General features: G+C 37.8%; 2 protein-coding genes across 2 annotated transcripts; both read left to right on the forward strand.

Annotated features, from left to right (window-relative positions):
• Nucleotides 1-4,508: 4,508 nt before the first annotated feature.
• On the forward strand, nt 4,509-30,692 carry LOC139739514 (putative N-acetylated-alpha-linked acidic dipeptidase). The gene is made up of 17 exons (XM_071650122.1): nt 4,509-4,711; nt 10,220-10,376; nt 10,860-10,988; nt 11,393-11,521; nt 12,220-12,409; nt 17,544-17,634; nt 17,839-17,928; nt 19,226-19,311; nt 21,892-22,011; nt 22,435-22,517; nt 23,256-23,387; nt 25,616-25,701; nt 26,215-26,305; nt 27,274-27,526; nt 28,145-28,226; nt 29,061-29,153; nt 30,497-30,692. The coding sequence occupies exons 1-17, from the start codon at nt 4,509-4,511 to the stop codon at nt 30,690-30,692; spliced, it is 2,211 nt and encodes a 736-aa protein (XP_071506223.1).
• Nucleotides 30,693-34,363: 3,671 nt separating this feature from the next.
• LOC139739527 (glutamate carboxypeptidase 2-like) lies at nt 34,364-57,588 on the forward strand. The gene is made up of 17 exons (XM_071650129.1): nt 34,364-34,566; nt 40,831-40,987; nt 41,789-41,917; nt 42,318-42,446; nt 43,110-43,299; nt 44,854-44,944; nt 45,932-46,021; nt 46,406-46,491; nt 47,486-47,605; nt 47,709-47,791; nt 51,767-51,898; nt 52,412-52,497; nt 53,421-53,511; nt 54,258-54,510; nt 55,237-55,318; nt 56,923-57,015; nt 57,393-57,588. Exons 1-17 carry the CDS (start codon nt 34,364-34,366, stop codon nt 57,586-57,588), a joined length of 2,211 nt encoding a protein of 736 aa, XP_071506230.1.
• Nucleotides 57,589-72,089: the final 14,501 nt, after the last annotated feature.

Here is a 72,089-nt window from a genome sequence, read left to right on the forward strand (position 1 = left end):
AGACGAAGCATTATTGGAAAATATCGATGAGATTCAATTTTTTCAACTTTATTTTTATTTCCATTAAATAAGCAGGAAAAATTATATACAATGCATTAGCAGGACATATTTGTAATAATTTCAAAACGTAAATTAACAAAATACATGTGATGATAAGTAACAACATAATTGTATTTTAAAGGTATATACTTATGAACAGTACAAATTAAATCAAGATGGGAATGGAAATGGAGGGTTCCACTAAAAAGCAAAGCTTGTACGATATGGTACCCTTAGAAAATGCATATGAGAACGAATAATGAATTATAAACTACAAACACATAATATGAAACAAAATCAAAGAAACCAATGTCAACTGACATTGCAGTGAGATTGACATTGCAGTGGAGTGTGACGTAAAGGACCGTGCGCTGAAAAGCACTCTTTTGACTTTTCGGTGAAAGTTTTCTATTCCGAAGCTTCGTTAATCAGAAAATGAAACAAGTTTCATCATTTCGATGGTTCGTGAGAACTTACTGTTTTTCTTCAAATGTTCACATTAACGAACCTTGTTTTATGTGCGAGAAAGACGAATGGCTGTTGTTAATTTCTTACTACACTGAATGTATTGTGTGTGATTTTCCATATTTTTGATGTAATAATCTTTTGTGCAAGCTCTTCCGAGTATGCTGATTTTATGATTATTCGTGTTAATCAAGGATTTTCATTACATATTTTACGTTACTTTGTTTTAACCCTATAAAGCCCAAGCTATTTTGACCCCTTCCAGGCCCAAGGGGGGGGGGGGGGCATATTGTGCCCCCCTACATAAATTCTTTATCATATGATGTATGACCGTCATATTTGGCACATGGGTAGAACAACTCATACTCTACATGACTCAACATTTGAAAATTTTCAAGGTCATCCACTGTGGGCGCTATTTACCAAAATATAAAGAAATACATAGGAAATATGCTAAAATAATGTTTTTTTCTTTTTATTTCTTTATCCCAAGTATATATGTTTTTATTTTATATCAATCATTTTCATATTTACCACAAAGGAAAAGCAACTCAACCTTCACTATTTGTTATGGTTGAAATTTCTCAAGATCAACATATGGGGGCGCTATTCATTACAATATATAGAAATATTTAAAACCTATGACAGGGCTCGACACTAACGGTGGCCCGGTGGCCCGGGGCCACCAAAAACGCACGTCGGGCCACCAAAATTTCAGAAATGAAGAATTTGGTGGCCTGATCGGGCCACCAAAAAAGGTCGGATGTTTGCCTTTGGGCCACCAAAAATAAAAGTTAGTGTGGAGCCCTGCCTATGATGTGTTGCTCGGAATGGATACATATTATATTGGTAACATTTCATATTTCCAAAATATTGAAATTTTGAGTTTGCAGATTGATAATATGATAAACAAATGATATTACAGGCAAAGCTTGTGTGAAGATAGCATGAAATAAAAGGGTAGTCTTTGGAAAATGCTGTATTTTCAATTATTTCTATTATGTTATATTGTTTGATGCGTATGTCATATAGAAAATAAAGGAAATAATAAGAAGACCATTTCAGGGTAATTCACAACCATAATTACTTCACCCTTTGTTCCTTCAGCAAATTGCAGCCAAGAAAACTCCCATTTCATCCATTATTATGTTGTTAACTGAAATTAGAACAGAAAATTGTGCAAAATATGACGAACATGGTTGTCAGTTTACAGTTGCCATGGCAACCAGCAATATCGGACATAGCTAAATTATACATCAAAATGTGCGCGATAAGATTTTAGGAAAAGTCACCAAATTTGGTTAAAATCGGGTTAAGGGTGTAAGAGTGGCAAACGAAATGTGCACCCCCCCCCCCTTGGGCTTTATAGGGTTAATGGGATGTTTTCTCTGTGTAGCACAACCGTCAGAAATGTCACAATAAAGATCATTTGAAAAGAAAAACATTATCAATATTGATTGTTTTGAGTTGGTAATCCTTGTTGGCTTGCTTCTAAGGTGGTGGAAAGTGTGAGATGAGTTTGAGTTTGAGTTTATCTATAACAACAACATACTCAGTAATAAGAAAGTTTGAAAACATAATGGTAATTCAACACTACACTTTTGTGTTAACATCAACATTAATACTTAGCACACGTAACTGTCTAAACAATCTAAAAACATTGACTATGTAATGAATAAATGGTTAAGTAATTTAAAACTATTTATTAAAAAAGAGCTTCATTGAACATAAAATTGATGGTAATAATGTCCACAATGAGCCTGAGGTTGCTAATGAACCAAGAGATAGCACAGGTGCTAGTAGGTGTTGGTCCTTTAACACGTATTACATAATGAACAAGTAAATACGTATAAAAAAGTGTTCTTGGTATTGATTCTCCTCACATTCTATTGGCAAAGCGTTCCACAATAAACTCCTATATAAGAAAATGAGAAATGACCGTACATCAATGCACATAGTTTTACGTTTTGGCACATAAAGTAAGCCTTCTTTTTTGCCCCGTGATGAATTATAGAATATTGAATATTTTGACAAAAATTATTCTACTACTAAAGATCATGTGGCATATTCCCCTTTGACAAATGAAATATAGATGTATAGATGGAAGTTTATATAACTGAAATATGTCCATTACTCCCAGTTTTTGGAACAGGGGATCAGAAGGTGTTTTGACTGGTACTGAAGGTGATATCTCGCATGGCCATCTTCTGACTCAGACGAAGGCAGTTCAAATAAGATTTGCATGTACTCCCCCACACTTCAGTTCCATATTTAATGTTGGACTGGATAAAAGATTTGTACAGGAGAATAAATGTATGTTGGGGGACACAGGGTCGTTATTTAAAAAGAATACCTACTATCCTTCTTACACATTATTTTATTTACAGTTGGATGTGATTCTTCCAAGTTTGATGACTATCAATGCATATTCCAACAAACGATGCCTCATTCACGCTACTAATGGCATCGTCTGACAGATTCATTGTTCCTTTTACAGTAACTTCCCGTTTATTACTTTTTATAATCATATAATTTGTCTTTTTCGAATTAATTGTCACTTTATTAGAATTGCACCACTCTTGAATTTTCCCTAAATGTAGATTGATGATTCCCATTTCAACTTCCCTCCGACCAACATTGAATGTATGAAATATATTTGAATCGTCAGCGAATAGTCTAAAATTAAAAAATGAAGTTGAGTTTGACAAGATTTAGATTTACGCACGAATTCATTGTACAGCCAATCAAACAGAATGCAGGCGCATGCAGGCACCAAGATAGCAACTGTTTGATAAGAAGTTGAAAAGTTATTTTCAGCTTGAGTACTGATGAATACATTTCTCGCAAGTTGTATTTATTTCCGTCACGATGCACATGAAAATGAGAGGGTAATTTCAGAGTCAACTAGCACTTCTTAGCTCAGATCTCAGTATGAGAAGTGTAACAGTGTAATAGTGTTTTATATGTCACAGTACACACTGTCTATAATCTTGAAGTGTGTAGCAGGTGGCATGTAATATTGAAAGTTCACAATGAACTCTGAATCACTTTTTGTTTTGAAAGTACATGATATTTAAGAGAGAATTGCCTTCCTGTGCATGCACAATGGGGTGGGTGAGATAAACTGTCACCAGTAACAGACCCCGCTTTACTTACATAAAGACCAGGGTACATTGCCCGATAAAGTGGTCCACCCCAAACACACGCAGTACATCCTACTGGTCCCCTTATCTTGCACTGTAGCTACACACGGATTCTCAAGCCGTCTTGTCAAATCCAAATGGAATGCAAAAAGCAACCTTGAAAAGACAGGGAGCCTCTTTGCCGGAAGCACAGCTCCTTAAATAACCCGTCAAGGGCTTCAGCTGATCCCATTAGGGCTTGAACCAGGGACTTCTGCATTTACTAATGAACCAGCTCTTTGCTTTGTGCAGGTGTAGGAAAAGAAAAAAAAAGGTGAACTCCGGGAAACAAATTGCTTTGTTTGGCATTTATCAAATCAGAATTACGCCTGGTATAAGACGTTCTCGTGAGACCACAGACACGCCCCTATCAACATTTACCTACAGATGTTATCAATTGATGTACATACGAGAAGTGGTAGCCTTTGACCATCAGGCTCTATCACCTAATCGAGATGTCGCTTGCAATTCTGGGTTAAAGTCCATTGGTTTCCCATGATTAAAACCGAAAGATCTAAGTTAGATACTATATAATCAAGTGATAATTTCGTTGACATAATACTGAAACATCAGCAATGAAATCCCAATTGTCCTCCCCATCCAATAGTAAATATAGATAGAAAATACAGACTGGTTACATTCAAACACCTGCCATGATAGTGATTCGTCAAAAAGATGCACGACAAGCAACACACTGATAAAACTGAATGAAAGGGGTGCGCTGCACGAAATCACTGCACTTCGATACACCAGGCTAACAGGTACGCGCGAACACTGCAAGACGGGCGTAATAACAGGGTAACTTTGATCAATTAATTTACCATGACTCGGTACCGTGACAACGTCCTCTTCGTTCACGTCATATGGCTCATCCTCGCCCTTATCCTCTTTGCCTCCGGTATTCTGATCGGTCACTTCGGGATCGTAGACGATGATTGCCCTTCCCTCTCCGTCGTCGAAAATGAGGAAATTGGACAGCTGATGATCGACGAATGCAGTGCGGAGAATATAGAAAGCAACCTCAGGTATTCTGAATAATTCTGCCACGGAGGTAATGAGAGAGAAATCAGGGGCCTGTTTCAAAAAGAGTTCCTATTGATCTTACGCTCAATTAATGGTACATTTTTTGGCAGTGTATATAGCTTGTAAAATAACTTGTGTAAGGGGAACATGTAAAATTAAGGTACGAATATCCATGCTTGTCTGATATACATGATACATAAGTTTAAACACAATGAAAATACATTATTATTTTGACATTGAAATACACACATTTTACATAATTTACCCTACAGTACGTAATTCGAGCGAAATTAGGCGTTCGAATTTCGAATAATATTGCACAAAAGAGGGAAAGTCAACATCACAATGACTGATATTGTACATTTTATGGACAGGACACCAACGTTTACTAATTTTAAATTAAATTCATTTCTGATTTTCAATTAAATCTGATATCGCAAATTGAATAAATTCTCATTATGGTCATTTCTTCCAAATCTGTTAGCAGGAGTGATTCTGACGCATTGTCCGGTATTTTCCGTATCATTTATCATCTTTATAAATCATTGTGAGACTAAAATACTTTTGCGTTCATCACTCGTTATCTTTCGGAATAACATGAATATTATATTTGGTTTCCCAGACTCGGAACAACTTATGAACTTATCTAAAATGAATCTATTCCGAACACGTCCAAGTACGTTATGAAGGATACTCAATGGATTCCACGAAACACAACTATCATTCACACGTGGAAACATGCAGACAGAAATTGTACAGTCAAACTATGTGCAATCAAGTCGTTATCAGTGGCACCAATTCCATTGATTTCCGAACATGAAATTTTGTTCGTTTAGTCTTCTTCATGTTCTTAGCCTGAGCAAATTTCCAGAATCTTTTCGGATTTTACTTTGTCATTTATCGTTGAAGTACAGTAGTAGTTGCTTAAAATGTTTGTATTTAGATCGCTAGATCTCTAATCTCTAGAAATGTCTTACCTTGGTCTTATACATTCGTTACTTTACCAGTGTCCTCCATAGACTTTCCTTCCATACTTCCCAATTAAATTCAACATTGTAATTTCATTCTTTTTTTTTTATTTTTTGATGTATGTTAAAAAAAAATATTTAAAAAAGTTATGGCACAAAACCGGAAAAGAGTTCGCGGGATACGTAAAACATAGAAAAACAGCACATTTTTTAACTTGGCTGGGCCCGTCCTCCCGGGGGCGTCTCCCCAAGTCTGCACAGCTAGTCACCTTTTGCCAACCCTTGACTCTGTCACCCTTTGTTCTTTACAAGCTGGGTGTCCCCGAGGCTGGCGACCCCAGTGTCTGTGGGTAATTATTCATTTGGCAGCAATATGGGCCCGAAATTACGAAGGTGGTATAAATGGAACCATAGTTTAAACCATGGACAAAACCCATGCATGGAGCGCCAAGTGTCACATGGAATATTTCGCTACGAAATCAGTCATTTCGTCGACGAAATGATTATTTTGTAACTAAACGGTCATTTTGTCGACGAAATGACCAATTTCTTAACGAAATATTCTGTTCGACACTTGGCGCTCTATGGGTTTTGTCCACGGTTTCATTTGTACCACCTTTGTGAATTCGGGCCGGGTCTGGATCATCGAATTCCAAAAACTTGTTCCAACAAGTTTTCCGCCCTGGGAGGAGTGAACTGAGATAATGATGACTAGATTGCAACTAAAGAGAGCCATTTAGATGTTCTGTCACGTATGTGACAATAAATATTCTCCTTGTTTCTGCTTGCAATTACTTTTGTTTGTGTTTATTTCATGAATATAAATTACTAGTGGAAAAATGAGCAAAGAAAATGGGATTCCATCGGGATTCAAACCCGAGACCTCCAGATTGCTATCCCGGTGCTTATACCGACTGAACTATAGAAAGCCCTAGTTCAGTGTTCGTCCCAGAAACCCTTAATTCTCAAAGCTCGGATGGTCAGAAGCTATAGCAGTGTGTTTGTGTGTGGCACACACGCACACACTTAAACCTGGCATAAACCCGAAGGATAATTCAACTTGGGGATAAATGCGAGAGATGCGTGTGTCACACACAAACACACTGCTGTAGCTTATTTCTGACCATCCGAGCATTGAGAATTAAGGGTTTCTGGGACTGTCTCAAATTTGATTCTCGCACGTTGTCCGTTTTACATAGGCCTAATTAAGAACCATACAATTACGTTAATGGCAATACAATCCAATGTCGGGTTATAAATGCTATGAGGTTAAGGAATGGTATTGCACCAGTTATTGAAAAACAATTATAATTATCTTAATTTCCTTAAAAAGAAGAATATACATAATTTTATCTGTAGGAGTCTTACAACTCTATGTACGGCCAGAGATTTAGAGTATAGTGGATGCAAAATTCTGATTTCTAGTGAGCTTAACATATATTCATTAAAGTTCATGACGTTTAATCAACTTGTCTTGGACATTATTCATAGATTGAAACACCGTGAGAAGAGACAGATGAAATGACTACACTCTGGTAGCTATATGGGTTGAAAAAGTGATGTAGACCTACCCCTTTCACCTTTGAATAGAGCACAGAAAGGTTAAAAATGAGAACGTCGTGAGTGTTTTGGGAGGAATCAAAATTAATTCTATAGCCAATAATGACCTTAATCAACGGTTGGTTGAAGCATGGACCAGGGTGGCAGGGTCCATGGTTGAAGGGATAACGTGTCCGAACAGTCTGAGCATGGACACTACCGGTAGTGTCCATGGTCTGAGCATGGAAATAGTGTACCTCTATGGTCTGAGTCTTCCTGGTCTAGATCATTGATGGTTTAAACTTTCTACTTTTGTGACCTGTCGTCTCAGACATTTCGTTTGTTGGACCTCTGTCCCCCGAAATCTCGAAGGAGGTATAAGTCTGAAACCGTGGCTTATTCTTTCACCGGACCTCAGGGTCACCACCACGGAGTGTCTGGCCTAACTGGCACGGGCTTTATATACCCCCATTCCACATAGGGCAATACATCTGACAGACCACTGAAAGACCACTGAAAGACCACTGAAAGACCGTACAAATTAGCAGATCTGTCAATGATTTTCAGTGAGCTTTCAATGATTTGCAAGTTCCTTCATGATTCGTAAGTGATCTTTCAGTAAACTTCATGGTCTGAATGGTCTGTGAAAGCTTTTGAAACGGTTCGAAATAGTCTTTAAGCGGTCTTTCAAGAAAAGATGGTCTTTCAGTTGTCTTTCAGCAGTCTTCCAGCAATTTCTTAGTGAGCGTTCAAGTATCTTCTTTTCTTTCAAAATCTCTCAAGAATTGCCACATATTTAAGGGGCAGATCACTGAAAGATTGTTGAGAGATCATTGATGGGTAATGGAAAGACTGGTTTCTTCGAAATCTTGATTGATCTCTCAAGGGAGTATTTCAAATGATCTTTCTGTGATATCTATCAATAGTCTTGTTGGTCCTCCGTGAACGATCTTCAAGATACCGCACAGATCTTGGAGAAATTCTTTTAAAAAATCCTCTCATTTTTGTTTGTTTGCCGATGATCTTTCAAGGGTTTAATTTTCTTTTCATTTTTTGAGAACCATTCCACATACGATATCTCTATCTGGTCTTGGAGACTGGAAATTTAAGGTTTTTCAATGGTCCCCGTTGCGTGGAATGGGGGTCTAGGCTGTTGATATCGTCAAGTTGATATTGCCTTTAGTGTACCGAGGCAGTCACTCTTACTCATCTCTCAGGCAATTGTCAGGCTAGACAGTTTCTTGTGGATAAACGACGTATGGACATATGGCATGCGTCTGAATGCTTTCATATCAAAGCATGGTATGGATATACATCGTATATTGAAACAATGGTTTCAGCATCATTTTAATATACGACCTTTATCCATACGATGGCAGATGGAGTGTTCACTGCCTAGAGTAACAGCAACAACAAAACAATACAATACAAAACAAACCCCTCTCCGTTTAGTTAAATGATCACTCTCTTTATAGTTGCGAGAAATCTACTGGTACACTGATTTTGTGAACAGCTCACACTTGTACAAGGTGAGTTGACATTTTACCATTTATAATCATCACAACACTTCAGTTACCTACTGATTATTTGGATAAAAGCAGAAAATGGTCATGCGCATTACGTACACCGTCGCAAATGCACAGGGTTTAATGCCCAAGTGAAGTAGATGAAATAACATAAGAGTGTACTTTGTCTGCGACACTTAATCTTGTCGCATTGTCATGTTTGCGCTCTGCGATGAATGTTAATGGCAGAGACTCCGAACGTTGCCATCTGAACCGTTATTGTTAAACATTATTGCCCTCGCTCGCAGGCCTTCTCTGTAGATATCCACGTACACTCAAACAGTTCAAAATACAAATCTTATCTAGACATGGTGTCTTGTTGTTGGAATTTTGCATAAACAACACTTAATCAATGACATATTGCATGAAAAGATCTTGAAAAATGGATCGATCAGTATCAAAACCGGTCAGCAAAAATGAATCAAAATAGCAACAACAATAACTACATACAAATAAGCAAACAAACAACGGATAATATATGTGAAGCGATGTTAATGACTCTCGTCCACGGAATGAACCTAACATTCTTCAATTTCAATTTCATTTCATTTTCATTTCATTTCAAAAAGCAAATGTGTGGCAGCGTTGTAGATAGACTAGATCTTGTCTCGTTAGGGGAACAAAAAGACTTTTAATTGCAATCTACATGACATCCCAAGTTTGTCAATAGAATACACCATATCAAAGTATTCCATCAATTTACATAATACATATGTGACCCTGCACCACAAAACCAACAAGTCGCCCGACACAGATTTTGAGTTAACCATAGATTCTGAAGGAGCCGACTCTAAGCTTTAAAATGAATTACACGTACAACTCAATTCATATGTACTCTCCTAACTGGTCTAAAATTGCAAAGAAAACACCCACTTCGAAAAGTGTGAACTGAGGAAAGAGGTTCTAGTCAAGCACTTAAATCTTGATCATAGCTGTGCGATGAATGGGACAAAACAAGATATAAACCACCCGAGTGACAACAATGGAGAGATTATCAGAGTAAGCTGAAATTGAGCGTGCTTTATTATCACATTTTGTCCATGATTAATGCCAACTTTCAAAGCATTGCAGTAGCATTGTCCTTTCAAAAGCTATTAGAGTTGAAAGTGAAGGGTGTGCAAGTGATTTCCAAGAATTGAAAAGGAGCCTCTAAGACATACCTGATCTCTCTTCTCTACAAAAACAAGCGTTGTAGAAAGACTGCTAAAAACATACTTTCCCATTTATTTTATGATCCCAAAGTTACTGTAGAAAAGTATACATCCTTTAAAAACATGAAACATTTTATATATATATATATAGAGAGAGAGAGAGAGAGAGATGTATATATACATGTGCATGTATACGGGGTCAAAAAGACTGCTGTCCTTGCCAAGATTATTGTTTACGGGTTGACTTAGTAAGCTGTGAAATATCCTTTCTTTCCGCAAATTTACAGGGGTCTAACCACCCGTCCTCACATGGGCGGAACCCCGGCAGAAAAGGAGAATGCAGAGATGCTGGTGGAGCTATGGACGAGTTACGGACTAGATTCCGTTCGGTTAATCGACTATGATGTTCTCCTTGCCTATCCCGATCCTTCTAATCCGAACAAAGTAAGAGTTTTCCAGTAATTCTTAAATTAATTCGTCATTGATTCGTGCTTTCATGTCATTTCATAAGAAACAAAGCAAGTAAATTTATGTCACTATGAAATGAAAAGTTTAGCAAAATCTTGTATAAAATAATAAACAACTCACACGAAATGCAAAGCAGAAGGCCATTTAAACACATGATAAGGCGCACAAACCTTAAATGCAACTTTTGGACCCAATTCGAATACATAGTCTTGGGTTTCTAAAAGAAGGATGTCGCTACCAGACTTTGTGAGATTAGTTTACAGTATTTGGTAGATTAAAAGCTTAACATGTTGTTTAATTTAAAACACAAATACACATACTTTCATTACACTTCAAGACTTACGATCTCCAGTACGTATGTATGAGGTATGTTCATCTGAGAGTTGCTCACTACTTCGTTCCTTTTCTCCCTTATCGCAATTATCAACACAAACAAACAAATAATACATGTAACTCCAGGTGATGATAACCGAGAATGGAGTGGTTAACTTCACCACGGCCCTACATGAGGAGATTCTTCGACCTGAGGATGATCACCCGGATGTCGTCCCGCCATTCAACGCCTACTCGGCAAAAGGGGAGCCAGAGGTGAGTCCGTCTGCTTTTGTGCTTCAGGTAAAAATTACAGCAACAGCAACAATCAAACAAACCAACAGACAAAGAACAAGGAACCAATGCATTACACTCATCATTAGCATTAGCTGATTCTCTGATGTTGATGATGAGATGGTGAATAGTATCCCAGCAGGTGTTTATATGACTAGCTGGTTAAATTCTTATAAGTATTTTTGTATACCAATCGTTTTCTTGTTGATAAATCGGTGACATGATATCGATTTGATGATGTAATACATATTATGACACAGCTTAGTTAAGAAGTTGCAGTGGACAATTGAATTCGTGTGGTTGGGTTTTGTTTCTATTCGCACTGAGTAACATACATGCACATCATCACTAAGTCTTGCTATGTATCCTAATATCTTTATATCCAGGGCCCCCTGGTGTACGTGAACTACGGACGGTCAGAAGACTTTGATTTTCTGGCTAAGAATCGGTCTGATATCAACATCACAGGCTGTATTGCTATCGCTAGATACGGAAAGGTGTTTCGTGGGAACAAGGTAAAGGGGTGCAACTATGTAGCCCTGTATTTAACAGACTTTACCCCGACAATGTTGGGACAAGTCCGGAGAACCAAATCCCTCTCCTCGGGCAATTAAACCTCAGGAGAGAGAGAGAGCAAGGGTTGAACCGTTTTAGCAGACACACACGAAATAAACCTTTTCCGGGTATAGATAGGTTTCGATGCAACCTATCTGTTCTTGTGCGAAAGGGGTGTGGTGGTTACAATCCATGAACGGTCATTCTGTTTGGACTACCGCGCATGAGTCTTGAGTGTATCAAAGGAACGTTTCGGCGAGGGCGTTTTAATGGAAGCGTTGTCGGGGTAATGTCGGGATAATATCAAAGTAATTACCCTAGCTTACTAGGGCAGAATTTGGCAAAAGTTACCGTGACAACGTCTGCATGGTCTGAGCAACATTCTGCATGAAACGTTTTAACATGCAGGGTGAAAAAAGATTGTCCGGACATTGTCACTCTGTGTGATTCTGGTATAAAAGGCTCTCTTAAAACGGGGCCTGTGTTGCTTGCACCCAGTTTTACTTAAGGAATTCTACCACTACAGTGTACTTTACTTTGATCACATGTGAAGATGTTTCTTATTATCAGACTATGGACTGAAAAACAAACCAACTATACAGAACTTGATAAAAACAACTTGGGAGAGAGGATTAATGCGTTGAATGTTCCTCTGTAGGTACTAAACGCTCAGGCGGCGGGCGCCATTGGAATCATTCTTTATTCTGATCCCGCCGATTACGCAATCGATGGAGACATTTCGGTCTATCCGGACAATTGGTGGCTTCCGGATACCGGAGCGCAGCGGGGAAATACCTTTGTTAGCGATGCCAAGGGCGATCCGGTTACACCCGGCTATCCGGCAAAGCGTAAGTATTGTCATGGGTACTTTAAGGCTCATCAAAGTTCTCTTGCGGGAGAATGTTAGTTACAGTCCTTATAGTCTAGCGGATATAGAGCACATATAGGGTGAATCATGCACATTATGGTAAAAGCACCATATTTGGTACACATGTACATGATGCCAATACAAGTCATTTCTGATATGGAAGCCACTCTGATTCTGCCTGTGTCGGCCATGGCGGCCATTTTTCAAAATGGCCGCCATGTGATATAGGAATGCCGTGTATTTTGGAAACTATAAGTCCGATTGTCATGATTCTTGTACCAAAGTATAGGTTTTGAGGGTCAAGGATTCCAATAAAATAATTTTTGTTAGGATAAAACCATGGCAACCTACTTATTGGCAGCCATTTTGAAAAAATATGGCCACTATGCTAGATATAACATATCCTTACAACGTATGGACAAAGGGTCATGACTCTGGTACCAACTTATATGTTTTTGGCGTCAAGGATTCCGATAAATTCAACTGTAAGTGAATATGAATCGTTTCATCCTACGTTTTGGCGGCCATTTTAATAAATATGGCTGCCATACAACAGATAATGAATATTGTATATCTTCGAACTCAAAAGATATATAATCACGATTCAAGTGCAAAAGTATAGTTTTGGGGTGAAGGTTTTCAATAATATAATGATGTTTTAGCAAAGTGAATAGGTTCATCACATCCTTTGTTTTGGCGGCCATTTGATAAATATGGCCTCCCTCCAGTTAAACATGGCTGCCGCTCTACATTCTATTCATATATCTTTAAAACCAATGGATGCATCTTCATGATTCTGGTACAAAAATATGTTCTTGAGGTTCAATTATTTAAATGGATACATCTTTTCGTGTATACAACCATCACATCCTATGTTTTGGCTGCCACTTTAAAACATGGCCGCCGCAATATATACTATACTGTACGTCTTTGAAACTAATTGGGGTCAATGATTTTAAACAAGCATTTGTTGATTAATAGAAGTAACACATTTCGTTTTCATGTCCATTTTGATAAATATGACTGCCGCACTACATAGAGTATGCACACACACACACACACACACATACACATTATATACAGTGTGGCCTAGAATTAACGGAAACGCGAGTTTTTGCAAGTATCTGCACATTTGCATTACTTCGATGGCAAAATGAATGACATAGAGTTGTAGAAAATTTATCTAGAAGAAGAATGACACCAAAATCATCAGATTTGGTTGAGTAGTTTTCTTTCTACAGATGTCTTTGTAAAGACGGGTCGAGCGTAATTATTTCTTAGCTCAATTCAACAAATTTCAGCATCGAACAAAAGACACTGCCGTGGGAGACGAACAAAGAATTGAGACCGCACATCACAATGTGGAATGATTGAATAGGATTATTGTCGAAAATTGACCTTCAATTGTTGGGTAGTCTCCGTTACTGAGCTTTGATAAGATAAAGTAAGAAATTAATGATTAACAAAAACATGTCTAGAAAGAAAAGTACTCAACCAAATTGGACAATTTCGTTTTGGTTTTGGAAAAATATTCGTTTCCATTTTCTGAGGGGCCACCCTGTATAGATTATATATACACCCTCATTTGCCATACGTACTGTCCCATTGACAAGAATCGTTCACCTATTATTGGTAAATGAACCTCCTATGTTGTTGCGGTGTTTAGTTCTTTATTGAATTGAATTGAATTGATTTTTTTTATTGTCCACAATGCGAATGTGGAAATGCGCCTTCCACCAGCATTACTTACAAAAGATACAAACAGATAAGAATTGTTCGTTCAACAACATATACGTCACAGATTACGAATAATATGAAACATAAATGTTTTGCAATATTTGTTGCAGAGAAATAAGAATAATAACCATTATATTCATAATACATATCATTCAATTCATTCATTTAAATAAATTCTACAATCATTATACTTATTATCAAAAATTCAACTTTCAACAAATTTTCCACTTCTAATCAACATTTTTTTTCTTCACATCTATGCCTCAAGGCCATAATGCCAACCAAATTTGATTTCTATTGCTTCAAAACTGTGGAAGTTGTTCACCCCACTAAATTTCGAACCCCCCCCCTCCCAAAAAAAACCAAAAACAACAACAACAACAACAAACAAACATGCGGTTACCTTTTCAACATTTTGTCAAATACAAACACAAAGAGTATCTTACATAACTACACCTATGAGTCATCATAAATACCGATTTTAGAATTAATTACTTAAATACTATGAGAGTTATTCAACCCACAAAATTTTAATAAAATTATAGTTACCATGAAACGCTTTGTCCGACAAACACAAAAATTATGTGTTCCGCATCTATACCTCAAGGCCATAATGCCTACCAAATTTTATTTCAATTGCTTCTAAACTGTGGAAGTTGTTCATTCCACATGATTTCGAAGAAAACATGCGGTTACCATGGCAACGCTTTGGCAAATACACACGCAAAGAGTGTCTTACATAACTACACCTGTAGATCATCATAAATACCAATTTTAAGATCGATTGCTTAAGTACTATGGAAGTTATTTGATCCACAAAATTTTAATAAGATTATGGTTACCATAGCAACGCATTGTCCAACAAACACAATTATTGTTCATTGATTTTTGTTGATTGACAATACCTCTATCACATTCACTATTCAAGTAGGTATTGAACATCACATTAGTGACATTTAGTACAATTGTTGCATACCTGGAATACTAAAGATAATTATGTTGAATATCAAAGGTAGAATAAAATGGTGAGAATGGAATAGAAGAGTTTCCCCCAATTTTGGATGCATAGACAGGAGAGTACAATTAATGTACTGTCATAGTTTCCAGCCACAAAGACATGATTATTGCAGTCTTATAAGACCTATAGATTTCTAATGTTTGTTTTCAGTTCTTGTTCATTATTTCATAGTATGACCTTGTCAAAACTGTTACATAAAATTATAGGGAATCATATGAAGGAATCGAATTAGCTCTGACAATCCAAAACAATTATTGTTCCTGATCATCCATTGATGAGCGGTGATGAACGTGAATGCATATATAGATGCAGGTGCACTTTAGAGAACGTCTTCAGTATTTCTACTGGTGCCGGTAAATAAGATCGATTTACTGAATATTGTATTCTGCAGTTTTATCTTCCAATAATTATGAACCTATTTCTTTGAGGTTTTCCTTCAATTCATAAATTAGCATAATTTTTCTTGTAGTTTATATTTTGCTAGTAGGCTCATGTGGAGCTGCAAATGACAATTAGATGTAAACCTATAAATATGTATTGTATAATACCTATTATATTTGCCGGAGAGATGATGAACTACAACACCTAACCGCCTTAGGGGTTCCGCTCCGGATTTGGAAAAGGTTTACTCCCTAGCCTTTGATTAACCCAAAAACTGCCCGCAAGGCAGCGGGAGACTCGTGGAGGACGGGGACGTCTCTCTACCCGTACAGGACCAGAAGGACCTGCCCACTGCCACTATTTACTTTATCGTTTGATGTATAAGATTCAGTGCAGTTATAAGTATCAGAACATCCTGGTCAATCATGGATTTGGTAGACATACATATAGTGTGTTTACATTTGATGTAAGTGACCCAAGAAGTTTTAGAACTTTTCTCACACGTAGTGTCATGTTTCCAAAGAAAACATGTACTATATTGGTTGGAAACTATGATTTTCATTCCATAGTCCAGGGACCAGAGAAAGCGAGAGTCTATATTGTAGAAAATGTATAATCTCGATACTTCAGACATGAAATTGTGAAGATCATGTTTTTCACATACACTGTACACACAGATATCCTATGGAGGAAGTTGAGCATATTTTCCTAAATGCTTACAAAGTTAACTATGCCCAGATGTTCCACATTAGAATGCTAAAATTGAGTGAACAAGTAATTGTTGACCCCAAAAACAAACGTTTACACCTGAATCAATCCACAATGGGCATCCCGCTTTCATAACACTCGTACGCTATTTATTAAATGGCCGCCAAAACAAAGGATGTGATGAACCTATTCACTTTGCTAAAACATCATTATATTGAAAACCTTCACCCAAAAACTATACTTTTACACTTGAATCGTGATTATATATCTTTTGAGTTCGAAGATATACAATATTCATTATCTGTTGTATGGCAGCCATATTTATTAAAATGGCCGCCAAAACGTAGGATGAAACGATTCATATTCACTTACAGTTGAATTTATCGGAATCCTTGACCCCAAAAACATATAAGTTGGTACCAGAGTCATGACCCTTTGTCCATATGTTTTAAGGATATGTTATATCTAGCATGGTGGCCATATTTTTTTCAAAATGGCCGCCAATAAGTAGGTTGCCATGGTTTTATCCTCTCAAAAATTATTCTATTGGAATCCTTGACCCTCAAAACCTATACTTTGGTACAAGAATCACAACAATCGGACTTATAGTTTCCAAAATACACAGCATTGCTATATTACATGGCGGCCATTTTGAAAAATGGCCGCCACGGCCGCCAAAGGGAGAGTCAGAGTGGCTTCCATATCAGAAATGACTTGTGTTGGCATCATGTACATGTGTACCAAGTATGGTGCTTTTACCATTAAGTGCATGATTTTTTCTATATCCGCTGGACTATTATTCTGATCTCCCTCCAAGTGAGGGAGAGAGAGAACGAAGGAAAAGGTGTGTGTTTGTGTGTGTGTGTGTGTGTGTGTGTGTGTGTAAAAGCGGCTTGATATACTGTAACTTGGTAGTATTAGATAGCACAGTACATGTCCAATCCAATGATGTGAGCGTTGCAGCGACTTATTATACACGTGTAATTATAACATTATAAGTCAGGGTTTTTTTTTAACGACATGTTCAACTACTCCTTTGAAAGTGTTGATGTGTCTCGCTTACAACTTTCACAGAAAATTACAGTTTAGTTGGTTGTACACACGTACAATATGTCTATGAAGGTTTAGAGTATATGCAATTGTTATGAAATCTGTTTGGCGAATGAGGTTTAGATTTGTACGTAGACCCACCTAATGTGTGATGCGTATACATTCTTTTCAATTATATGATATAAACGCGCCCTTTTGTTTGTTTTTCTCCCGCGTCCAGCCTACATGTACCGTTTAAGTGACGAGGAGACAGCACTGCCTAAAATTCCAGCACATCCTATCGGATATGGGGACGCACAATATCTTCTCAGGTACCACATAAGACTGGGTTTGCTGATTATCATGATCACTTCAAGGAAAAAAAAAATGAGTATTAACTATGATAAAGTAATAATCATATACTGTCGTAACACGAGCAGGTAAGTGTAAACCTGAATCACACATCCATAAAAATGTTATAAACCTTTCGGTTCTCTTTTCGATTGATCACTCCTCCTCTGCCTGCCTCACTGTAGCGAGATGACTGGAGATGAAGTACATAGCAGCTGGCGGGGACACCTGGATGTCACCTATCGATTTGGGCCCGGGTTTGTCAACCCAGACAGGTGAGCGTTTGGACAGAAAAAGGATAAACCAAAAGCATTTGTATTATGTACTTTGTCTTCATAATTGTTAGAGATTCAGTTTTATGAAGCATGGCAAAACACTCGAGACAGATTTGTAGAGGGATAACTTAATGTATAATGATATACACCTATAATCTGCCTTAATCTGTAATGTATCTGAGTCAGGATGGCGCTGTGTGTGGAATCAGCATCGTGTGGAAAAAAATGTAGATCGTATGTGAGCATATAAATTGATGTATTTCTATGTCACGGCGTTGATGTGTGGGTATTTCCACGTATTCACATCGGCTTCTTTTCAGAGGCGCCGAATATATCATTCCATGAATATCTCATTCGACGTTCCAATGAATTTCATAATTATTACCCCTTTTACGAACAATTCTTGCCAAGAACACGATTATTTACACGTATCCTGGCCCTAATTATTGGAATTCTTCGAATTATGATATCAAAATGCCCCTTCTATATATTCATTTAAAGGAGATTAAAGTTCTCCTTATTGCAATCTCGTGATTCTACTGAATAGAGCTAGCCTGTTGGCGTATTTCATTACCCTTTCGAAGAACTTGCGTTACAGCTGATATTATACTGTCGCCTATTTTCTCTTTCCTGTTGTCAGAATACACTTTATAGGGCTAGGATTCGACTATATTTCTCTTACATCTGCATCTATTTCTCTGTATTTCCTTGTACTTTTCACTCGTCCCATTATTTTTTCGATATACTGCTGTCAAGAACCGCTGCATCTGTTGTGCCTTTTGTACGTTGCTTTGTCCTTCGTGTTTGATAGTCTTGTCTCATTCTGTCTTGTCTCTTATAGTCTTCCTTTATTAGTTTCATTGTTGTTCCAATCTCGTTTCATGTTCACTCACGTGTGCGTATGTGTGTCATTTAGTTACTCTCTTTTCTTAGTGGGCTTCGAGACTTTTTTTCCAAACATTTTTTCCCTTTATGCATTAACTTATTTTTCTAATGATGTTCTTTTGCTGAGAGGCCCATTTCCTACAAACTTTGTCTTTTTATTGGGTCCCTCCATTTTCGCAGTTTGCGTATTATTATTTCATTTTCATTACTCATTTTTAATGGCAATGTTTTGTTATTATAAGGTTCTACAATTATTGTATACTCTTCTCAGTTTGCTTTGCTTTCCCTCTGAAACCTTATTCTCTGTTACCATAGAAAGTGTATTGTCTATGTTCGAGTTGAAAGATGAAATGAAATTTGATTTGACCTGATTTGAATAATGCTGTGTCAATAAAAATTTGATCGTACACAGGAAGGTAAAGATGAGTATTCACACCTCAAGGGAGATTCGAACCACCTATGACGTCATTGGCATTGTCAATGGAGCCGTTGAACCAGGTGAACGGGACTTGTTATAATCGAAAGTTAAATAAAATGAATTCTCCACAACGTTAGAACAAAATAAATGCAGTGTAGCACAGGGAGGTGAGGAATATCTTACGTGTTATTCAGGTATGAGCTTTCTTCAGTTTGTCTACCCTCTGTGCAAGTGAAATTTGTAAGATCGCAACTCCTGATCTACACTTTTAACAGACATGTCGAAACAAAAGAACCAGCGAGAATCGAACCTGCCATCTTAGAACTGCATTCCGGCCAGCGACACCACCACCTGCCCATCCCTGGTTACCGGCAGTGACACGATGAACTTGAAACAAAGACCCAAGCTCCGAAAATCCGACATTGTTATAATTATTAAGTGGCCAAAGGCAGACAGATTGAAGAAAGGTCTGACCTTCTGTCTTCATCCCTCTAATAACCTGTTGCCTTCATTTAATCTGACATAAGTGATTAGAAGGAAGGAAGCTGGGTCCAGTCTTCATTCATACGCAGTGTGATCCAACCAGTGAAAGCCCATATCCACGAGGTCACGACATTTATCGTTCATGTGCAATAATCCTGTAATGCTTCTGCATCAAATTAGCCAATTTCACTCATGGCAGTGTCATCAAAAGAAGATAAAGGATGTAATCATTATGCTAAATAAACGATACTTGAGCAACTTCACATTCGAAGACATTTATTTCAATCATAACCATCAACCAAGAGAAATGACTCATGTCCTTCCAAACAGTTTTGAAACGAATTGTTCCACTGGTCTAATGATTACTACGTTTTAAAAAAGAGAGAGGCTAAAAATAGAAATATACCAAACTAGAGAGGGGCCGTCAAAGGCGGCAGACCCACGCCTAAGTACAAAGTCGGGTAAACATAATGTGCATTCGGTCATCTACCAGAATTCGGCCACTTAATTGCCAGTGTGCTTTATCACCAGCCAGTGAGTTCTACCAAAGATCGTACACTGAAGTGTACGATCTTTGGTTCTACAGTCACATCACACGCAAATCACATCATTACACATACGGTATTAACACTCATTCACGTACAGGAAAGTCCTTAAGTCTCCTCCAAAAATCCATCGAAAATCCCAATTTCCACCGTCAAAAGTGCAGAATCGGAACTTTTCCAAGCGCGCGCGAATTAAGTCCAGTTTTAAGAGTATTGTCTATGCGACGGGTCGCGGAAAAAGCGCTAAAAATCGAGAAATACGCCGTTTTCTTGCGGGATATTTTGATTATAGCAAGCCGAGAGTGTGATGATATCAAAGGTCGTATGAGTGTACGATCTTTGATGGTATCCACAAAAGCAAAAAAGAAAAACAAAATTTACGTACCCCCTAGGCAATTACCCCTAGGTTGAATGCAAATGTCTACTGCACCAGTATTCGGCCACCAACGAGCGCCGCAACGTCCCCGGTGCAATTTTGCACCAACAGTGTAGAGCGCGATGCATTTTCAGCGGCCTTGCACACGCATTGACATTGAGCACGCATATCGTGCAGTGTGACTGCGACCGAGCAAAATGCTCCTCCAACGAAAAAAACAATCAATGTTAATTTGAAAAATCATCAAATATCAAAGGTCGTATGAGTGTACGATCTTTGATGGTATCCACAAAAGCAAAAAAGAAAAACAAAATTTACGTACCCCCTAGGCAATTACCCCTATGATTAGTGTCTACGGGAATTATTCAATGCAAGGGTTGAATGCAAATGTCTACTGCACCAGTATTCGGCCACCAACGAGCGCCGCAACGTCCCCGGTGCAATTTTGCACCAACAGTGTAGAGCGCGATGCATTTTCAGCGGCCTTGCACACGCATTGACATTGAGCACGCATATCGTGCAGTGTGACTGCGACCGAGCAAAATGCTCCTCCAACGAAAAAAACAATCAATGTTAATTTGAAAAATCATCAAAATACGGGCCAGTTTGTGATGACGGAGAACGAACTTTCATAAATCTAGAAGGACATAGTCCCTCAAATAGGCCTAAACGTAAATTTCGGAATTCTTACGAACATTTGAGCAGCGAAGTCGGATCGTTGGGGAGTTTATGTTTTCGTATGGTAGCGGAAAATCGCAAAGTGAGAAACGGGAAATTTTCGGAATGGTCACTATACCATGGGGTCAAAACTTCAAGGTCACACAGAATTTGCAAGGGTCAACCGATTATCACCAAAATCTAATCGATTCTTTCCTGTCATTATCCAAACATTCCCTGAACATTTCGTGCAAATCCGTTTACCCGTTCTCTTGTTATCTTGTACACAAACAAACAAACAAACAAACAAACAAACATACAAACAAACAAACAACCAAAAAAAACACAAACAAACAAACAAACAAACAAACAAACAAACAAACATACGGAACCCTTTACATAACCCCCTGCCGATTTTCATCGGCGTGGGTAATTAATCAGACGACCAATCATGTAAGAGTGTCCATCCATTATCAAAACTTTTAGCCTCAAGAGAACTGACGCAAAGAACACACAAAGAAAACGAATTTTGTTTGGAGTGGTTGTTTGGCTGAAGGAGATTCCCCCTTTTTACTGACTCCACTTGATTTCCATTCTAGATCGGTACGTAATGATGGGTAACCATAGAGACGCTTGGGTGTACGGTGCCGTGGACCCGTCGAGTGGCACGGCGGTCCTCATGGAGAGCGCGCGTGTCTACGGCGAGATGCTGAAGAAAGGTAGCTCAACCTACAAGAATTATACTTTTACCAGGAATGACTCTTTAAAGTATCAATTGCAATTAATCACTCAAACAGCAATTAAAATGGAAGTGTAATTTGTACTAATAGACCTAACGTAGTTCCGATAATCTATGTTGTCTTATTAGCAAATACACACACAAAAAAACCACACACACACATACACACAAACAAAAAAAAAACTTGGTGGAACATATCGAGCTTGTTGGATTCTTTGATTTCATAACCCTGGTATGCAGCAGACAACGAACATTTACTTTGCTTTTGCTTGTTACACTTTCTCCAGATTCAGTAACAAATGCAAACGTATAAAGACAGTGCGATTATGCTCTCTGGTTCTTGTGGTATCAATTATTTATGACATTTAATGCATTCCTCCTCTCTTTGTTCAAACTTTTCAAGACTGGCGCCCACGGCGGACGGTGATGTTCTGCAGCTGGGGAGCTGAAGAGTACGGCCTTCTCGGTTCAACCGAGTTCGTGGAGGTGAGAATGTCAAAAACTGTCCTCACAGATATTGTATGCAGTTCATCTGCAATATTCATCCCCATCTTTATGCACAGAAGCGATTTTAACGAACGCACTGGAGTGTTCCCCTCCATACGACAATCGCACTCGCTGCCAGAATCTTGTGCCTCTCGTCATTTAGTCCCGAGGTACCTAAACCAGCGAGATGACGACTGCTGGAGCTGATTCAGGGTTCCACTTCCAGCAAGTTGCCTCAGTTGCGGCACATTGTATATCCGTTTACTAACTCAGGTTACTTCTTTAATTTGGTGAAAGTTGGCTGTTTCTGATGAGCCGACCGGTTGCTCGAGCTACACATTGCAATGTGTCACGAGTGCAGAATGGATGCAGGTGAATTAGCTTGTAGGTAGGTCCTCATCAGAGCAAGATATTATACTCGATAAGACAGCTGTTGATGACACATGCGTAGATCCACGGAAACATTTGTTATTCGGATACAAATACACAGAAGATGCTCAGTAAACCTTTCCTTCAGGAAGAATAACAAGAAGTTTACCATGATATTTTAGAGGCTAATGACTGTGACAAACTATTAGAAAAGAGTTAAGTAGGCCTACCATGTAAAGACTTGCTCTCTCTCTCTCTCTCTCTCTCTCTCTGTTACCTATCATCGAATAATGATTTTCGAGTTCACTGAATCAAGACATGGTATCAGCATGGTCGTTTCTAAATCCCTATACATCTCTTCGGACACAGGAATACCAGAAGGTGCTCGGTGAGCGTGCGGTGGCCTACATTAACACGGACGTTGCCGTCGATGGGAACAACACGTTCCGAGCAAAGACCACACCTCTTTTGCAGCATGCACTCTTCGAGGCCACCAAGAAGGTAACATACATCTTATGTGTTTGTGTTTCAGGACCACGAGTTGTGCCAAAAAAACAAAAAGGAAGTGAGGAGAAGGTTGTGTAAAACATTATTGTCGCAAATGTGCGAGTTAAAACATGTTGTGTCATCAAACGCATGAAGTACACGTACCATTATTCTGCTTCAAAGTACCTGCTTTTTCGTTCCAAAATGAATAGCACCATAATTGTGTCAGTGGATGAATCCATTATCAAAGAGACTTCAGCTCAGATACACATAGAAAACAAATTGGTAAGAAACAAGCAAACAAATTGTTCAGTCAGACTACCAGATTGACTGAAACTAAAATATCAAGACTTTACTATCGGGATAGCCAGAAACCATGAAAACCGTTGCTTGTCATTTTTTTGATATTTTCTTCAAAATCTACATTCTATATCAAAATTCACAAAGATTACGGCGAGCGACTTAAGACAAATGTGCACAAAATAGGGCTTATTGACGGAATGTTTATAGGATTCAATAATTTGAAACCAAAGGAAGTATTCACCCAAGCTAAAAAAGTTCTTTTTTCAAAGAGGTACCAGTTGATTTTAGAACGTGCCCTGACACAAAACGTTATGATATTTTTGTTATTCATTAAATCGATTATAATTTATTTGCATCCATCAAAAGGAAAAGAGGAAAGTATAATGCAAAGCATTATTGTTCAAAGCTTTTGTACCAACTGTCTGTTCTCTGGCTGTTTGAGGTAGTAGCATATCTGATTTGGCTTGATTTTTTTTTCTCATTGACATTTACATGTCAGTCATCAACAACAAAAAAAAATTATGGGAGATATCAGATATACAAAAGCAAATCTACTTGAAGCAACTTAATTGATACACTAAATCTTTATTAGGGGAATCATAAGCAAAGCTTTTAAAGTATAGGTTGCCAATACGTAACGTAAAAGCCAGAGATACGGGAATTAAGCATAGGATATTATACAGTAGTTACAATAGTTTTCCTTTTAATAATGACTACATAATTATAAATTCAATGAGATACTTGTAAACTGCTCATTCGTCTTTCATTACTACAACTGTCTATCCAAAAAGCAATTATTTCGAACCAAACCTATTTGTCTACTCACAATACTTATACAGAGTGACCATATATATCAAACATTGCCTTTTAAGTGGATCCCTTCATTTTTGGTACATTGCATATTGTTTGCTGTGTGGATTCATTACATTTTTTCTTAATCATATTGTTTCGTTAGTGTTGTATAAAAACTGTGTTCATTTCACAATGTATCATTTATATCGATTTTGTTAACCCTCAAAAAAGGAGTGAAGTGTACATTATTATGTTTTGACGAAAAACTAGAACTCAATTGAATGTAACTAAATTTGATATTCATGAACATAGTAGCCATCAAAATTTAATGTTGAGTACTAAGAACTACAATGGGGCAATAGCAACATGAAAACAACTTTACAAAGGGAGAAAGAGTGAAAGAGAGAGGTAGAGAAAGTTGTCCATATATTTGCTTATCAAAGGGTCTTTCAATTTGCTTAATGATTAAATGCGTGAGAGTTGCTTTATGTTAAATGTTGCAAAATTCTAAAATAACGGCCATACTAAACTCTTATTTGAAAGCAAGAGATTATCAAATAAAGGGGTGAGTATAATATGAGGTATAAGTTTCTTCTGTATGTGCCCCCTCTGTTCAAATGAAATTTGTAAGATGGCAACTGCTGATCTACGGAGCTTGGATATTTGCTCCAAGTTCATCGTGTCGCTACCGGCAAACAAGGACAGCCTGAGGGTAGTGTCGCTGATGGGAAAGCAGTAGATGACATAGGCCTATTCGATTTCAGCTGGTTCTTCCCCAACATATTTGTCAGAAATGTAGATTAGCAGCTGCGATCCTATCCAAATTTCATTTGTACAGAGAGCAAACAAACTGTAGAAAACTCATACCAAATAAACTATTGTTCTTTGCACAAATTGTGTTCTCAAGATAACTCAATGAAGATTGTGGGATAATGACGCAAACTATCACTTTAAAAAATGACAGATAATGCTGCTTATAGTTCTAGTCTGTTCAGTTTAGACAAAAGAATTCCAATGTGAATATGGTAATCCTTATAAATCACCTAACGTTAGTGGCATTTTTCATCAGTTATATGTTCTCTCTGTTTTACATGCGATAGCTATTGGATTAATGAGATTAATTGGTAACATCACATCCCCTTATACAGGTACCTGACGGTGAGACGGGAGAACGTACGGTCTACGATGTCTGGCGGGAAAGATACCCTGACAGCAGTGGCAACGGACTACCCCGGTAAGACAATCATTATTTTGATTTGATTTGATTGATTTCGACTTTGATTTGTGTTCACAAAAGCAAAGAAACAAACATAACTAAATCACAATGATTATTACCATACAATAACATTTACTACGTAGTCTTTCTTGACACACAAAATATATCGAAACGTAAATTCTAATACAGTGTAACATATCAGAATATTCTACGTCTCGATTATCTTTGCACGTCATCTTCAACAAAATGACAGATACACAGTAGTCATAAGGACCAAGGTGATGAGTCTAAATCAAAAGTATGGCTTGTAATATTGTTATGCTTAGGCCCCCGAAAATTACATTACATTACACCATACTGAGACAATTACACAATATTGTACATTAATCATTATATATTTGTACCTTGAAATTGGTATGATAAAGTGGTGCTCGGATATTTGGCTTATAATGTTTACAAATGTTGTTATTATTTTTTGTTTTACATTGTTCATCTTTATGTATAATTGTTTTGTCTTTGTGTTTGGTGCAGTGTCCCCGTGCTCGGATCTGGTAGCGATTTCGCCCCTTTCATGTACCGCATTGGTGTACCATGTACAGATATGACGTACACTTACAATTCTGTAAGTTAAGATGTCCCTTATAATTATGAATTAATTAAAAAGCACACACACATACTGTGGCGTAAATTGTCTTGTTTGATAAAATTACAATTATGCGCTTGAAAGCAAAGAGTGCTAACATTGATGATCTCATGAAATCAACACTAGCGATTTGTGTTCACCCGACAAATACTGAATTATGCTCAAATTAAAAAAAAAAAAAACTCACACCAAATAATTATTTCGCTGTTATTTCACTTAAACTGATTCTCATTAGCAGGCCTGGAACTAGTAGAGGCTTTTTTTTTTTTTTTTTTTTTTTTGGTCATTGCCCTCACCGTTGATATCATTACCATTACCATTATCCTCAACTATATAATAATAATAATGTCTTCTTTTACTAGGGTAGTGTTACCAATGCCCTACCAGAGGGCCCTGCCATTATTATTACCCTAGTTAGCGTTGCCATGCAGGTACCCATTTATACACCTTGGTCGAGAGGGACATGGTGGGTTAAAGCATCTTGTCCAAGGACGTAAGCACTGGGCGGGATTCGAACTCGGGTCCTCCGACCGGGAGTCGGGAGTCTTAACCAATATGCCACAGCGCCCCACTATCACTAAAACCTGAAATGTACGCTCACTGTGAGCAAAACAAACTAACTGTAGACGAACATAAATGCACACTTCTAAGAATCTCACTTTAAACAACCTAAGAAAATAGATACTTTCAGGAAATTAACAGGGAAAATTCATTAACCTATGAATTACCAAAATGTTTTAACATAACACCGGTATTCATGCTGGTGATTCGAATTCAATTCAGTCTTTATTGTATTAAAGTTCCACTTCCAGCTACGATAGTTTTTTCCTTCATATTTCTCATCAAAGCAGAGCAGAATATTCAAAGCGATTTACTACCACGCTTGCCAGACTGATACCAACTAACAGAGGTGCATGATTGACCAAAGAACATGTTTTGTATTCCAGAGCCTGGCCATTTCGTCATACCCCGTCTACCACTCTGTATATGAGACGTTTTATCTCGTAAAGATGTTCATCGACTGGAACTTTTCGCGCCACCAGGCCGTTGCCCGGGTGATGTTAGAATTCTCGCGAGATCTCGCGGACTCCGTTGTGCTGCCGTTCGGCTGTGTCGACTATGCAGAGAAATTGAAGTCGTCTATCGACAATGTGAATGAGGAATACGGAGACAAGATGAGAACAAACGGCATTACTTTTGGTAGGAACGGAGTAAAAGATTAGTATGATCATTATTTCCCATCTCCTTCAATATACAGAACGGAAGAGCCCCATCCGTAAAAATCAATTCTAGTCTAAGAACCTTCGGAGATTTGATTAGACCACTCATGGCAGCGTAAAAGGGACATTAGGAGTATGAAAGTGAAATATATATTCGATGTAATCCTGCCATCTTTTCGCTCACATTGTTTCGTTATTCTTTATGGCCATATATAGTTTACCATTTATTGGTAAGATTCAGTAAAAAAAAGATAAATAAAAAGTTAAAGAAAAATAATGCTAAAAATAAATACTCAATAATAGTGGAAATGTTGATTACAATTTTCCCTAGATTTAAAGAGTCCGTTGTAGCAATACTCAAATGCCTGGTTATACATTTAGCAGACTGCTTTATTTGTCTCACATTATAAGCAAGAGCAATAGAAGAAGAGCTCAGAAATCTTTTGTCAGACGAAATGATGCAATCACAGTAATATTGTTCATGAAGCTATTCACATCCATCATGAGCGCTTTCCCATCACCTGTTAATCAAACTAAAAGTTCTAAACATAAAACGAGGGCATTTTAATAGCGAATTACAACACTGTTTCCCCAACAGATTACGTCTACTCTGCACTGTCTAATTTCACAACTGCTGCGGAAGACTTCGAAAATCGTCTTCAAGAAATCGATCAGAACGAGTAAGTAGAAAATCGGCCGAGATTACCTCAGCAAGTTTTGTTTTGTTTTTTTTCTTTCACGGAGTGAATGTGCTCTAGCGCACAGATCTATTTTTTGGAAGTTCGCATGAATGAAAAACCTATAATTTTGTCAAGGGAAACTCTTTCTCCGGGCGAATAATGACACAAAAATCTCTCTTTTGTAGATCTAGCACTTTATTATGTTTCAAGACGAAAAAATGGCTATGATGTTGACTCAAAGGATGTTCGCTTCATTGCAATCTATAATCTATTCTTCGATTATTTGTTTTCATCAAGCGTCTTTTTTTTGACGAACCTATTTGTGGTAGGTGGTTAAATTTTAAGATACTCACCCTGTTTACCCGAACCAGTATCGCAAAAAGACTAAAAGCTAGGGCAATGGAGCACAGTGGACGAACCTATATTGTAATTACGGTATATTTGGAGGGAAAGAGCATGGGAGAGCGACGGAGAGAGAGATCGAGAGAGAGAAACCTGCAAAAGATTACATTGCACAAAATTTTACATCTGTAATGTCTCTTTCGACTGAGGTGTTGAAATAGATACCTTATGATCCTGATTCCTTTAGGAATGAATAGGCATGGACTTACTACAGACCACTGCTCACGTCAGCAGAAAGATCACTCCTCTGATTGTGAAAAATGTTTTCTTTCATTGATTAGAAATGTAATCATTATCATTGTCATTATTATTGCCATTATTATTCGAATAAATTATCCAATTAGATGAACTTATGATGTTTTAGTATTATACGATATTACAGAACATAAGCCCTATCAATGTAGTGTTTGTAATTATAATTTTCGTCCGCAGTCCCCTTGTGGTTAGACAAGTCAACGACCAGATGATTCAACTCGAGCGAGCATTTATCGATCCCGCTGGACTTCCCGACAGGAAGTGGCTGAGGCAAGTAAAATGAGTGCAAGAGATCCGAATAAACCGGAACTCAACTTACTTTTCGGTGGTAAAGTTTAGTGCGTCCGCTGGTAGATCTCACGTATAGTAGAGTAATGCCGGCGTTGGTTGACTTCAGCCTCCCAACACATTGTATTATTGCAACTCAATTTGTTAGTTAAATTTTGTCTGTTATGTTGTATCTAAACTTTTTTTTTCTAACCAGTTAGGAACAGTACATTAAAAGAAAAATACACACACAATTGTCAGATTTTGTCCACTCCGACTGTGCCCGAGTAGTGTACGTGATTCAACTGGAAAATGAATACAGCACGATGTATATTATATAAAGATGATAAATTTGAACAGAAACCCCTACATTATAAATAATCTTATCAAAATTCACTTGCTAAAGAGTTCGTCCTTGGTGGAGGTCTATCATATGGTATCATATTTATGCATTTATAAGCATGCCATAGATAGATAATATATGTATGTATGTATATATATATATATATATATATATATATATGTATACATATGTGTATATTCATATATGTATATATATATATATATATATATATGCATATATATATATATATATATATATATCATGGCTCGACACTAACTTTTTTGTTTGGTGGCCCGATGGGGCCACTAAAATCCTAATTTTCAAATTTTTGGTGGCCCGAGAGAAAAATTTGGTGTCCACCCCAAAAAAAAAAACAGTAAAAAACATTAAAAGTCCTTTTTTTTATGAGTCAAATATTTAAGTTTATGATAGTAAGATTTAGAAGTTGGGCATATCTACTCATAAATAAGCTTCAACAAACCTGCAACACTCACTCTCAGGCACTCATTCAGTCCTTTTCATCCATCCTTTAAACAAATTTAACTGCTAATTTCCGGCGCAAAAAGTTACGACTTTATTGACATACTTTTCAAAAAATTTTGGTGGCCCGAGGCGGGCCACCAAATTTGTCCTTTTTTGAAATTTGGTGGCCCCGGGCCACCGGGCCACCGTTAGTGTCGAGCCCTGTATATATATATATACATTTATATGAGAATATGTATCGTGAGAGCCTCTTTTTTGTTTCTAATGTGTCTGCCGTGCTGATCGTACTTTCATATCAAGAAAAATAACAAAGCTGCCGAATATTCCATTTTGTAAATTTGGATCTTCAAGTGTAAAAAAAAAAATAAGGACTGTAATATCAAGTTAATATTGTTTCTTTACAATTAGCATCTCTTCGAAATTAAGAGGACATTTTTAGAGTTACTCTAAGAGACTTGCAATGGTACGCTATAACTTTCAAAGAATATGTGTGTGGAATTTCCCGTTTACTCCTGTCCAGACACGTGGTATTCGCACCAAGCAGCGTCAACTATTACGCTGGTGACGCCTTTCCTGCTCTGGTTGACGCCTTATACCAAATTGACGACGACCCCGACCAGGTCACGAGATGGAAAGCTGTGGAGCAGCAGATGGCCATCATCGCATTCACCATCCAATCAGCATCCAGCACCCTGACTGACGTCACACAGTTATGAATGCATGCCGGCCAACGTTTAGTACCTTAGATTATGATACAAATAAACATCGTGAATCTTCATTAATCCTTTTGAGCGATCTTTCTTTAAAAGTGGGCGTCTCATTGGTGCGGAGACATCTCCGCGACGTCTCCTGGAGACTAAAGCAGGGTCTCGTTTTCTTTGGGGGTGTTTGGAACCTTTCCCGTCTCAAGCTAGTCTCGGGGACGTCTCTGCAGCATTTCTTTTGTTGCGGCCAAGAGATCCGGAGACTAATTTTGTCTGCGAAGCCTCCGAGACATCTCGGCAACCTCAATTTAGATACATGACGACCTACCGGTGACGATGTGGAGACGCTACGGAGATGTCTCCGCCACTGAGAAGACGTCTTGTAGATATCCCCGCTAATGAGTTGTCACCTTGTTTGGGAACGTCTTCATGTCGCCCTGGAGTCACCTTCTTGGTGAGAGCACGAGCCGTTTTTGGGCCTTTCGCGTCGCACGATTTCTGGCGATGTTTCTTCCAGTGAGATGGTCCTTTGTAGTTCTCTCTTACCAGCTGTCCTTAATTTTCAGAAAGAGAGCAATGAGTGATACCTTGTAATTCAAACAGGTTTGACTCGAATATGCAAGATTATACAGTGAAAAAAAAAATCAATGTAGGTGCAGAAATATCAATCATACAGTAGATTTAACAACGAATCGATATTAACTTCGGGAGTATCTCACTGAGCGACGAATGTTGGCGAACGTAACGTATCTACGGTGTCGTTAGGGTTTGTAAACAGTTGCTATCATATTTACAATTAGTATTCATTGTCGCAAACGGTTTTTCTTGTCGGAAAGAAATTTTGATCATGTTCAAATGAAGGTAACCCAAAAAATAAAACCCAACGGTTGAGGTTCGAAAAGAGCATGCATAAAAATGCAGCATAATAATAACCACAATTCCACTCACCAAAAATAGGATGATATGGGAAAAAAAAAAACCTCGTGGGAAAGAAAACAACACAAAAAAAAGCCAGTATATAGGGACCAGTGTGTATAAAGATAACACGAAACGTTATTTGAAAAAAAAATCAAGGAGATTGCTGTGGAGTGTGACGTAAAGGGCCGTGTGCTGTAAAGCACTCTCTTGACTTTTCGGTTCAAGCTCGTTATTCCGAAAGTTCGTTAATCAGGAAATGAAACAAGGTTCATCACTCTGATTGCTCGTTAGAACCCACTTTCTCTTTCAAAATTTTCAGATTAAAGAACCTTGTTTCATTTGCGAGAAAGACGAAAGACTTTTGTTACATTCTCACAACTTTGACTATTGCGTGTGATTTCTATATTTTCAATGTAATGATTTTTTGTGTGTAATATTTTCCTACTATGCTGATTTGATAATTCCTCAGTACTTCAAGGAATTTCACTATTCACTTTTACGTCATTTTGTTTTAATGAGATGTTTTCATCATAACAATATAAGAGCTTCTTGATAACAAGCTCCTAAGATTACTTACGCCATCTTGACAAACTATACATTGTGTAATTTCTGCCGGACCTTCTTCACTTTTAAATGATAAATAATGCATGCACGTTTTGTCTTGATTCAATCCTGTGTATTTCTAAACTTACTCTCTGTACTTGTCTAGAAGAAAAATACCCAACTCTGTTCTGCACAAACGTCAAAAATGTTATAATAAATGTCATTTGAAAAGAATAAGATTACCAACATCAATTTTTTTTTCTGAGATGGTAAATCTTGTTGGCTTGCTGATAAGTTGATTGTTAGAAAGTATGAGATGACAAGATTCTGTTTGAATGCATGATCCATTTTAACGCTCATATTTGTTTCACACCTGATCAAACAGGATGCAGGCGCATGCAGGCGCCAAGATAGCAACTGTTTGATTGGAGTTGAAAATGTCTTTGCATGTCAAGAAACGAAGTACAATTTCTTGTCAGCTTGAGTAATGTTGAATACATTTCTCGCGAGTTGTACTTATTTCGGTCACGATGCACATGGAAATGAGGGTTAGGTGGGGGGGGGGGGGGATTCCAGGGTCATCTAGCACTTCAAGTGTTACAGTATCATAGTGTCTTCTATCCCACATTACACACTGTATTGTCTTGAAGTGAGCAGCAGGTGGCATGTAATACTGAAAGTACACATTAAACTGTGAATCATCTCGTTGTTTTTTAAAGTATAATAATGATTAGAGAGAACTGCCTTTGCTGTGTACGTACAATAGGGTGTGTGACAAACTGTCAACAATAAAACAGACCCCGCTTTATTTACGCATCATAAAGACCTGGTAAAGTGGTCCGCCCCAAACACATGCAGTACACATCCAAGTGGTCCCCATACCGTGCACTGCAGCTGCGTACGGGTTATCGTCTTGTCTAATCCAAATGGAAAACAAAAAGAAAACTTGGAGAGACAGGGAGCTTCTTGGCCAAAAGCACAGCTACCTTAAAGGGGAAATCCATCCCCAAAATAAGTTAATCTGATTTAAAAAAATCACAGTAATATCTTACGACTTCAACTGTAAAAAATTGACTGAAATCGGATGAAAACTAAGGAAGTTATGAAATTTTCAAGTTTTGCTAATTTCTGCAAAACAGTTCTTGTGCAGTAGATATGAATATTCAAATGAGTGAGCTGACCATGTCATAAAACCTCACAATTTGTACAAGAAATGACGAAAATTAAATGTTTCTGTCAAATTAAAAAACATTATGTTATTCCTAGTTAAATAATTTCAAAATAGCGATCAGTTAGATATAAGGATTTGAGCCCAGGGCATAATTGCGTTTGAATGATAAACTGGAAATTTCAAAATTTTATGCACAAACTATACAATGGTAGGTTGTGAGGGTTTGATATGCTCACTTTGCCATTTGCATATTCATATTGACTGTTCAAGAACTGTTCTTCAAAAACTAGTGAAACTTGAAAATGTCACAACTTCCTTATTTTTCACCCGAGTTTGATCAAAAAATATATTACTCTTTCTTATCAGGCTAACTTATATTTGGACTGGATTTCCCCTTTAAATAACCCGTCAGGGGTTTCAGCTGATCCCATTATAGGGCTCGAACCAGGTACTTCTGTATCTACTGATGAACAAGCTCTTTCCTCCGGTGGAAGAACAGAAAAAAGGAACCCCGGGAAACGAACTGCTTCGTTTGGAATTTATCAATTCAGTATTATATCTGGTTTAAGAAGTTCTACTGAGATCACAGACAGACCCCTATCAACGTATGTATACCTACGGATGTTATCAATTGATGTACATATGAGTAGTGGTAACCTTTGATCTTCAGATTCTATCACCTAATGGAGATGTCACATGCAATTCTTGGTCAAAGTCCATTGGTTTCCCGTGATTAACACTGAAAGATCTTAATTAATTACCACCAAGCGGTAATTTCGGTGGCATAAAGACTAAAACATCAGCAATGAAACCGCAATCGTCCTCCCCATCCAATAGTAAATATACATAAAAGCAGACTGTTTATTTACACTCCAAGCACATGCCATAATAGTGATTCGTCAAAAAGAAACAAGACAAGCGGCTCACTGGTAAAACTGAATGAAAGGGGTGCGAATCACTGCACTTCGATCGCTGCACAAGGCTAACAGATAAGAGCGAACGCGACACGACAGACGTTAATACCAGGGTGAACTTGATCCATTAATTTACCATGACTCGGTACCGTGACAACATCTTCTTCGTTCACGTAATATGGCTCATCCTTGCCCTCATCCTGTTCGCCACCGGTATTCTGATCGGTCACTTCGGGATCGTAGACGATGCTTGTCCCTCCGTCTCCGTCGCCGAAAATGAGGAAATTGGACTGCTGATGATCGACGAATGCAGCGCGGAGAACATAGAAAACAACCTCAGGTATGTGTAAATGAAGTATCCTTCTTGTTTTTTTATTTTGAAGTCTATTACGGGGGTAAAAGCCAAGATAGAAAATCGGGAATGGAGCCCCTAAGGATGTACTAATACTATTACCTCCATGGTCTGAGTACTTGAAACGCAAGTAACTGAAAAGCAAATGGATGTAAACCTTCCCGCCAAAGTGCATTGTCATGAGACTGCAAGGGTGTCAAACTTTTGCAAACTCATCCATATATTGCTATGCATATTCTCTCTTTGATCTTATGAAATGTTTCCATTTATTTCGAGATCAATCACCATTCTGTTCTTAAAGTTTTGCTTATGCCTATCTCTTCCACGTATTTTCTATTCTCTTTTTTGTGTGTTTGATGAGGTTTTTTTTATTTTACTGTATTGTATTTAGACAAATCAAATCAACACGTATAAGGGGAGAAGACAAAGGTACAAATATACATTCCTCTCTGAAATACGTGACACACAAATATTACACACTATGAAACTACATATTCGACGTTGAAATACATACATCTTATGTATTCACAGTACAGTAATTCAAGTGAAATTAGGCTCTTCAATTTAGAATAATATCGCACAAAAGAGGGATAGCCAGCATGATGATTACTGATATTCAAAATCTTCTGGACAGGACATCATTATTCATATCTATATAACTTTCGATATAATCTAATATCGTAAATGGAATATTCCATTTCTCGGTATGATCTTCTCTTCCACATTGATTGATTGATTGATTGATTGATTGATTGATTTTATTTCTGCCTTTTTCCAAATCACACATAACAAAAGAATACACATATTTGGAAATCACGTTACACGACATTTAAGCAAGCATATACTGTCTTACAAATCAATTCAAGGTACATATACATATACACACTACGAACATGACAGTATTCGATGTATAAAACATGTAGCATATCACTCACAAAAAAGAAAGTTCGGAGGAGAATCATCAAATCAACACTTGTAGATTATATGAATAATAATGAAATATTCATTCAGAGCATATGATCACGTCGTTTCATTAAACGAATTTCAAAGAGAAGAATATAACGGAGGGGATTTGAACAAATTGATATTAGAAATTAAACATTTTGGTTATTATAATAACAGAAAAGCAGGAGACCGCGATCTAAGCAGCAGCTTGACATGGATCGAGGCCTCTGGGTAAAATTAAAAGCTTAAAATCGATTTACATATCTGTATAATGGACGTGTCTACCAAAGCAGAATCAATAGTCAAATCGAAAATATTGTAATAATTTATAAAATTAAAAGTAAAGGAGAAATTCAAAATAGTTTTCGATTGTTTCTTATCAATAGGCATTTTTTACCATAATACTGTGCTGAGGTGAGTGCTGTGCTATGCTGTGCTGTGCGGAGCTGTGCATGTGATACAATACAATTTTATTAATTTAATGTTTGGGTATATATACCTAATTAAATTGATTCTGGTTTATTCTTTGTGTCACATGTATGTCTTCTACATACTTCTGTATACAATATCAACAATTTTGATGTGCAGCAACGTACTAAAACTAATACTATATCAATATTAACTTTTACCAGTGAACGTAGAAACCCCAAAACTTCTTATCACTCATATATCATTATATTTCGATAAAAGATATTTTTTCATACGTGCCTTAAAAATATGTAACTTAGTGGTTGTCTTAATTTCCTCAGGGAGATTGTTCCAAACGTCAGGTCCATGATGTCTAATTGACTTGTGAGCTATCACTAACTTGGGATTGTGGAGGTGATAATCTTTTGACTGTCGAGTTGGGTAAGCATGGACGCTGGAATTCACAGTGAATAGGTTGTGGAAAGAGGAAGGGAGGGTGTTGGATTTGTATTTGTACATGAATATTGCGCTTTATAATGTATGAATATCGTGGATTTTCAAAGTTTTCAATTTAAAAAATAGTGGTTCAGAATTTGCAAGATAATGTGAGTTGGTACAGATGCGGAGTGCTCTTTTTTCGAGAAGATGAACTGATTGAATTTTTGTCTTGTTGGAATTTGCCCATACCATATTACAGTATGTGATGGTAAAATCAGTGCATTATATAAAATAAAAAGAGACTTTTCTATCAAAAAATCTTTCAGTTTAAACAATATACCTATGTTTCTTGATACAATATTACTTATATTATTTACATGTTCATGCCAGGTAAGATTAGAATCAATAATTACACCAAGAAATTTCGTAGACTTTTTTTCTACAAGGGGTACCCCATCAATATATAAATTACATTCAATATCAAAAGAATGAACATTTTTAAAATATATAAAACTAGTTTTATCAATATTTAAAGACAATTTATTGCATTTAAACCAGGAAGAAACTTTACCTAATTCAAAATTAAGTGTGTGGATAAGTATCTGTGGATCTTTATGTGAATAAAATATATTTGTATCATCTGCAAACAAAATGTGTGTTAATATTGGTGAGACATTAATTATATCATTAACATAAATAAGAAATAACAGAGGGCCTAAAATAGACCCTTGTGGTACTCCACAATTAATTTTTAATCTCCTGGAAGAACATGAATCAAATTCAACATATTGCTCACGGTTATATAAGTAATCAGTGAACCATAAAAGAGGTATTCCTCGAACTCCATAATGTTTAAATTTACAAATAAGAATTTTATGATCAATAGTATCAAATGCCTTACTCAGGTCCATAAAAATTCCAACAATATGTTCCTTATTAACAAAAGCTTCAATTATCTTATCACAAAGTTGAGTAATAGCGTAATCTGTAGAATGATTTTTCCTAAATCCGAATTGATTTGGAATAAGAATTTCATTTTTATTCAAAAAAATTCACATCTGTTAGCGGGCGTGATTCTGATGCATTATCCGGTATTTTCCACAACATTTCTCATGTGTATAAATCATTGTGAGTCTGAAATACTTTCGCCCCATCACTAGCTATCTTTTGCAATAGCATAATTATGATATCTATATATTGTTTGGTTTCCCAGTCTCGGAACAACTTATAAACCTCTTTTCTTATTATGAACCTCTTCCGAACACGTTCAAGTATTAAAGTATGTTATGACTGATCCTCTATGATTATGGATTCTAAGGATTACAACATACTATCATCCACACGTGGAGACATGCAGACTGAAATTGTACAATCAAGTTGTCATCAGTCACATCAATTCCATTGATTTCCAAACATGAAATCGTCGTTCGTTTAGTCTCCTTCATATTTCAGACTTCGCAATTTCCCAGAATCTTTCTGGATTTCATCGTTGAAGTAGTAGTTGCGCAAATAATGTTTATATTTAGATTTCAAAATTTTCTTACTTTCACGGCTAGTAGCTAGAAATGTCTCACGGTAGTCTTATACATTCGTTCCTTTACCAATGTCAGTACTAGTCTTTCCTTCCATATTTCCCTATTAAACTTTACACTGTAATTTGATACTCAATGCATATGTGCTTGTATTGAAAATCTAAAACTTATAAAACATAGAAATAGTTCGCGGGGTACATGAAACATAGATAAACAGCACATTATTGAACTTGGCTGGGCCTGTCCTCCGGGGGGCGTCTCCCCAAGTCTGCACAGCAGGTCACCTTTCGCCAACCCTTGACTCTGTCACCCTCTGCTCTAAGCTGGGTGTCTCCCAGGTTGGCGACCCCAGTGTCTGTGGGTAATTACTCACTTGGCAGCAACTGCCTAAGCTTGGATTTAATCTTATTGGACTCCAAAAACTTGCCAGAGCGTCTTCCCAACAAGTTAAATTTCTGCCCTACCTATGGAGGAGTGAAATGATAACGATGACTATTAATTGCAACTAAAGAGAGTAATTTTGGATGTTCTGTCATGTAGGTGTTAATTAATTCTGGTACTTTTTGCTTGCAATAACTTTTGTATAATTATGTTTATTTTGTGCGTAAATTAGCGGCCAGCAATGGTAGGACTAATACCGTGAGCCTGGTGATATTTGGAGCACGTATACATACACGGTGCAGAAAGAATTCAAGTTGTCCTCGTGTTCATCACACCAACCGTTTCCCCTGCTGATCACACATGGATGCGTTAATTCGTAAACTGACGTCAGTAATCATTCTATCCAACTCTATGAAGCACATTCTCTACCATCCTCTGTTCCATTTCCCTTGTTCAGCGTGTAGGTATTCTCTCATTCTCTCTTTTTTTCTTTCTTTCCTTCCATACTTTTCATCTATTCTGGCAAGTTGTGTCATGTTGTTGTGTTTCTTCTGTTTTGTCCCGTCCTGTCGTATATCATATTCGTCACAAGTGTTTGTAAATAAGTAATTCATAGGTTTTATGAGTGGTTCACAATCTACAAGCTTTGCTTTTTAGTGGACCTCTCTATTCTTTCTTCCTTTTTTTCAACTGAAGCATGACTTTGTATTATTCTTTTTGCCAGTATGCGCTCCTATGTTTATTGATACCATTTATTAATTGCAAAGACAAATGTTCTTTGTTTATGATGTAAAACCTGATTTATCTTGTGTTATGTTTTTGTTGAAAAAGAGAAAAGAGGAAGAATGAAAATAAATGAATTGAATTGAATTGAAAAATATCATTAATAGTAAAATTCAACATGAGGAACACTGCAGATGCCACACATCTTTATGTGTTTTGTCATGATAATGAGTGTGAGTTTCAAAACTTATGTTTGACATTAAAGGGATGGAACAGTTGCAATTGAGATTTGGCTTGAGGTTTCCAACATGGATTTTTTTTAATGATTATTCTTTGAGATAAAGAGAAATCTCCTATTAGATATGAAAGAGTATATAATTCTTAAAGTAATTCAAAGTTTATTTAACGAAAATTGAACTGGCTGAGACATCCAAAACAAAGAAATCCTAATGAATTAGGACCACTTTGTTTTACTTTGTTTTTGGATGTCTCAACTATTTCAAAACTGATTTTCATTAGATAAACTTTGAATTGATTTTAGAATTGTATGCTTTTTAACATTTCATACAGTACTTTCAGGTATCTCGTAAAAGGTTAAAAGCTGAATTCTCACCTCAACCAATATACTATCCATTTGATAAGGTGGATTTTCAACGCGTCTCATCTTTTCAAATGGTTAGTGTGAACAAAGAACCTCCTTAAAAAAATTGACCAAAAAAAAAAGCACCAGTATCATATTGCAGGCCCCCATAATTTCACTTTAATAGACAGGGTTAAAAGGTTGAACGTCCTCAGTAAGTGTTGGGCCGTGTCGCACTGCGCAAGGTACAACATGTCAATATCAATCACAATATCTTTATAGAACGAAAGACAGCTTTCGTGAATAGGGTGGGGAGGGAATGAGACCTATCAACAAGTATCGCTGTATAGGCGAAACAGGTGAAATGTGAGAGTGTGCATTGTCTGCAAAGACCTCGATCTTTCCATTGCATTGTCATGTTTGAGATTGGCAATGAATGTTTATGGGAGAGATTTCGGATGTTGCCTTCTATATGAACCGTTATTGCTAAACATTATTGGCCTCATTTTCAGGCCTTCTCCTCATTCCGTAAATATCTCACGTACACTCAAACACATTAGGATATGAGGTTAAATGTACAAATGTGTGTACACGTATACCTATGTAGACGGGGTGTCTTGTTTTTGGAAGTTTGCATAAGCAACACTCAATCCATTACATATTGCATAAAAAGGCCGTGAGAGATAGATAGATCAGTGCCACCAGGTATCGAAACCGGTCAGCGAAAATTAACCAAAAACAAACATACAAACAAACAAACAAACAGACAAGCGATGTCAATGATTGTTCTACAGAATTTGCCTAGCATTTTTTAATTTCAATTTCATATTTGATTTAATTTCTTTCTTTTTTTTAAGAAAAAGAAAACCTGTAGACATCACTTTTTTTGGGTAAGAGAAAATAAGGTGCGTAAAAGTATGCAAGAAGAAAAGAGTGTACATTGTAGAACCTTAAGATAATGTATGACCAATTAAACGATACATGAATGTGGTGGCAATATAGAAAGCTATGTAAAAAAAAAAGAGACACACACACACCAAATGTTTTGTCAGCGTTACTAGCATAAATAGAATACATCTTGCCTCGTAAGGGGATCAAAAAGTCTTTTGCAGTGCTGCAGTTAATGTGAACCCAGTGTTTGTGGTCAAGAAATATGAATGCTATGCATCTTTGCCATTTTTTAAATATTGTTTACAAGGTGACCTAGTTAGCTGTGAAAAATCCTTTCCTTCCGCAAATTTACAGGGGTCTAACCAGCCGTCCTCATCTAGCCGGAACTGCGGCAGAAAAGGAGAATGCGGAAATGCTGGTAGAGCAGTGGACAAGTTACGGGTTCGATTCGGTTCGATTACTCGACTATGATGTTCTCCTTGCCTATCCGGATACGGCTCATCCGAACAAAGTAGGAGTTTCAGTAATAATGATAATAACAATAATGATAACAATAATGAAAATAAAAATAAGTATTATTCTTATTATCATTATCTACTTATTGGTCATTGACTTGTGCTCTCATGTCGTTTCATAAAAAAAGAGACAAAACAAGGACATTTCTGTCATTATGAAAAGATAAGTTAAGCAAAATCCGTAGTTTGACGTGGTCTTGCATAAAGTAACAAACAACTCACATGATCTTAGACCCAATGGCCCAAATTCACGAATGTGGTACAAATGAAACCATGGTTTGAACCATGTACAAATACCATGGAGCGCCAAGTCTCGCACGATATTGGTCATTGTTATTTTCGTCGACAAAATGACCGTTTCCTTAACGAAATTATCACGAAATGTTGTAATTTCGTTACAAAATAATAATTCATCGACTGAAATGACTGATTTTGTAACGAAATATTCCATGCGACACTTGGCACTCCGTGGTTTTTGTCCATGATTTAAACCATGGTTTCATTTAAACCACTTTCGTGAATTCGGGCCAATGAGAATACATGCAGTAGTCTGGCGTTTCCAAAAGGAGGATGTCGCGACCAGACTTTGTGAGATTACTTTATAGTAATTAAAAGCTTAAATTGTTGTTTAAACAAAAATAAAGATCCTTTCAGTACGTATGCATGAGATATATTCATCAGACAGCTCCTCACTACTTCGTTCCTTTTCTCCCTCGTCGCAATTATCAACACACGCACACACACACACACACACACACTCACACACATACAAATAATAATAATACCTGTAAATCCAGGTAATGATAACGGAGAATGGAGAGGTTAATTTCACCACGGCCCTACATGAGGAGATTCTTCGACCCGAGGATGATCACCCGGATGTCGTTCCGCCATTCAATGCCTACTCGGCAAAAGGGGAACCAGAAGTGAGTCCGTCTGTTTTTTTTTTTCTGTAGGTAAACAAGCAGCAGCAACAACAAAGCAACAAACAAAGAGAAAAAACATACATCTTATGCTCACCATTAGGTGATTCCATGATGTTGATGATGTGGTGTTGAATAGTACCCCAGCAAAGCGGCAAGTTATGATTACGACTAGCTGGTTCATTTCTTACACCTGTTGTTGTATACCAGGCGCTTTTCTTTTTAATGATATCAGTCACATGACATTAATTTGATAATGCAATGCAGATGACATAGTTTCGTTAAGAAGCTGCATTCGGCAATTGAGTTCTTGGTTAGATTTTTGTTTCTATTCGCACTAAGTACACATAACATATTAATCATCTATAAGTCTTGCTATGTATCCGGATATCGTTATATCCAGGGCCCCCTGGTGTACGTGAACTACGGACGGTCAGAAGACTTTGACTTTCTGGCTAAGAACAGGTCTGATATCAACATCACAGGCTGCATCGCCATCGCTAGATACGGAAGGGTGTTTCGTGGGAACAAGGTAAAAGGGAGCGACTATGTAGCCCTGTTTTTACAGACTTTACCCCGACAATGTTGGGACAACGTCCGGAGAACCAAATTCCTCGCCTCGGGAGAGAGAGTAAGGGTTGAACTGTTTTAGCAGACACACACCGAATAAACCTTCTCCGGGTAAGTTTCGATAACAACCTACCCGTTCTTATGCGAAAGGGGTGTGGTTACAATCCATGAACGAGATCGGCGAACGATATGTCATTCTATTTGGACTACTGCTCATGTCTTTTGAGTGTATCAAAGGAACGCTGCGGCAACAGCGTTTTAACAGAAGGGTTGTCGGGGTAATGTCGGGATATTGTCAGAGTAATTACCCTAGTTGGCTGGAGCAGAATTTGGCAAAAGTTACCATGATAACGTCCGAGTAACATTCTGCATTAAACGTTGTAACATGCACGGTAAAAAAAAAAAATCATTGAAAAAAATGTCCGGACATTGTCGCGGTAACTCTGGTACGAACGGCTTTCCTAAAAACGGGGCTTGCGTTGCTTGCACCTGCTTTTACTTGAGGAATTTTACCACTTGTTTACTTTGACATGTGAGGATGTTTCTCGTCTTTAGACTATGGACTGAACAGGAACTTGATAAAAACTTGGGAGAGAGAATTAAGTCGTTGTATGATCCTCTCTAGGTACTAAACGCTCAGGCGGCGGGCGCCATTGGAATCATTCTTTATTCCGATCCCGCCGATTACGCAAGTGATGGAGACATTTCGGTCTACCCGGACAATTGGTGGCTTCCGGATACCGGAGCGCAGCGGGGGAATACCTTCGTTAGTGATGCCAAGGGCGATCCGGTTACACCCGGCTATCCGGCAAAGCGTAAGTACTGCCTCATCAAAATTCTCTTGCTGGGGAATGTTTGTTACAGTTTTTATCTCTCCCTCCAAGAAAGAGAAGGAGAGAGAGAGAGAAACAGAGAGAGAGACAGAGAGAGAGAGAGAGACAGAGAGAGAGAGAGAACGAAATTGGTAGTATTAGAAAGCACAATACATGTCCAGTCCAATGAGGTGAGCGTTGCATCGACTTATTATAATCATAACATTTTAAGTCAGGGTTTGATTTTTTTAACGACATGTTCAACCACTAGTACTCCGTTGAAAGTCTTGATGTATCTGGCTTACAACTTTCACAGAAAATCAGGGTTTTTCAATTTCAATTTCAATTTATTTTCGTATTTCTCGATGGAAAATACATGGTATATAACAAAATAAAATACAGAATGTCCAGCTTGGATATATACATGAAGAAATAGGAATACAAAAGTAATACATAACGGTCGATGTGTCATTTTCAATCAAAGTAAAGGATGCGAAGAGAAATACGATGGAACCTACTAAAAAGCAAAGCTTGTTGAGTGTAGGTCCCAACAAAAGCCTAGTAAGGGGAACAGGATGAGGAGCACGGGTACAATTAAGACCAAAAGTAATGATAAACAAAAGAGAATGACTATTACTCGGGGCTCAGAAGATTCTTCTCACATGCATTTATGTGTGTGATAAAATGAGAACAAGTAACCACATGCTGCACACTATAGCAGTTGCTCTCATAGCAATTTAGACATGGGAGTGACAATGACGTGAATACTTAAGTACTGTTAGGGTTTAAACATTCCGGCTTCCATAGACACGGGGAAAGATTAAAAAAATGGAGAACATGAATCAGTTGCAATTCCTATATGTGATATACCAGCCAGCTGCAAAGATGCATAAAAGAAAGGAAAAAAAGAAAGGAGGGGAAACTATGCGACACGACCAAGGTCTTACTAGAAGTGGAAGGAAAAACACCGATGGGAAGGAATTTGAGAGAGCATGCAACTAAAATGTATATGCATGAGTCTGTTCACATGGCAACAACCGAGTAGTATAAAAGAGCAGCTATCAGCATAATAAAAAGGAATTTTAGTGCACTTGTGTGTTGTAGCTATTCAATACATGCTGTCTGAGTTTACGCTTAAAGGATGATAAGGACAAGCAGCTTTTAACCTCTGTTGGGAGATCATTCCAATATTTAGGACCTGTATACATAATTGTGTTTTTAGCGAAAACTGTTCGAGTTCGTGGAAGGTGATAAGCGTCACTCTGGCGAGTTGGATAGTGGTGGACAGAATTGTTTCTTATGAACATCTGTAAAAAGACACCAGGAAGATCTTTTGAGGAAAGTTTATACATAAAAATACCTAAATTATAACCAAACAAATCTATCAGTTTTAAAATCTTATTTTTCTGAAATAAGGCGTTTGGTTGCTCGTACACACATACGATGTGTCTGTTAGGCTTAAAGTAGTAGTTAGGTTTAAAGTAGTAGATCAACCCAATAGGTGATATGTATACATTCTAATCATACTAGAAACATGCCCTTTTCTCCCGCGTCCAGCCTACATGTACCGTATTAGTGACGAGGAGACGGCACTGCCTAAGATTCCAGTACATCCCATCGGATACGGGGACGCACAATATCTTCTCAGGTACCACATAAGACCGGGTTTACTTATTGTAAATGCACAATTTACCATTTGCAGATGAAAGAAAAATCCAGCATTAAAATGGTTTGATATAGTTCTAAAATGTGAGCTAGGGATAGAAACAACCTATGTAAAAAGTCTGAAGCCATTATCGTAATCGATGTTTAACATTGTTAAATATACAAAATGTGAACAATAGTTTCAGACTAAATCGTCTACAGTAATGATTTACAGAGAAAAATACTGATATCTCCTTATATTTTTGGCTTTACTGCGAAAATTTTATGTGGTAGGATGTTTTGTGAAACAACAGATGTGCAACAGATGTACACATTCGCATCAAATGTAATATCTTGAACATATTTTAAATCACTGCTCCCAAAGGTAAACAGAACATTTTAAGATCACTTTTTAAGAAAAAAGAAGTGATTATGGTTGTCATCACAATCCTCACCTCAGTTATACCATAATGTTGATTATCGTGTTAATAATTGGAATGGTAATGATTTCGTGATATTACCCATTCCTCACAAGGGCGGATGGATACAAATTTTCCTAAAATCTTCCTCATTGATTTGACTGAGTGCGCAGAATTCTTGAATGAATGCCTTAATTGTTGTATATTTTGCTCTGTCGATAGACTTTCACGATTTGTGAATATCGATTCATTTATCTTACATTTTCCAAGAATAAAGTGCTATTTAAGAGATTGTTCGTGTCGTGTGAGTTTCTACATAATCAAGGTAGGATTAGGAACCACCCTCCCCCCCCCCGCCAAAAAAAGAGAGTAAATATAGAAAGTCAAATTCAATTTAATGACAAGAAATGCATTTGGAAGAGCTTTCTTTTGGTACTTTTGCTGTTATTATCATGTAACGTAATACCACGATCAGGTAAGTTTAAATTTGTATAACACATCCACAAAAATGTTATAACCCATTCTGTTTTCATGTTCATTTATTACTCCTCTATCCGCCCACCTCATTGAAGTGAAATGACTGGAGATGAAGTACATAGTAGCTGGCGGAGACACCTGGATGTCACCTATCGATTTGGACCCGGGTTTGTCAACCCACAGAGGTGAGTATTTGGATAGATGATATCGGGGAAACAAAAATCTGTTGGAACTATTTACTTTGTCTTCATAATTTTTAGACATTCAGGTTTATAGTGGCAGCATGGCATAACACTCGAAACTGACTTTTAGAGGGAAAAGAGATTTAACGGATGTACAATAATTTACACCTATTCCGCCTTCATCTGCAATGTACCCGAATCAGGATGGCGCTGCATGTGGAAGCAGCAATGTGTGTGTATGTAGGGGGGGGGGGTGGTGAAGATGCGCATGTGAGTATGCATATTATGTATTTCTAGGTTATGATGTTGATGTGTGGGTATTTACAGCAGCTTCTTCTCAGAGGCGCTGAATGATTATTGAGTCACTAAAGATTTGATCGTACACAGGAAGGTAAAGATGAGTATTCACACCTCAAGGGAGATTCGAACCACTTACGACGTCATTGGAATCATCAACGGAGCCGTTGAACCAGGTGAGGGGGACGTGTGATAATCGAACGTTCCTTGAAAGAAAATTCCTCCAAACATGAGAACAAATGCAGTGTAGCACAGGGAGGTGAGGAATATATGACGTATTATAGGGTATGAGCTTTCTTCAGTTTGTCTACCCTCTGTGCAAGTGAAATTTGTAAGATCTCAACTCCTGATCTACATTTTTATCAGACATGTCGGAACGAGGGAACCACGGGATTCGAACCTTTCATCTACTGCTTTCCAGGCAGCGACCCTACCACCAGGCTATTCCTGGCTGCCGGCAGTGACACGATGAACATGGAACAAACACCCAAGCTCCAAAATTCCGATATTGTTATCATTAAAGTGGTCCAAGACAAACAAATTTGATAAAGCTCATGTCTTTTTTATCTTCACCCCGCTGATAGACCTATTGCCTTCATTCAATCTGGCATAATCACTTTTTGAAGTAAGGAAGCTGGGTTCAGTCTTCATTCATGCGCAGTGGGATCCGACAAGCGAAAGCCTGTATCCATGAGGCCACGACATTTATCTTCCATATCCAAATATCCTGGACTGCTTCTGCATTGAATTAGCCAATCTCACATGTGGCACCTTTATCAAAGGAAGATAAAGGATTCTAACGATATGCTAAATACACGATAACTGGGCAGCTTTAGAGCTGTACATTCGAAGACATTCTTTTGCTATCATAACCATCGACTAACATAAATGCATCGAGTCCCTCCAAACAGTTTTGACACAAATTGTTCCACTGCTCTGATTACTTTGTGTTTATAAAAGAGAGGCTAAAATAGAAATATGCCATATTAATCACACGGCCAATCATAGCAGTGTCCATTTGATTTTTCCATTTTAGTTTAATGTTTAGTCTCAAAAGAACGGACGCAAAGAACATAAAGAAACCACATTACTTTGTTGGAGTGGACCTCATGAAAAGTTTGGCTGAAGGAGATTTTCATTCAAACCGACTCCACCCGATTTCTCTTCTAGATCGGTACGTACTGATGGGTAACCATAGAGACGCTTGGGTGTACGGTGCTGTGGACCCATCCAGTGGAACCGCGGTCCTCATGGAAAGCGCGCGTGTCTACGGCGAGATGCTGAAGAAAGGTAGGTCAACTTGCAAGAATGGTTTGTTGTCTAGCTGCTCTGGTTTCCGTTATCTATGACATTAAAAAGCATTCCTTCTCTTCTTGTCCCCAAACTTTTCAAGACTGGCGCCCTCGGCGGACGGTGATGTTCTGCAGCTGGGGAGCTGAAGAGTACGGCCTTCTCGGTTCAACCGAGTTCGTGGAGGTGAGAATATAAAGGAACTGCGCATAGAACCAGAGCCTTCTATTACAGAGTTTGGCCAACTTAAACACAGTCGCCATTTTGTACCCACCAAAGAGGTTCTATGATAGGTAATAGAGTGCGCGTTCAAGTGGCCCCGTTTTCATTTGTACGCACTGAATGGTGAGTGCTTACTCTAGTACCTCTTTGGTGGACACACAGTGGCGTCCGTAGATCGAAAAACTCGTTACAGGGTTGGCCAAACTCTGTAATAAAAGGCTCTGCATAGAACTTTGTGAGAACGCCCTCTAGAGTTCGGAGATCTCAGTGGGCTTTATGGTGTGGTTGACACATTAAATAACTCTGTTAACGAGTTCAAGTTAATTGTTTACTTTTGTGACAATGGATGTTTCTGTCAAGCTCGAGCTTGACATGGCACAGTGTAATGCTAGCAGACTGGATTCCAGAAAGCAACATAGTGTCTATGCGTATGTGTACACATTCGTTCTGAGATGTCATCAAAAAGGCGTAGGTATAGGCAACTTTTATCAATTTCAACCAAAAGCACATCCAAGACTTTTTAAGGAAGTAGAACAGGTAGTTCACAGTAGGTGACGAATAAATTGGAAAACAGTACACAAACGTGTTAAAAAGTTTTCCTCATGCGTAGTTATATTAGTTCTGCACTATTTCGAGGAAAACTTTCACTTCGTGAGTCATCGGAGAAATCTTCTTCTTTTTCTCGAGTCACTACGCAGAATGGAAAGTTAGATTCGTCCAGTCCAATGTTGGATGCACTGCCTGGCACAGGGCGTTAGAGCTGCCAGATCCTCTTTTGTGCAAGGCTCTGGTAAAAGTGGACAGACAAGGAGATGTTGCATAGTCTGATCCTCTCCGCACAGGCAGGTGGTGTCATCAGTCTCACTACACCCCCACTTTGCTAGGTTAGATTTGCAGCGGCCGACAGCTCTTCTTAGGCGATTGCAGCAAGACCAGAAAGGCCATGCCTCACTGGCGCCTGATGGTGTAGTTTCCTTAGGGCCGGTAGTAGACACTGTATGCAGTGTATGGGTAAGACGTTCAATCGACATGGATACACGCTGCTTGTCAGGGCTTTTGTTCAGAGCCTTTCCAGAAAGCATGAAGCTGCGCCTGGATTTTAGCCTCCTTCTTGAAAGATCATGATTGAAGAGAGGGTGGCGAGGGTCATTTTCTTGCTTCAGCTTTTCCTTTTGGGATGCAACGGTCCTACGGATGCTTGGAGGAGCAATCCCACTCGGTAGGTAGAGGTCTTCAACCTTTATGGACTTTAGGCAACCAGTAATAGCACGACGTGAAGAATTTAGAACAGTGTCAATCTTAGTGGCATGAGCTGCTCTACTCCAGACAGGTGACGCATACTAAGCTGTAGAGTAGCATAAAGCCAGTGCTGTTGTACGTACCGTCTTCGCATCAGCACCCCACTTCGTATTAGTGAGCTTTCGGAGGATACTATTCCTTGATGCCACCTTTGCCTTGGTCTTAATAATGTGATCCTTGAAAGTGAGGGACCTGTCAAGTGTCACCCCCAGGTAGACTGGCTTGGATACATGTTGCAGGCGTTTCCCATACCTACTAATCCGTAGTTGACGGCTGGCTTCCCTATTCTTAAGATGAAACACACTGATTTGTGTTTTGTCTGGGTTAGCTCTTAGATGGTTGTTGGCATAGTAGAGAATGAGTAAGTCCAGTGCACTGGAGAGGGAGTCCTCTACTGTCTTCTTCGACGGTGTCCTTTTGAGATGCAATGCAAAGGTCATCAGCATAGAGGAAGCGTCCAGTGTCTGGTTGAGTAGGTTGATCATTCGTGTAGATGTTAAACAACAAAGGGGCAAGCACATTCCCTTGAGGAAGTCCGTTCTTCTGTGTCCTTCATCTACTCTTTCTACCACCGAGGTCTACGAAGAATCTGCGGTTTGATAGCATGTTGCAGATCAACTTTGTGAGTCTAACATCTGAGGTCATCTCATACAGTTTCTTGGCAAGGATACGGCGATTGACTGTGTTGTATGCTGCAGAAAGATCGACAAAGGCAGCACCAGTGATTTTTCTGTTCTCAAAACCATCCTCGATGTATTGCGTGAGGTTCAGTAGTTGTCCTGTACATGATTTTCCCGGTCTGAAGCCCGCCTGCTCCGGGATAAGGTGATCATCAACGAACAATGCTATGCGGTTCAGGAGGAGGCGTTCAAACAGCTTGTACATGTGGCAGAGTAGGGATATCGGCCTATAGCTCTTAGGGATGGCAGGGTCTTTACCAGGTTTCAGTAGAGCAATGACTTTTGCTTTCCTCCACATCTTTGGGATCTTGTTGAACTTAACACATTCGTTGACCATATCAAGAAGCAATCTGCGTGCACCTGGCCCGAAGTGTTTGATCTGATCCACTAGGACATCATCAAGACCTGCAGCCTTGTTGTTTTTCATAGACTTCATTGCAGATTCCAGTTCACTCATTGTGAATGGCCTTGTGAAACTTGTGGCGTCTTGTGAGGATGCATTAGCAGCTCTGGGAAGTTTAGCCCTCTGAGGACGGTGATTTGTATTTCCCCGGCTATTCAAGAGGAGTTGGTGGGCAACCTGGTCAGCGGTGACTTGCGGCCTTGGCTGTGGCTTTGTGTAGTCTTTTCCTAGAATGCGAATGGTCTTCCAGGCTTCCCTGCTACTATGAGTCATATCTGTGCTTTCAATGAGCTCTTGCCATTTCTTCCGCCTTTCTTCTGTGATGGAATTAGCTAAGGCTTCACCAAGCTCAATGGTGTCATCACTAGAAGGGTCATCCTCAAAACGCAAGATGAAGTCATCATATAATGCTTTAGAGTCATCAGTCAAGCCCTGGATGTACCTGAATTGTGCGGCAGCCACGAGGAATGTTATGGCGCGATGATGATTTAACTGATTCTACAAAAGCATCATAATTGCCAGGGGTAGCGGGAAGATCTAGAATAGCAGAGTCTAGGTCGTCAGAGAAGCCCTTCCAGTCGGCTTTCTTGAGATTGAAACGTCGCCTGAAGGGAACAGCACGGGGAGGGATGACTGCAGTGATCTTGAGACCTATTGGCCGATGTTGTGTGTGGGGAATGGGATCCAGAACAATCTTCTCACACTGATTGGCAACAATACTGGATGTGAAAATCACATCTGGGTTGTACCCCCGCCTCCATCGTGAGCTGTTGAAAGAAGGAGGGAGCTTGGCATCATGAATGAGAGACAGTTGGTTGGAGTCTGCCCAGCTCTCGACTAGCTCACCATCTTCATTAGTTTCAGCATAACCCCAATTGACATGATGACTGTTAAAGTCTCCGATAACAACATTGATGCGACCGCTGGTGACATCAGGGGGAATGTCAAATATGATGGAAGGAGGTTTATACACCGAACTGACAGATACTCCCTTGGTGTTGATGGCAATGATTTCAGTGTCATCCGTATCAGAAATAGATATCTTGTCAGCAGACAGCCCATTGCGTAAGAATACTGCACTTCCATACTGGTCATGTGGCCTCTCAGCAATGAGGGTCATACCCGAGATGCGAGGACGTACCTGTGAAGGTCCGCGATGCGTCTCTTGGAGACAGAGGATATCACAACTATGCTTGGTGCATAGATCTGCCAAAAGATCTTATTTGGGGCCAGTTAGACCTTCGATGTTCGATGATTAATATACTCAAGGCCGGCCATGACAAGGGCCCATGCTTGCGACCTTGATCATCATCAACAGTTCTAAGGTCTAGTTGAGTCATGATAATGATGTGGGATAATTGTTGATAGCGTAGTGTGGTTGAAGGATTCGCAAGTGTAAAACACCTGACAGGGACCGCGACGTGAACGCTCCTTCAGTGGCCCTCATCGGAGAAATATATATTTCAGATGGATTGTTTGTGTGTTTGTTTGTTAAGTTCATCTAATCTATAGGCATTATAACGAGGTGGTTGTTTGTGCATTCCCCTCTGAACACAGGAATACCAGAAGGTGCTTGGTGAACGTGCGGTGGCCTACATCAACACGGACATCGCCGTCAGGGGAAACTTCACGTTTCGAGCCAAGACCACGCCTCTTCTGCAGCAAGCACTCTTCGAGGCAACAAAGAAGGTAACATACATCTACAAAGTACGAAATTAAACGAGATATATCACGATCAAAGCGTAATAATGGCAAGATTTTGATAATTGTTTCCCTTTTTGATCTTTTTTTGATAGACTACATTCTGTACCAAATTTCACGCAGACTATAATCAGTAAATAAGTTCAAAAGACAAACATGCACCAGTTTGTACAGCTCGCCGAGATAAATATACTGTAAATTAGCAAACTAAAACATAATTGGCATTACCAGTGGTTAATTCAACTGTGTTTTCCAAAAGTAGCGGCAGATTTTGGAACATTCTTTAACACGACACCTCATGACATTTTCCAATGCCTGTCCGTGGTCTCTTTACTTTTCATATTATAATAGATACTAGAATGCAGAATACTGGTATGAAATGTTGCGCATGGATAAGAAGAGCAGTCGTGGGTATCACAAAACAACAACAACAACAACACTCTCAGTAGCCATGGAATTACTAGGATTAATTTGCATGATCATTGGACGTTATTCCTCTAGGTCCCCGATGGGGAGACGGGAGAACTTACGGTCTACGATATCTGGCGGGAGCGATACCCTGACAGCAGTGGCAACGGGCTACCTTAGTAAGACAGTCAAAGTATTATCTGATGACGCTCAAACCACTTGATAATTATGAGTTTATTAGTCCTACATGGATAACATAGTATGCAACTTGTTGTCTGGCAAAGTGAGGATATCCTCAAATCTTCTCGCCAAGGATTTTCGAATTCGGATTCGATCTAATGTGAGAGCGTCGTGATAATTTTATTTGATACGGCTCTCGATAATGAACAAGAGTTAATGAATTCGAATCTTTACAATCCCCAGTGCGTCCATTGTATTGTTGGACAAGATGAGTTTACGTATAATACCCGCTTGAGCCAGGTGTATAATGGGTGAGTGAAAGCCGGGTAAAAATGACGGGTCTCGTTGGTAGAGGAGGCTTCCCTAGTATAAGTGATGAGGCCATGATCACTGTATTATCATTATCAGGACTATGCGTTGCCTATATGCTTAATTTCGATATGCAAAACCTGGACAAACAAAATACGGCAAAAAGAAATGTCGAAACTTTGAGCTCCACACAAACAGACACACACACACACACACACGCACACACACATACACACACACACACACACACACGGAAAGATTTAAGTGAGTTAAAGTGTAACTTGTCTTCTCACGTACAATGCATTACCGTATGCAGTTGCAGTTCACCATCATGCAAGGATTTCGGTTTTTGAAAACCTAAAATTGTAAGCGTTATATCAATTGCCATCTTTGAAAAAAATAATAAATGCATTCACAAACGTGTTTTTACTGTCGAGTATATGAAGAACGGGAATGATATGTTTTAATGGTTTCGAGTCTAAAACGTTGGCTTATAGAGAAACATGCGTACTTTGGTACAGTCGTCAAAGCAGTAAAGAAGTGGCTGGACTTATAGTTATTCGTTTGTCTCTCTGTTGGTTTCACAGTGCCTTTTCCTTTGTTTTGATTACAGTGTTCCCGTGCTCGGATCTGGTAGCGATTTCGCCCCTTTCATGTACCGAATTGGTGTACCATGCACTGATATGTCGTATTATTATGATTTTGTAAGTTAAGTTTGTTGTGATTCTTGATTGATAAGAAAAAGACATTGAAACAAATTTACGGTCTTTCTTAATTGATAAACTAGAAATCATGTCCTGGTAGCAAAGAGTCCCAATCATGCATATACCTCCCGAGAGCAACAAGAATGATCTGTAAACACTTACCACTTACAACATTCACTGCATTAAACTCAAAGTGCACAAAGTCTCAAAGTAGTTCATAATTTGAATTCATACTTATTTAGCACGACTATAGAGCTAGTAGAAGCAGATTTTGTATTTTTGTCATTGTTATCACTATTGCTCTTATTATGACTAGTGTGTTTTCCATTTTAATAACTTCAACTTTACCACTGGAAAACAGAAAATTATGGACCACTCTGAGCAATGGAAAATATACGCAGAGAAAGGATTAAATGAATGGTTAGAATCCTATTAAACCATTTTATGACCTGAGAAAGTGGATACTAGCAATACAAATAATGAAAGGGAGAGACACACATTGACAGAAAGACAAAGCGTTGTAAGATTATCCATCTTACAGTGTAGAATGTCATGTCGGTCTCTATTGCATCTTTACCAGCCGAGTTACCTGTTCCATCATATTATGTCGCCGATGTTTTAACACAGGATATCAGCATTTTATGAATCAAGTCATTAGTCTTAGACTAACCAACTTACTACCATCTAACCAGACAATCAACTGAGAGAAGTGCATCATTGACCAAAGAGCATGTTTTGTATTTCAGAGCCTGTCCATTTCGTCGTACCCCGTCTACCACTCTGTATACGAGACGTTTTATCTCGTAAAGACGTTCATCGACTGGAACTTTTGGCGCCATCGGGCCATTGCCCGGGTGATGTTAGAATTCTCGCGAGATCTCGCGGACTCCGTTGTGCTGCCGTTCGGCTGTCTCGACTATGCAGAGAAACTGAAATCGTCCGTCGACAATTTGAATGAGGAATACGGGGACAAGATGAGAGCAAACAGCATTACCTTTGGTAAGAACGGTGTATGAAAAATACCATGTACAGTATTTCCCCTATGTCATACTGAATTAAAATGATTAGTCAACAATAGTAGATAAAGATTTACTTATAATCTGTACCTGCCCTGCATCATGATGAACTATCTAAAGTTTAAAGTATTCGACAATGCCAAACGGAAGAGCGCCCTCACAATTCATCTGCAAATTATCAATATCAATTCTGCGTATCTTAAGAGTGATCATACTAACACTAATGGTGAAGTGGACGTTAAAAGTTATTGCCGATGACATCAAAATACGACCCAAAATTATCCAGCTTTTTTGATCGTCGGTTTGTTCGTTGTTTTTGTCTTAATTTTGTTTCTTTCTTGAAGGGCAGAAATTCAACAATTACATAAGTACGAAAACATATAATGCAAAAATAAAAAGACAGAAAATACATGGGAGTAAAAATCTCTAAGATTAAAAAATAAATAAAAATTAAAATCGCCATTTCCAGTAGAATGAAAGAGCAGGTTATGGCAATACTAGCTGTATTCTGTCTAATCAAGTAGGGGAAGAAACCGTAATGTCATAATAAGAGCTCAGAAAACATTTTCTAACACAAAATGATAGAGTCACCGTAATATGAAGAATTAAGCCATCCACATCTTCGGTAGATTTTGCACCTATCAACCAAGGGCTGATCAAACTCACATTTGTAGAGAAAGGACGATGAATTTGTTGTTTACCCCGACAGATTACGTCTACTCGGCACTCACCAATTTCACAACTGCGGCGGAAGACTTCGAAATTCGTCTTCAAGAAATCGATCAGAACGAGTAAGAAACGAATCAGCCGAAATGATATAATCATCTTTTATATTTTGGTTAATGAGTGAATATGAGTGCGCATGCTTCTGCACACTTTCTCTACAATACAATATTTTTCGAAGTTTGAAAGAGTGAACAAATTGATCATAGAATTGTACTAAATGATACTCTTTCCTTGAGCCAATAATGGAAATATATAATTATTTTTATTTTATGATGATAATGTATGTTGCCGTGATGCTGAAGCAGTGTATATAATATTTTTTCCAGAGGTATGAAATGACTATCATGACTGTAATATTTACTTTCCGTATGCTATAAGCTAAGGTTTGGCTTTCGTTGTGAGGAACTTCTCCTCACTGCATTCTAAGAACTGGTCTCTATTTCCCTCATTCCATCACACGCATTCAGTATTCTTACTCATTGGCAGTAGGTCATTAGATTTAAAGATACTGACAATGTTCACCTGAACCAGTATTTCAAAGAAGAGAATGACTGAAAGTCGGGGCAATAGGGCACAGTGGATATAACTATCACCTGCTATACTTGGAGGGGGAGAGACAGAGAGAAGGGGTGGAGAGAAACCGCGAGGGAGAGAGAGAGAGGGGGGGGGGGAGGAGGGGGGGGGGGGCTCATGTTGGAAGCCTGCAAGGGATCGATAGCATCCTGGGATAAGATTTTACGTCTGTAATGTCTCTTCCGACGGAGGCGTTTAATGAATGGCTTGCAATCACGAAGTGATAAATTGCCGGGAACTTTGTATAGCAGAGCACCGTTTACGTCATTAGCTTTGTACTTCCTTATATGTGACCCTGCACCTCAAAACAAACAAAAAGTCGCCAGACATGAATTTTTAGTTAAGACCATATTCTAAAAGAACAGACTTTAAGCACAAACTCAGGAAAAGTGTGAACTGAGAAAAGAGGCTCTGAAGTACATTGTCTATTCAAGCGCTTAATCTTTACCAAACCGTCCTGGCTGTGCGATGAATGGGACAAAAAACAGGAAGTAACCACCAGAGTAACAACAATGAAGGGATTATCAGATTAAAGTGAAATTAAGCATGCCTCAGTAACACATTCTGTCCATAATTAATGCCAATTTTCAAAGCAGTAGCACTATCCTTTCAAAAGTTATTAGAGTTGAAAGTGAAGAGTGTGGACAAGGTTTTTCAAAAATGAAAAAGGGATTCTAAAGACACACCTAATCACACTATTCTACCAAAAATGTTCGAGATAAACTGCTAAAAAACACACTTTCCTTCCCGTTTTATGATACCAAATTTTAGCATAATGTAAAAGAAGACCCGCTCTTTCAGAAAATATGAAAAAGTCAAGTTCGGCTAGGTTGACCCATTTCACTTATTTTCAGTCCTCACGCAAAATCAGTGTGTGCGACTTTATGTTCGTTTTGAGGTGCACGGTCACATATAGAGAAAATATTTTTTTATGATTATAACTATAACCATGACCGTCATTATATTCCTGTTATTACAATCAATATGTTTTATCAAATGATATCATTTGTGAGATTAGATTGCACTAGATAATAACATTATTATTATGATATAGCATAATACCAATTTATCTTTACACTCATTACTTTGTCTACAGTCCATTTGTGGTTAGACAAGTCAACGACCAGATGATTCAACTCGAGCGGGCATTCATCGATCCCGCTGGACTTCCGGACAGGAAATGGCTGAGGTAAGTGCTATACGATCAACATTAATCGAACTCAACTCACTTTTCTGTGGTTAAAGTGTAGAGCGCCATCTTGCAGAGCTCAGTTGTAGACCAATGTCGATCGATTCTACGCACTGACGTAGAGTTCAGTGATTCTACGTTCACCCCACATCGTTTTATTGCAAATCAGGATGGCGGGCTCTCACGCATTTCAGCATTTTTCGTTGTTCATAATATGAAGAGTTTGAATGCAAAAACAGATAAACGCAATTTCCAAATTTTTGAAAATAAAGTTAACATCAAACAGAGATATATCTTGTAATAATAATAATCACAGTGGTACACCGGTGACATTTCATATGACAAGGATTTCGAATTTTTCGTTTACTCCTACCCAGGCACGTGGTATTCGCGCCAAGTAGTGTCAATTATTACGCTGGTGACGCCTTTCCTGCTCTGGTTGACGCCTTATACCAAATTGACGACGACCCCGACCAGGTCACGAGATGGAAAGCTGTGGAGAAGCAGATGGCCATCATCGCATTCACCATCCAATCAGCGTCCAGCACATTGACTGACGTCACACAGTTATGAAATGCACGCCGGCCGACATTTAATGCCTTAGATTAACCAACAAACATCTTGTGTGTCGGGCGGTACAATGATAAAGGAACCGCCGGCCTTGGTACTGTAATGCATTCATTTTAATCAGACTTTCCTATCGATCGTTCATTTACATATTTTTCTCATATCAGCGGCCCTTGATTTTACTGCTTTTTTTTTCTCGAAAAAAATGAGCAATATTTTATGATTTGAATAGGTCTGATTCGAATATACAAAATTGGGAGAATATACAGAGGTCTTCGACGAATGTAAGTGAAGTAATAACGTATTATCGATCATACTCATATGGTAGATCTCACAGTGAATCGGTTCGACGTGCTAAACCACAACAGCACGTTCATTGAAGGCTTGCTTGATTGCTTGCTAATCATCAAGACCAGGCATGTTGACTATTAAACCATTCAACCTATGAACTGTATTGTGTGATATTGCGATGCAAGATCAATATCAAATTTCAAAAAAATCAATCGAAGGGTGTCCGCAGTTGCATCATCCTTGCTTGTTTGATTTTCTTTATTCCTGATCGGAATGGGGTCCTGTCATTCTCTACTAAAATTGAAGTGGAACTGATTTTGTTGTTTGTTTGTTTTTTTGCTTTGTCTTTCGTTAAGGTCACAGATTGTAAAATTTTTGACGGATTTTCTACACATTTTTACTCTTTCCCCTCGTACCAGTCATTTTCTTGAATTGCTTGAAAGTTTTGTGTTTTTTTACCTTGAAAACTTTTTAGAATTCTTCTTATGTCCTACAGTTTCCTTCTTTTCTTCCATGACCAAAGAAAAAACAAACAAACAAACAAACAAACAAACAAAAAAACCAAGACATGACTATATAATTATGTTTATTTTTTTTTACTTTATTCAAAGACTGAGAGAAGATGGCATTTGAAGTCTATGCATACACTCCCCCGTCATTCCCTGTAAAATAAAAAAAAATAATCTGGTATTAGTGTTTGGTTGCTCCACGGTATATCTCTGCGCATTGTATGGAAATCAGCAGTGACCTTATCATTGGCGATGCCATCACCGATTGTTTTCCAAACGGAGATATACACTCTGACAGTTATTACCCATCTATACACCGGGGAACGAACGACTTTGCCTCCCTTGCCCGACAGTATGATCGAGGCGCACTGCGCATCGGTAGGACAGTTGATTAATTAAACGGATGTAATGATAGAGGGAAATCAGAACGAACACTTCTGTGCATCTAGCCTACCATTGGATGAAAAAGATGAAGAAAAAAAAGCCCTCGTAGCTATAACATGAAGTAGAGATATGGAAAGTGACAGGGTATATAAAACTAAGAGGACAAAAAGATGTATGGATAGACAAAGACGTGAAGTGAAGGTTGCGAAGTGGGATGTGGAATTACAGGAGGGAAGAGAAAATACACATTCCAGATGAGTAGATGAATAGAACAAGAATATGATTGCAAAAATGACCAAAATGACCAGTCAGGTAACCTAAAGATGAAACCCAACAGTTGGGGTTTGAAAAAAGAATGAGATAGATGGAGGGAAATGAATGTAGATAGCAACATGCTTTTAAATAGGATTTCTCAAAGAAATAAAAATTGGAAGAATGAGATGAGAAAATGATTACGTGTAATAAAAAAAGTAACGGTGATAAATGATAACTTTTATAAAATGGGTTCAAGAATGTAGCCAATTGGAAGCGCTGAAATGAGTCACGTGTGCGTGTATTAATTTCTCACTTACATACACGGCCTGACGTCACAATGTTTACACTAGCAGTACGCACTCAATCAGTTGTTACAAGTGCGTCGCGCGCTATATACGCGCTGTCAATCCTGTAAACAACTTCTAGTTCGGGCTGCCGGCCGGCTTTTCTTGTGTGCATAACATGTGTGGCGTACGTATACTCTTATACGTACAGTACTTATACGTGTATGTGCGGGATTTCCGAGTGCGACGTGCGTAAATGTTTGGGACGAATGTCTTCGGACATCTTGAGTCTTGAGCGAGTGCTACATGTAGCTGACTGGTATTGACCCACAAAGGTTCGTGAAAAATGCTGTTAGTTTACGACCCATTTTATAAAACAAATGATGCACAGGATGATTTCGAGGCTTCGCCTCGTGCATGTTTCACAATTGTAAATACCCTCGAGTGCGCTACATCTCCACTAACGCACTCTATCCTGTGCATCATTTGTATACAATTCAATTCAGTTCAATTCAAATCAGTTAAAATCATTTTATTTCCATATAAAGTAACACAGAGTAATATACATAACGCTTACATGAGTACATACATAATATTTTTGATATTTTAATATTTTAACTTATATCTTGCTGCACTGTAATAGATGATTTGAATAGATATCAAATAAATGTCAAATGAATATCAAATCCACAAAACGTACCAATCTTAATTGATTTATAAATACTGTAATAAAATAACCCCTCTCTAGTCTTGGGTGTAAAATCATATGAAATGCGTATTTAAAACTGGTAATTTCTGATTCCATATTCAGATGGGTACAAACATAAGACATATTTTTCAAAGTTTCTCACATTATTTGTAAATCGCTTCATAGAATACAAGTAGATAAACAAGCAAAGGAAAAAAATAATCCAAATAATTCAATGTTATCTGGCTACTTTGGTCTAGAAATGAGCAGACCACTCCAATGTCGTATCACCGGAAGACATGGCATTCCACTTGTTTTTATGAAATATGTGAATAGATGTTTCACATTGACGCTTCCTGTGAGAGTTGACTGTCCCTAGTCTACCCAAAATTTCTGTAAAGCTGTTAAGATTCTTTCTCAAGAGCCCCAATTTATCAAAATGCAACTTCGAATAACAGTGTACATAAAATCATGGCTTGTATTTTATACGGCTATATAGAATTTCTCTTGTGAATACAATATGTTTGTGACCTCGCGTAATCATTTGTGCGATTATTATGTACCTGATACATTTCATATCTCATGAATTGTATATTAATTGTGTAAATGTGTAAGTGAATACCTCTGTACATGCTTACATTTGTGTTCCATAATCATCTTAGTTCCATAAACTACACATTTTTGTATCTATCTTCAATTTCAGCAATTTATCAACATGTTCACGACTCCCCGTTACAATTTATTTGTCTTTTATGTTCCTGTTTTAATTAACGATGTACAATGTGCTGTCGATTCGCATGTCTCTTATTTGTATGACAATTGGGGAATAAATAAAATTGAATAAAACGGAGATCGAAACACGTGCATGATAACAAACAAAATGTTTGAAAACAGCGCATATCGGCTCATTGGGTATGTCTAGATCTATTCGCGCCAGCTTACAGTGGTTTCCTTCTTTTTCATCAAGTTCTCACTTGAATGTCAGAGAAATGTTATATGTTTAATTGTGGATACTTACACCATTTTTTTTCAATCTCGAATGATTTTTCACTTGAATATTAAACCATTACTCAGTTATCAGTTACTCCTCTGCTCGTATCTCTGATGAGGCTATCATACGTTGATTTTGAGGAATAGAAAACAAGAGAGAGAGAGAGAGCGCGCGCTTATATGCAAGAGAAAGAGTGAGAAGAAAAATGGTTGAGAAGGACCAAACTATTTCCGATAGATCATTTGATGAATCTGTCAATGAAGAACATATTCATCCAGATTTCGATTATATAACTTGCCGGGTAAGGCTAGGTGACTTTAATCGACTATTATAAAAAATCCTAGGTAAATTTCTTACGTCCTACTGCAGTATTTGCTGATCCTGGATTCTATCGCCTGTGTATAATGAAGTTTTCATAATAAGGAACGAAACTATGATACGTAAAATACTATAGTGGATCACTTGATTTGGAGAGAATGAACTTTCAACCTGCAAAATTGGCGCACGGTATACCTATGGCTAATCGACATACCTGCTGCAACATTACGTTAAAGGTGAACGGTCCTCGGCAGACACGCGCCGGAGGTTGTGCAGGTTGAGTGAAAGAAAGCACAGGAACTCACTGCGGGGGGATAATGATTAATTGAGAGCGAGCTGATCTACTGAGGAGCTCTAGATTGAGGACATCGAGTACACCGCTAGAGATAATCCGATAACGATGGCAGGGTTCCTCCCCGGCCTGCGGCAACGTGATGCCCGTAATAACATTCGGATTTGATCTACGCCTCGATATAGGGGGCTGCTGCTGTTTTGATATGACCATAAAATTCAAACATGTTAGAAGAGAGAAAGAAAGAAGCAAAATTCACCATTCTGTTTGGTTATACTGTGTATTCATTCACTGAAAATTGTGTCAAAGTTCATGGGATTGACAAACGTTAACAAAGGAATAGAAATATTAACAACACACACACACACACACACACACACATACATATGTATATATATATATATATATATATATATATATATACATACATACATACATGAAATTCATATGAATGACGGTAATAACGATATTATCAATATTATTACTACCAATATTGTTTATGAAATCTTTAAAATTTCAAATTTATGTTTTTGCCCGATTTAAGAATAATGCATGTGTTCAAGAATCATTTTCAAGACGTTAGTTAATGAACATGAATACTTCTGTTTCTCTTTCATAATCAATATTTAACAAATCATTCAAAACCGTAATATATCTACCTGGTCTAGGGGGACTTTTACCATCAGCAAACAGAAATACAGATAAAATGCTGGTAACATAATTATTGTATATTATCGATATGAATCGAACACAGAAGTTGTCCAAGGTTTGATCCTTCAGGAACACTTACTGAAATATTTCCTTTTTGAAAATGTTCACTTAGAATTACCTACGAACAAATGTTTGTAGGTAATTACACTACACTAATTACACTAGAATTACCTACAAACAAATGTTTGTAGGTATAATTACCTATGATTACCTATAAAACATTTAAGCCATTGCATTGTCCTTTCCCTTATTCCATACTGTTATAAGAGTGAAGCGATCGCCATAACGTCCGTAAGCGCTACTCACTATCATGTTTCACCATTTCTGGGAATTGTAAGATAAATTGTCTAGTATAGTATAGTATAGTATAGTATAGTTTTACTATAAGAGTATGATACTATTCTAGTGGAATTCATTATTTGAGGAAGGAATTTTAGGCAATTATAGTTGATACATCAATAAATTCATACCATAAGGAAATGTATCCGTTTTAATCAAGGCAATACTTAAATCACCCAATATTAATTGATGAATTAGTTTTTTCCTCTGATGAAATGGCCTTTTAAGAATGCTGAAAAATCTTCATTAAGATTGAATTTAAATATATAAATAAAGATATAAATTTCAACTCATCCATCTCTTTTCACCAATTCTAAAATTATTTAAAAAAAGAATAAGTAATTCATAATTTTTGCAACCATGATTTTCATTACTGATATCATAATCATCATTACTATCATTACATAACCTCCGGAGAGCAACTTCAACACAATGAAAAACCACCCAACATTAATGTTTGCTTGCCTCCAGATGTTCAACACTGACACTCGCTCGATAGCAAAAGGTAGCTGTTTTCACATACTTTATTGTCTCCGAGGTCCCTTAATCACTGTCATTCTTATCTTTGTTGTTATTGAGTGTTTCTTTGTTGTTTTTTTTTTCAATGCAACATGGTGTTGTACCACTTATGGCATGGCATCAATTCATTAGCGCCGGTGTACTGTTCATAATCAGATTTGGGTAATTCCCTCCCCTCCTCCTCCTGACCCAAATCTAATCAAGACGGTCTGGACTGGAGAGGCGCACCTTGGAATAGGGTCATGCAAACGAGCAGTATAGCTCTGAGAGATTACATGGTACTAGTATATGATCTAAATCTGCATTCTGAAATAGCCATTTATCATACACGAAGAGATACAAGTGGTAAGCTTTGAGAATCTTATTCATTTGCCTTATCTCATCTCCGCAATATAGTGCAACAGTATTTATATTCATTAGGTTATGATTAGCGTCAAAAACGTTACATTATTCTTGTCATCTGCCTAACAGGTAGAAATCACAGGAAATGAAAGATGGGTATAATTATACTCACTGGACATTAACAGAGTGAGTGCATTTAGTGAAAGATTCGAGTGCATAATATAAATGACAACAGCAAAAAGTGATGTACAATAACAACGAATGTCACTATTTATCCTACAGCACATGATAAACTTCCATCAGGAGAACATTTTTAATTCATATCACTGTATACATATTTGTATTTCCGACGGTTAGTTTTACAATTCCTTGTTCTCACTCATTTCTGAATGATATTCTAACTATATTATGTTCAGGAAGCTGTTACAATTTTTGACAACACAATGAAGAGCTGGGATAACCATGATGTAAGTTTCGCACAATTTTCGGAATCACAAGAAATATGAATGGGGAAAATTATTCAAATGTTGGGGTTGTCTTGAGAAGAGACTACACGAGCACACTGCGATATCATACATAATATGGCGTACATATTCAGAAGGAATGGAAAACACATAAACAGCAACAACAAACATATCATAGCCTCGCTGTAATATGCTGGGTTTTTATATCGTATTATGCATGTTACTAGAAATTAAAACCGCAAATCAACTACAAACTATTTCCTAAACTATACTCATACAGTCAATAATATCTCATCCATTACATTCTCTCTTTGTGTTGGATCTATCTGTAGAATATTTTATGCAGGTTTTTTTTTTTAAATCAAGTCGCTCCCTTCTCCATTTCCTTACATTACTTTCTTTCTCCCTGTCGATAATTTTCTCAACTCAATTCTGTTCTTCGCAATGTTTTAGTTTTGCCTCGATGTTATGTTTTCCCTTATAAAGGAGTATAGGGAGTATTATAAAGGAGTATCAAATAGGAGTATAGTTGATAATTTTATTCTGGCTTTTTTTTTCTCTCTCTCTCGTTCGTCTATAAATGGGTGTCCAGGTCAACGTAATTAATTATCAATTAATTTTTGATAGATTTATACTAAATTATGCATGAGTACATCAGCAGGTACTGGTGTAATGTGCGAATATATAGCTAAGGATAGGAATTATACCGCGTCATGTAATAACTGCCGTTTATCTGATAAGTGATTTTGACGAGATTCGTGCTGACACGTGCTCTCTGGTTTTGGCATTATACAGGTGATATCGAAGGACCCTTTATGACGATATTTGCCTATGTCAAGAATACGCCTGAAGCGCCGCGAAAATTGACTTCCCCGACACTCATCCAAAAAAACGACGCTTCGTGGGTAAAGCAACATCACCAGTATCAAGGGATCCTTTATGTACATGTAGTACTGTGGACCTTCAGTGAGAATGTCCAGAGGCTACAGACGTTGGTCAAGCGGTCCAACGAAAGAGGCATTTGCTTGCTGTCATCTTAGCAACTAACAGTAGCCTCATAATATTGTTACGTCTGCCCTTCAAGTAGATTCTGTTGCTACCATCGGTCCCAACACAAGGTATTCATGTCTGATAAATTAGCGAACACCGACATCGTGGGGAAACATTATTTCATCCGAGCATATCCATCGGATAGGAATTGAAATCAGGATCTTTTTTTTTTCAAGTCTTAAACTGTAGTATTCATCTCTATATCAGGGTGTCGTCACATGATCACCACTATGTATCTCAACATTAAATACCTTCTTGGTCTTCAGTGTTATTCTTCCCCGTACTTAACTTTTGTGCGTGTGCGCAGTCATTACGCTGATTATAATGGGACGGTTTAAACACTCATGATATAAAGTCAATATGTGGTACACGTGCTACTGCACACAAACACACACACACGGGCAAATAAACACATAAAATTATGCATATATTGTGGTACATGTACTGCCAGAAATGACAGCTCACTATTGAAAAGTAGTGTTATCTGGTCGAAAAACTTAATGTGTTGGTGTTTCTCGCAGTATTCTCTACTCACCAACATTTACGCAACAAAAGATCACGTGATAAGTCACCCATAGTCAAAAATCATGAACTAAAAGCCACTGTGCAAATCCTTTATGACAATGTTTTATGCCTTTTAATTTCATATTGTCTGAACGTGGAAACTCATTCTTATTATATTATATCAATTTGTTCGAATTGTCAAGAAAGATTGATGCCTACGAATAGGCCAATTTCTGATCTCTGGTTGTTGTTTTTTGTTGTTTGTCTCTTTCTTTGTTTTTAGAATCTTACGTAATTATGTTCAAGATCGTGATTCCCAGTCCTTTCTGCCATCAAAAAAAAATAAAATAAAATAAGCTTTGGTAAAAATATCGACACACGGAGTTGTGCGCAAGTTCTTATGCTATTGACGCCTCCTCAGATGTTGATTTTTTTTCTCTCAGTCCTATTAAATGTTTCTCTTTTTTTTTCTACAGTAGAGCTGAGTCCCAGAATTTCCTTTCTGATAATCACCCATTACAGCTCACACCAAGGTCAATCATTCTGCGTCAGGTATGACATGTGCAGGAAGATCTCAATGCCAAGGAAAGCGAATAGCAGATCAGTCAAGGAATTGGAAATGTCACCGTGCACAATACAATGTGTATCAAAATGATTTAGATGAGTGTGTAGGCGTTTCTTGCCGCCATCTTCACTTTTTTCAAAATGATTTTCATATTATCTATGAATAGCTCGACACGAAGGAATTGCAACGTGGGAAGAATTTGATTCCACATCTCGTCTAACTTTCAGCCCATCGTTTGTTAGTGGAGAAGGACGTTGACGACTTAGTATTGACGGGGCATTTTACTTGATTAAGAAAAGGAAAACAGCTCAAACAAACAAACCATCTTTCTTCATTATGGTAATAAATACGTTAGTTTTGTTGTCGTTGTTTTTTCATGGCCCGAGCTGCATATATTATGTTTTTGAGTAATTGAGCTGTAGACAGGGCAAAATGGTTGATGCGCCATTTTCTCTGATCTATAACTGGGCCTACTTACAGGTCGCATGTACTTTAAATATGTACAAATTCAATGAGCTGTCCAGCGCTGGCAAAAACAATTACGTTACAATCAAATTTTAGTCGTCACTTGTCTGGGATCCTTGGAGAGGCAGGTGGCCCTCTGAAACTTTTAGGAACAAATTCATACCTGTATGCTACACCTTTAAGCCGTGCGGTGCAGGGTAAAATGTCAGGGGTAGAGGTGCCATTCTGTATAAATATATAAGTATAAGTCAAAGAAATGCTAGCTAAGAATTTTAAGTAATGAAATGCCAGAAATAGAAATGCCGGAAATTCGACGTACTACAGGCTAAACGTCCCAGAGATACAAGTATGTGAACAGGACTGTCAGATGTTACAATGTCAGGGGTAAAAAACAGTCGGCAATAAAGACAGATACCGGTCTAATTGTATCTATAAATGTCATTTCGGTTGGTTACTCAACATTATAATATGCCTTAATCTCTGTGGCATTGTTTAACCTCTGACCTGTTGATCTTTGCCGGTATACTTCTGATTTCATTGCCGCTTTCATTTTTCACTCCGATAAATTCAGATCAGGTTTGATTATTTGAACTGTGACATTTTTTCCTCTCACATCCATATGCCTTCCATTCTGCATCGAACCAAATCGACATGAAGATTAAAAAACGCACACGATCACACACACACACGCAAAAAAAAAATCATTTACATAATTATTCACCGAAATTTTGTCAATATTCTAATTTACAACCTGTCATTTCAGAACATTAAGTCATCACCTTAACATAAACGCCAACCTTATCTCTGCTTGTAATTCTTTCAATTCAAATGACTTGACATATATACATATATATATATACATATATATATATATATATATATATATATATATATCGACACGAATTAAAACGATAAGCAAACAATTTGATGCGTTTTAGATTAAAGCATAACAACCATTAATTTACCGAATCCATCACTGGCCCAATGCCGAAATGCTCAGTCCTCCCGACCAGATAAGCTCAACTTATATATATATATATATATATATATATATATATATATATATACACGTATATATATACATGTAGGAGGAGAGACAACATATTCGGAATTGGAATAGGTTTTCCGTGTGCTATTACTGCCTGCGCTTACTCACAACAGTATGACATGTTCGTTTTAATGCATGTTTCTGACAAATTATTGACGTAGCAATGAATTGTAAGGCACATGTGTCTATTGTTCAGTTCAAGTGTCACAGGACAATGATGCTACAACTGGAATATGAATAAAGATGACCTGGAGGATTTATTTATTCATTTATTTATTCATTTATTTATTCATTCATTTGTTTATGTATATGAGTTGGAGGTTAACAGCGTGCGGAAAAAAATAAGGAAGAAAGTTTGATAATGTATGATGAATATTTCCATGAAGTTTTAGTGATTTGGTAATACATGTACAGACCAAAAAGTAATTGGTAGAGGTCAACATTTGGATTACAGGCACCTGTTAGGCCTCTAATACTCCAGCATATTTAGCGGGCTGTGGTCAACACCTCTCCTCATTTCACAGAGCCCATGCCATCAAAACAATAGATGATAAGAAAGTGTGCGATCTGTTAAAGTCACTACCCATGGATCGTGCCACGGGTCCGGACAACATACCGGCAAACTACTGAGCTGCATTGCTTACTTGATAGCTCCCCCGCTAACTATTCTAATAAACCTGTCAATACAAAAGGGCATAGTACCTGATGAATGGAAGGAGGCTCGTGTTACACCTGTATACAAGGGAGGAAGCAGGGATGATATCGGCAATTATAGACCTATTTCCGTTACCCCAATCTTTGCCAAGATCTTAGAGAAAGTCGCTTATGACCAACTTCAGGCTTATCTGACTGAAAACCACATTCTTACAAATAAACAGTTTGGCTTTCGTCCGAAGCACTCCACCCAAGATGCATTGTTAAATATAACAGAAAAATGGTTTGATGCCATTGACTCTGGTAATATGGTCGGGGTAGTCATGGTTGATTTAAAAAAGGCTTTCGACACTGTAAATCATTGTATTTTAACTAAAAAATTAAAAATGTATGGTTTTGATGAAAATGCTGTAAGATGGTTTGAAAATTATCTGTCGAACCGGACGCAATGTACATATGTGAATGGTTTTGTTTCAGATAAGGAAAGTATAAACTGTGGTGTACCACAGGGATCCCTGATTGGACCTGTCCTCTTTTCTTTGTATGTGAATGAATTGCCATCTGTTGTCAAGCATAGTGAATTGTCGCTTTACGCAGATGATACTTGTTTATTTTGTTCTGCTAGGAAACCTGATGAAATTATTAAACAGTTAAATGAGGATCTTGCTTCGGTATCGCACTGGTTATCGGATAACAAACTATTTGTGAATAAGAAGAAGTGTGAACTTATATTTCTTGGTACGCCATCACGCTTAAAGAAAATTGAATCAAATGCCAGGTTAATGAATGTGCTTATTGATGATTGTATAATTCAAAGGAAAAATACGTGTAAATATCTGGGAGTAGTGATAGATGAGAATCTGCATTGGAACGCTCATGTTGATTACCTTCATAAGAAAGTTGCCAAATATATATATCTTCTGAAGAGAGTACGCAATATGATTGATTTCCGTGTTGCGTTGTTATTTTATAGATCTATAATACAGTCACATTTTGACTACTGTCTGGGGGAATACTGGAAAGCGTAACTGTGATAAATTGCAGGTTCTTCAAAACCGTTCCCTAAGAATTGTTTTGCAGGTTGACTCTATGTTTCCTTCGAACGATTTGTATGACACTTTACGTCTTGATTGTTTAAACGTTCGCAGGTCTAAACAATTAGCTCACTCTCTCTTTAGAGCTGTGAGGCAGATTGGCCCCCCGTGCATCAGTGAACTCTTTATTCCTCGTGACGCTAGTTACAATACACGTTCTGGACATTCTCAGCTGAAGCTTCTTAGACCCAAAACCAATTATTGTAAGCGTAGGTTCGCATATAGAGGCACTAAACTGTGGAACAAAATTGAAAGATCAGTAACTCCGTCCATGTCATTGGAGGCATTTAAGCGTTATATAAATACACTGACTAAAGATGTTTTATCGCCTTGTAACTATGTTTGATTTATGGTATCTGTGTTTTATGACTGCCCCGTTGTCAAAGTGAAATTTGCTTTTATCGTTCTCTTCTATATGGTTTTATTTTTTTAAACTCTATTTCAGTTTAGCGTTCGCTTTTGAAAGTTTGTTTTCAGTTGTGTAATGTCTGTCTGATTTTTATTTAAATTTTTACTTGATGTATTTATAATCCATTTTTCTTTAATGATGTGCAGTATATTATATATTTTATTCATCTTAGGGACTGTAATGGAATTAACAGCTTTTACTGTTTCTTTTATGATGTATTTATAATCCATTTTTTATGATATGCAGTATATTATATATTTTATTCATCTTAGGGACTATAATGGAATTAACAGTTTTTACTGTTTCTTTCATGATGTATCTATAATCCATTTTTTTAATGATGTGCAGTATATTATATATTTCATTCATCTTAGGGACTGTAATGGAATTAACAGTTTTTACTGTTTTTTTTTTAATTTTTATCAAGGTGTAACTGTCAAAAATTTGTTGCTACAGTTGTGTTTCATGTATTTAACTTTTGAATCTAAGCTTGTTTATGTGTTTAGTATCGTTCTGTTTGTATTGTTGCGTGTACATGATTTTTGTTTTAATTCTAGATGTATGTATTCTTCGCTTTATACCATTATGTATGTATGTATGTGGACCCCTATGGAAACCAGCTCTGCTGATCAGGGTGTTCCACCCCATGAAGAGGAAATGAATTCAATTCAATTCAATTCAATCACCTTCTCCACTTCTCTTCGTATTAACCCTCTCCCTACAAGAACCTGTTGGTCTGTGTATTAAGTCTGTGGGGATTTCAGAATTCAATATGGAACGAGTTAAGGATCAGAATTGGTCTATCCTGACCTGTACTTGATTCAGAAGTCTTTTGTAGGAAACATGAACGAGGTTGTGGTTTGGTTACATGTTTTCAGCGTTTAACCCGTTGAGGACGGTTTGACTTTGCTACAACACGCATTTCCCATAGACACCTGCCCGAGTATACTCGGGACTCGTCCTCAACGGGTTTTAAAGGAGACCTCCGGATGATTTTCAGATTTTTTCATTTTGAACAATGATAAATCATTTATACTAGGTACAGAGTTTCAGAGTTCATAGTGATTGGGATGAGAAATAAGAATGTATTCAAAATTTATAACAAATTAATTGCAATGAACGAGGATGATGACATGGCAGCATCACCATAAGCATTCATGAGTTGGGGCTCAAGGAAACAAAACAAAAGAAGAAGATATGCATACATTCTACCTAGGTGAACGTGTCAATCAAGCGGTATTGTAATGAAATTACACTGCTACATTTCTGAAATACGTGAGGCTCCTATGTCATCAGCACTGTTTAGTGTAATTTGTTTAAGATTTTTCAGAGTATTGATTTCTCTGCTCAAAGACCACAATAATTTCCACAAATAAAAATCTATACATGGAACTGTCGATTCATGTACTGTACATGATGTGAAATTATGAAAATCGTCTGGAATGCCCCTTTAAAGCTAGATTTCACTGACGCTTTTATTTTTATGATTGTAAAGAGGGATGTTGAAGCTTGCTTTTTTCCCTTTGACCTGCCTAAGACTTCTTTATCGTCACGTTGCGATGGATTACCGGTTCCTTTCATTGAGTCTGTGTCGATACGGGACGTGCTGCCCACGTCCTGAAATCTGAGTTCGGTGAAGAGTCGATATCTTTCATGCGTGCGGGAACAGCGTTTTCTGTACACTTTGAAAAAAAAAAAAGGAAGGCGTGTGTTTTCCATATTCCGTATTCTCGTAAATACGTGGGCCTACGTGCATATATGTAAAATTGCACTAACATACAGTACACACACACACACACACACACACACACACACAAATACAGCCACATACACATCGAATGTAACGTACATATAATTCATATAATATAAGGTAATACACACAATAGTATATCACCCCACTAGAACAAAATATTTCAAGATATTAGGCACACCTAACTTTACAAAACTAATACTTAAACACATGTTTAAAAAGACTTCAAAGTATCAAAATTGTCACATGCCTTCGTATGTCATTATGTGCAAGTGTATAGTGTTATGTGTGTGTGTGTGTGTTATGTGTGTGTGTGTATGTGCGTGTGTTGGTGTTTTAGTGTAATCAATGAGTTGTAATAAATTAGTGTACGCTAGTGAGGAGCATGCGATTTCTCTAATATTATAATCTATGTTGCTCGGCCAGACTCTTGCAAATGAACGTGTTGGGGGCGTAACTGCTTTAAGGTGTTATACTTTTCTACCCCTCCCGGCGAACCGAGTTCGTGTGGTTAATTGACAGAAGGGTTAGTGTTCACAGCTTGCTTTTCTGTTTAAGAATACATGTGTACCATCGTCAGT

Source organism: Diadema antillarum, unplaced genomic scaffold (genome assembly GCF_040938485.1).
Source record: "Diadema antillarum isolate AM-2024a unplaced genomic scaffold, OU_Dant_1.0 scf00000029, whole genome shotgun sequence".
Classification (NCBI taxonomy): domain Eukaryota; kingdom Metazoa; phylum Echinodermata; class Echinoidea; order Diadematoida; family Diadematidae; genus Diadema; species Diadema antillarum.

What these genes read in the sequence shown, in the direction of transcription:
- LOC139739514 (XM_071650122.1), top strand. Translation starts at nt 4,509, where the DNA reads ATGACTCGGTACCGTGACAACGTCCTCTTCGTTCACGTCATATGGCTC. An exon ending in AGGTGTTTCGTGGGAACAAG is followed by an intron (nt 11,522 to 12,219) that starts GTAAAGGGGTGC and finishes GTTCCTCTGTAG; the next exon opens with GTACTAAACGCTCAGGCGGC. An exon ending in AACAAACGGCATTACTTTTG is followed by an intron (nt 27,527 to 28,144) that starts GTAGGAACGGAG and finishes TTTCCCCAACAG; the next exon opens with ATTACGTCTACTCTGCACTG.
- LOC139739527 (XM_071650129.1), top strand. Translation starts at nt 34,364, where the DNA reads ATGACTCGGTACCGTGACAACATCTTCTTCGTTCACGTAATATGGCTC. An exon ending in CGGCAAAAGGGGAACCAGAA is followed by an intron (nt 41,918 to 42,317) that starts GTGAGTCCGTCT and finishes CGTTATATCCAG; the next exon opens with GGCCCCCTGGTGTACGTGAA. An exon ending in AGCAAACAGCATTACCTTTG is followed by an intron (nt 54,511 to 55,236) that starts GTAAGAACGGTG and finishes TTACCCCGACAG; the next exon opens with ATTACGTCTACTCGGCACTC.